Source organism: Chiloscyllium plagiosum, chromosome 17 (genome assembly GCF_004010195.1).
Source record: "Chiloscyllium plagiosum isolate BGI_BamShark_2017 chromosome 17, ASM401019v2, whole genome shotgun sequence".
NCBI lineage: Eukaryota > Metazoa > Chordata > Chondrichthyes > Orectolobiformes > Hemiscylliidae > Chiloscyllium > Chiloscyllium plagiosum.
Genome location: NC_057726.1, coordinates 16,583,214 through 16,645,079, shown reverse-complemented (window position 1 = coordinate 16,645,079; position 61,866 = coordinate 16,583,214). Strand labels below are relative to the sequence as shown.

Sequence of the window (61,866 nt, the reverse complement as noted above, 5' to 3'; positions counted from 1 at the left end):
CGGGTCTCTGGCGCTGTGAGGCAGCAGTGCTAACCACTGTGCCACCGTGCCGCCCACTAAATGTCTCCAACAATTTCACACAAATATCTTATCACTTCCTGATTCTAATAGTCTCGCTGTACATTTCCAGCATTTTGCCTGTTCTGTCTCAATTTCTGATTTGTCTTTACACTTGTAAGTAAAAATAAAAGTTTAAAGTGCCGGGGCCTCATTTGTGTGAAGGTAGCAGAGGTCTTAAAGGACAAAGGCTAAGGTATCTGATCGTCTTAATCATTCAGAGTTTCTGTTTATTCAGCAGCATGGCACTTAAGGTGCCTGTAATACAAGTCTAACTTGTTAAACAAAGCTCACCATTTGAATATGACTAATTGAAAGAACATTACATCTGATCGGAACAACATAAAGGAGGTTATTAAATGAAAGTCTAGGGCTACGAGCTCCCCCCGCTTTACTTGTACTTCATTTCAACTTACCTTCAGCAGAAACTCTATTTACAGAGCAAAGCTGGATGGAATTCCACTCCCATCCATGTTTAATCCATGAAACATCAACATCCTTTTATATTGAATGTGTTTTATGCCCTCTGTTATAGGGATGACAAGAAGGAACAGCATATTTGTGGGTTTTGGGCCTACACCCAGCACACACAGAAATGGCAGGAGATCAACAATCGCTTGGGTGTCATAGAGTCATACAGCATGGAAACTTTGGTCCAACCAGTCCAAGTCGACCATAATCCCAAACTAATCTAGTCCCACCTTCCTGTGCTCCAAACATTTCTTGTTCATGCACTTACCTAAATGTCTTTTACATATTAAACAAGGAGAGAAGAGTAACTCCTTTCACAATAGCCCTAATGGCTTTGAATGCATTCAACTCAAACTGTAGCATTGGCTTCCAATTGTTTAGCAGCCAGTGCAGAGGGGTGGAGAGGGAGAACGACCAGCTAGTTGACTGAAACATTCTTTCTTTGGTATTTCATGTCCATTCAAGCCGGCAAAGTCTGCTCATGCATTTCTATCAAATAAACAGCAGAGCTCCCTTTCTTCCTCCCATAATCATCACAATTCAGTCCTAGAGTCATTGAATCATAGAGTCATAAAGGGATGACCTTATAGAGGTTTATAAAATCATGAGGGGCATGGATAGAATAAATAGACTAGATCATTTCCTGGGTGGGGCAGTCCAAAACTAGAGGGCATAGATTTAGGGTGAGAGGGGAATGATTTAAAAGGGACCTAAGGGGCAACTTTTTCACACACAGGGCAGTGCGTGTATGGAATGAAATGAGCTGCCAGAAGAAGTGGTGGAGGCTGGTACAATTACAACATTTAAAAGGCATCTGGATAGGTACATGAATAGAAAGGGTTATGGACCAAGTGTTGGCAGATGGGACTAGACTTATTTAGAAAATCTGGTCGGCATGGACGAGTTGGACTGAAGATTCTGTTTCCGTGCTGAACATCTCTGCGCATAAAATAATTCAAAACGTTTTAGAGAGAAATAAAACTACGCTGATGAACAGGTTTAATCCACCAAAAGTGCTCTCTTATTTTCTCTCTCTGTCTCTTCACACCCTCTTCATTCACCCCCCTCTCGAATATTTTCCATCTCCCTATCTGCTTGTGTGTGCAATGAAAGCACTGTCCTGCTTTAACAATGAAAAACATGTTAAGCAGGAACTAATATTTGTTTTAAAAGGAAAAGTGTTGGAAGTACTCAGTGAGTCTCACACCATCTGAAAAGAGAGGGAAATAGATGGCTGGACTTGGACAATAGAGCGGGGGTCCTGACCCCAGAGTCAATATACGAGTTGCACAGCTGCATCAGGGGTGGTGGGACCTCCTCAGCAAATCATTTTATAAATTTCCAATCAATATCCAGCAAGCCAGCAATAACAAGCGGCAGGCAGAAAGAAGTCCTGGAAACTCAAATGCGGGGGCCATTTTTTAAAGGCCTATTCAATCCTCATTTACGGCAAAGTATATCTGCTCATTCTCTAAAGTGGGCAGCAGGATCCAGGAGGAAAGGAATAAGATACGTCAAAAACTTCAACATCGGCCCTTTAGAAACATTGAATGGTGATACGGGTAGAGAAATACAGTTGGAGGCACAATAGGAAAGAAGAGATTTAAGCAGCTGTTGTCCGTGACTTATAGCAGATGAAGACCAACTTCTCCCTGGATTTGTCACTCACTTAAAGGTTCAACTCTTCAAAATGAAACAACAAGCTACAATTGATGTGTGAAACAGAAATCCAAATTCATTAACAAGGTAACTGATGTTATGTAGGTCAAACTGACATGGGGACAAAATCAAATAAAACAAGATCTTCGTCATCTTTCCTAACCATGACGCAAGTGTATATGCTAATCAGGGTAACAGCATATTTACATGATAACATTTCAGAGTCATCATCTGCTAATGTTTTATGTGTTCACCCAAGACAAAAGCGATATGAGCATGCTATAGAGAGGTTGCTGTGGGTAAATGCAGGTGTGTTCAATCTGCCAGCAACACAATCTGAATCTAATGTCAACCACCAAACTTTGCTATTTTGTCTGTCAATTAACCTTTTATACTTTCATCATTTTTTAGAAGTTTTCCTGAGAATTTTCAAGTTCTCCTCAAGGACCTTGCTTGAATGCAATACCACCAACTTTACTGCCTTTCAAATTAATCTTTTTTTAAAGAAAGGGTACACCAACGCATGCAATCTGCTTTTGTTTTTTTCAATAAAAAAGACTGTCGGTTTCACATAGGCATTAACAAAAGGAAAAATCGAACACTGCAAATGCATTTTCTGTCAGCAAGCTTGTCTTCATTACTCAGACATTTGAGTATAGGAGTTGGGATATCATGTTGAGGACATTGGTGAGGCCTCTTCTGAAGTATTATATCCAGTTCTGGTTGCCCTGTTATAGGAAAAAGTTAAAATCACACAACACCAGGTTATAGTCCAACAGGTTTATTTGGAAGTATAGCTTTTGGAGTGCTGCTCCTTCGTCAGGTAGCTGCGGAACAGGATCATAAGACACAGAATTTATAGCAAATGGTCACAGTGTCATGCAATTGAAATGATATATTGAATGAACCTAGATTGCTGTTAAGGCTTTCATCTTTTAGAATGGGTTGCAGGTTTTGGTTCATTAAAAAGGTGCTTGGTTGATTGTGTGTTGATATTGGTGAGACCAAGCAGACACTATGACAATGGATGAATGCACACTGCGCAACAATCGTCATTTAGGGGTGTTCCTTCCCAGTCAGGAAACACATCAGCAGTCAGGGACATTCAACCTCAGATTTTCGGGTGACCATCCTCCAAGGTGGACTTCGGGATCCACAACAATGCAGAGTGACCGAGCAGAGGCTGACAGCCAAGTTCAGTACCCATGGGGATGACCTCAACCGGGACTTTGGGTCCATGTCACACTACAGATGGCCCCATTGCACTATACACTTTCACACACAAGCACACACACTCTTACATACTCATCATGCAGACCCTCTCTCGTACACACGCTCTGTCTCAGACACACCCACATACACACCCTCTCACAGGCTTTTACTACATCACACTCATGCACACACTCTAACAAGCATGCACACATGCAAACACACACTCTCACATGCACACACTCACATGCACACAAACACTCTCTCACACACACACACTCTCCTCTCTCTCTCTCCCTCATATGCACACACACACACAAGTCTACGGGGTGAATTTACTTTTACAGAATTGTAATTGGAGATACATTCTATTTTGTTCAAAAAGCATACAATCTGCAGGCAGTCAATCCATGTAACATATTATAAATTCCTACTTTGGAAATAGGCCTGTCTAACTCAATATTGGGATACAGACAGACTCTAACCTCACACTGTCCTTGCTGAGATGTCACCCTTTCTTAATAAAACCTGAAGTTATTTCGAGAATGTGGCTTGAAAGAAGTTCTGGAATTTACATACTAATGAACTGAGATCTGCAACCCATTCTAAAAGATGAAAGACTTAACAATAAACTAGTCTTGTTCACTATATCATATCAGTTGGATGACACTGTAATCTTTTGCTTTAAATTCTTTGTCTAATGATCCTGCTCCACAGCTACAAAGGAGCAAGGCTCCGAAAGCAAGTGCTTCCAATTAAACCTGTTGGACTATAACCTGGTGATGTGTGATTTTTAACTTTGTCCACCCCAGTCCAACACTAGCACCTCCACATCACATTATAGGAAAGATATTGTTAAGCTGGAGAGGGTTCAGAAAAGATTTACCAGGATGTCGCCGGGAATGGTGGGTTTAATTATAAGAAGAGGCTGGAACTTTTTCCACTGGAGTGTTGGAAGTTGAGAGGTGACCTTATAGACGTTGAGGTGTATAGATAAGGTATCCTTTCTCTTGGGTGGGGGATTTCAAGGTAAGGGACATATTTTTAAAGTGAGAGGAGAAAGATTTAAAACAGACATGAGGGGAAACTTGTTACACATAGAGTGGTTCATGTGTGGAATGAACGTCCAGAGAAAGTGGTGGATGCAGGTACAGGTACAACGTTTAAAATACATTTGGTTAAGCACATGAATAAGAAATGTTTGGAGGGATGTGGGCCAAGTGCAGGCAGATTGGATTAGTTTAGTTTGGGATTATGGGCAAAGTGGACTGATTAGACCAAAGGGTTTGTTTCCGTGCTGTCTGACTCTATGACTGTATGACTCTGACTCTATATTTTACATGATTCTAGCTAACCGCTAGCGGAAATAATCCACTCAAATCTACCGCATCATCTGCATCAAGGTATGTATGGATGATGGAGCTAATCCAGTTATTACATTAAAAGTGTCCATAAAAGCTCAAAAGAAGATACCCTATGAATGGTAATTGTCTGGAATTGTCAATGAGAAAGATATGATTGTAATAATTCAGAGGAGACATCATTTTGGCAGTAAATAATATTAACAATTAGCAGTCGCAGGGAGTAACTAAATATATGGAATATAGTCATCAATAAGAAGAAAGAGTGAAGTGAGGAAAAACATTTTCACACAAGTAGTTAAAATGTGGAACGCACCACCTGGCCGTGTGATGGAGGCAAGTTCAATTGAGGCTTTTGAGAGGGCATTGGATGGTTATTTAGATACAAATAATGTGCAAGGGTCTGGAGAGAAAGGAGATTGGCACCAGGTAATGAGGCTCATTTGATGAGCCAGTGTAGGCATGACAGGTCAAATAGCCTCCTTCTGTGCTGTAAAACTTCTGCAGTAAATGTATTCAACCATCATGTGCATTGAGATTTTGGCAGATGATGTTTGAAATACACGTTGAGTACTATTGCTGTGGTTCTGTTCGCCGAGCTGGAAGTTTTTGTTGCAAATGTTTCGTCCCCTGTCCAGGTGACATCCTCAGTGCTTGGGAGCCTCCTGTGAAGCGCTTCTGTGGTGTTTCCTCCGGCATTTATAGTGGCCTGTCCCTGCTGCTTCCGGTTGTCAGTTTCAGCTATCCGCTGTAGTGGCCGGTATATTGGGTCCAGGTCGATGTGTTTGTTGATGGAGTTTGTGGATGAGTGCCATGCTTCTAGGAATTCCCTGGCTGTTCTTTGTTTCGCTTGCCCTATAATGGTAGTGTTGTCCCAGTCAAATTCATGTTGTTTGTCGAGCACCCGAGCTACAAATCTTCTCACAAACTTTGAGTACTATTTCTTATGTCTTCACTAATCTCTTTGCTAACATATGTACATGATTAAAATAACACACTCAAAGAATACAATAATCAAATGATAATTATATTTCAATACAACTAGGTGTACCTAGTTTTGCTTATTTAAGCAGTGAATTATAGATAGCATTCTCATTCCATGTAAAAGAACTCACAGAATGAAGAAATATTTTGCAAAGGATCACCTTTATTTATAGCATTATATTTACAGAAAAATCTTTGTTATTCTTCTTAGAAAGTACTAATATACAAAGTAGTAACTATTTCCTTATCTCATTTAGCATAGGGAAACAAAACCTATCCAATATCAATTGTCTGAGGGGCAATGAGGTATTTGACTCACAAATGTTTAAAACAAGTAAGCTCTGCAGTCAATGAAATGCAATCTTACTGAAGTTGGAAAGTTACCAGGACAAAATTCTATTCTTCACTATCCCACACTCATCTCAATCTAATTTATATTTGTTCAAAGTAACCCCAGACCAAGGTTGCACAGTTAATAGATTTGACTCTGCAAACCTGGATAAAGGGTGGCAAGGCATTTCAGTGATTAGCACTGTTGCCTCACAGCGCCAGATACCTGAGTTCGTTTCCATCCTCATGCGACTGTCTGTGTTTAAATTTGCACATTCTCCCTGTGCCTGCATGGGTTTCCTCCAGGTTCTACAGTTTCCTCTAACAGATGAAAGACGTGCAGCTTAGGTGGATTGGCCTTGCTAGCTTGCCTGCAGTGCACAGGCTAGGTGGATTAGACATGGGAAATGCAGAGTTACAGGGACATGGTGGGAGGGTGCATCTGGGTGGAATGGGTCGGTGTTGACTCAATGGCCGAATGGCCTGCTTCCACAGTGTAGGGATTCACATATATATATAGATCATTTCAAACTATTGGTTTTTACGTTTTTATTTCACTGCAACAATTTAATGAGGCAGTCATAAAGCATAGAACCAGTTCCCATAATAGTCCTACTAAACAGACTCTAATAATGTAAAACACATAAAATTCCGAACAAAGGTATGTTTGCATAAAGTTCAGTTTCAAACATATATATGGACCAAACTCTACCCCATATAGCAAGGGTCAAAGAAAAAAAAGAATTTTTGATAGTCAGAGGAACTTGCACATTATGCCAAGGTAGTTGAGGTTTCCTCCGTTCTACTCTACTAAATGTTTTACACACGCTTTTGGTGGAGATGAACAAACAGCACAATTGGCACATAAATCGCACATAAAATTGCACTTTGTAAAGAACAGGATCATGCTACTATTTCCGAAAAGAATCAGACCCTAGTTACAATAAAAAGTTACTTTGTGCATGTTATAAAACAAAATCATTAACTAGGAGGAGATAAAAGGTCACATCTAACTCTTGCTTAGAATGTTATCTCTGAAGCTGAATGTCGATTGCTTGGTACAAACACACTCAGGGTTAAAGGGTGTTTTGCTACTGTTTTTTCTGTTTCTACATTCTCAAAAACTTTATCCAACACACTTCTGGTTTTTCTTGTTGGTTCCTGAAAAAACTTTGTTTTCACAGGCACATTGTATCTTGCAAAAGTTCAAGCTTGAATCTTATTCAAATTATACATGGTCGCTATTTAATTTGAGAGAGCATGACAGCCAAGCTCAATCTCTTCTACAAGTAGAGAAGTCACTGAACAATGATCAGGAACATGGAATCTGGCTAATTTCCACCAAAATCAAGACAAGGTTTAGTACCACTATTGCAATCAAGACCAATGAACTCAGCCCAGATTGTGGATCAAGCCTGACGTCCCCTGAATGGCTCTGACCCATTGAAGCAAAGTTTCTTCTTACATACCACCAGTCCAGTTCAGAGGTTACCTTTTCTTCCTTTAAAACTGGAAATGCTTAAAGATGGAGAAAGAAAAAGGAACACCGAAAGAATTGAGTAAAAAATACAAAGGAGGAAATAAGGGCTGAAAGATTTTAGCTGGATTTGGCTTTTAAGAAAGAGGAGCAGAATAATATTGTCATCATGTCAAAATACCAGTCATTCTTAAATGATGAATGGTGATGAAGTCTAGGTACTTTTTTAGGAGAGAAAGACAGGTAAAGGACATCTGTCATTATGAATAAGCATTGTTGAATTCTAGGTACTTTCTGAGAGGCAACCCTGTGTTATCACCACAATAAAGACACTGGTCCAAAGCCATGTTCAGCTCAACAGCAAAACTACAACTTAACACAGGTAAATTTAAAACAGTTGGAGCTTATAATTGGAGAGCACATTGGGTGATTAAAATCATAACACAAATGTTTTAATACTGCAGTATCATTAGTGCAGTTGTCCCTCTTGTAAACAGACTGTGCTGTAGGTTTTCACTATTCAATGCTATGGCTGGTTATGACAGTTCATCCAGCATACACCAGCAAAGGACGTAATGTCATGACAACAGCATTGTGCACGTGTTGCCATCAGGGTATTTGCCCTTGGCTGATCAAAATATTCAGTATCAGTAGGTCTTCAAAGCTATTTGTCTGAGAATCAGCTATTAAACATCAGCTCTGCAAGGACCATGCACTGGGAGCCTGACATAAGTGTAACATAAAAGTCTTTTCTCCCTCTCACATACATGCACAGCAAAATCTAACCTCTTTGTGCTGTATACTGGACTCATTAATTGTAATTAATGTTATAAGTAACAATTCCTGAAGTATATATCCTATATATCAGCATTATAGAGCCAACTATCAAATGCTTAGATACAGAAACTTAGTTATAATCGATATTAGTGTGAAATATTTAAAATAGTATTTGGTTTGCCAAATTTGGTTGCTTACTAAACCACAAATAACTTTAACTTTAATAACAAACCACTTTAACTTTTTTAAATTCTTTTGCACCAGATATCAATAGGGTTTTACCTTTGATTTGAAGCAAATTAACTTAACCAATTCACTGAACTGGTTATTTTGATGTTTTCATCTGAGGATTTAAGGGTTAAGGTTCAAGGTTAACTCAGTAATACTGATGTAGAGTTTAAGGGCTATTAATATAAATTGCCAAAACCATCAGAGAGTAGCCTTCAAACTTAATTTATTTTGCTAACTGAAAGAGGGAAGTAAAATTTTTAAAAAATGGAAACTGTTAAAATTGAGGATCAAATAATTCCTTCATTGTTTTCAGTTCAAACAGTAACTTGAGAATCAGCACATCTAGTTCTGCGCTGGAACTATGTTAGCTAAATCTGATAAGGAATTCAGGAGAAACTGCTTTACTCAGGAAATGAAAAACTTACTACCATGTGGAGTCATTGAGGCAAATAGCACAGATACATTAAAGGAATAGCTAGGTAAGTACATAAGGGAGAAAGGAATAGATACGTAGACAAAATAAGGTGGGAAGTAGCTCATGTAAACCCTAACCGTAAGTATAGATTTTCTGTGTTGTAAAATCTAAGTACTAATTATGTGTAAATGTGTTCATACTAAATGCTGGAGTCTGATTTTCACTTCTTCAAAAGCATTAGCATGCATGCTAAATACATGAACTAAGGAATACAGTTTTCAAATCAGCCAAGTGCCAAGTCGGTGTTTGTATCACACCAACACTGGTCAAAAAAGACAAACTATTATTTTAAGGTGTCTTCAATTTAATTCTTTGAAACTATGAAATGAATGCGTAAGTTTAAGAATACAGTCTACTTAGGATTAAGATGATGGGAAATTTCTTCGTCCAGAGAGTGATGGATTCACTTCCACAGAAAAAAGTTGAGGCCACAACATTAAATATTTTCAATAAGGCGTTGGATATAATTCTTAGCAGCAAAGGGATCAAGATGTAAGCAGAAAAAAAGGGTACTGAGTTTGATGATGTTGAAGGGTAGAGCACACTTGAAGGGCCAAATGGCCTACTCCTGCTCTTATTTCTATGTTTAAAATTAATGCTTATAATATCAACAAATTATGGAATGGATATTCAATTAATATCAATATTTTAATAATATTTCAGTTTCAGAGTAGCTAATATCAGCCAACTTACAAAACTGAAATGGCACATTCACCGTGAGATGATATAAAATGGGGTCAAGTAACAGCGCAGGAATTGGAAGAAAAGGATGAAGAAAAGATTCCAGTGCAGAACTAGATGTGCTGCTTCTCAATTTACTGTCTGAACTGAAAACAATGAAGAGATTACTTGATCCTCAATTTCAAAAGTTTCCATGTTATTTAATTTTATGTCCCCCTTTCAGTTAGCAAAATAAATTAAGTTTGAAGGCTACCTCTGACAGTTTTAGCACATAAAGATGAAGTGGTTATGTTTGTTATCAAATAGGATACGCTAACTGGATAATTAAATAAACCAGCCAATACTCAGGAAGTTTTGAGTTTTGATACCTGCAGCAACTGTTTAGCTCACAGTCATGGCTTAAATGATAATTATCATGACTCTTCTGCTGAAATTTAAGGTACCAGCCCCATTCCAGTGATGTGGGTGCACAAACTTAGGCTGATAGCTCAGTAAAATAAGAATGTGATCTGTATTTAATATCAGAGGTGCCATTAAACTAAGGTCCTAACTGTACTCTCTGGTGAATATAAAAAGTCCTGTTGGAAAGAATTCTCCCTGGTTTCGAAAATATTGTTTATCCTTAAATCAATAAGATGTCTGGTTATTATCACATTCCTGTTTACTGTGCACATGTTTGCTGCTGTGTTTCCTACAACAGTTCCAAGAGATAAAAGCAATTCACTGGCTTTAAAGCACTTTGGAATACCTGAGCTCATGAAAGTGCTGATATAAATGCCAGATTACTTTTGAAGTCGATTGCCTCTACAGAAATTGCCTGTGTTCAACTCAAACTGCATTTCTATAATTACAACCGTCAGTACCTGTACTGGATATTACAAAGTAACTGCAAATTACTGCACAGCACAGCAATACATGCAAGGTTGCAATCTATACAAATGAACGGCCCATTTTCTTTAAAAGCCAAACTGATAACAAAATTGTAAGGCAACACATTCCCAGGCACAATTTCAAAACTAGAAATTTTTGTAACCCATTATAATAAATCAATGCAAGTCCCTCTTAGACAACCATTATTCTGTAGGTAATAAATATTTCTTACATAGTAAGTGTCATGACAGTAATGAACAGTATTACAGGTAGATTCCTGTTCAGTGCCTTCTGTTATAAACTTCTATGGATAATAAATTGGTCTTCACAGTGAAAAATAAACCTTTATAAAATATATGATTATTTTACAAAATGCAATATTGTTACAAAAATATTAATTGCAGTGCAAAGCTGCATTCAGCCAAAAAGGATAATTAGAAATTCGGAGTCCTTTAGCAAAATTACTGACATCCAGCAAAGAGCATTTTTCTTAATGCTACCAACTTACACAAAAGTCCTTAGATCACTGAAACAGAGATTTGTTTTTATTTTCAGCTTATTTGTTGGTTTTCACTGTAGGCGGGTCTTGGGTAGCCATAACTATTCACACAAAGTTCATGAAGAATCCCAGACAATTTGTCTTCTGCTGTTTCATTGGAAATTTGAAGATGGATGTTGTTATCATAATTCCGTGACTGAAGTACCGCTTGCAAAATATGCTTTGCTTTCATTTGTTCAATCTACAAAGTAGGTAGAAAAATGTTCCATTTTATTTTGTTAAAACTAAGTAATTTTACATTGTTAAAACAGTATTAAGATGAGTTTTGGATCAGGAATCGCAAATGCCCTTTTATGGAATGTGGGTATCGCTAGATGGGCCCGCGTTTATTACCCATCCCAAACTGCCCAGAGGGAACAGTCAGCTGCATTGCTGTGACTCTGGTCTTGCATGTCGGCCAGACCAGGTAAAGATGGCAGAATTCCTTCCATAAAAGGACATTAACGAATCAGTTAAATGTTTATAACAATCCATATATACACAACAGAGCTCTGATCACCATCACACTGACTTTTTATTCCAGACTTGTATTAAATTCAAATTTCACCATTTTCCACAGTGGAATATTAACCTGGGACTCTGATTACTAGTTCACTACATCACCGCCACCCCACTCCAATGTAATAAATTCCTTTACCTCCACTATAATTAATTTTTTGTTGATGGGTTTCATGTCAGGAAACTCCTCTCCAAAACATATAATCACTTTGTTATCTGGAAGGACACACTGGGGGTTCTCTGTGTAAAGCTGCAAAGCTGGAAGAGAAGTACAATATTTTAAGACCACAAACCATCATCACCATTACATTGCAAGTTTAAGTCTAACTGTTACTTAACTCTTGTGTTAGATTAACATAAATTTGCATCCAAAAAGATTTTCTATCATTTATAAATGCATGCCAATAGCTGTATATAATGTATATATAAGCTTCTGTTACAAATACATTGTCTAACTGCCCATACTGATGTGGGTGACTTCAATAATTATATATATTAGATACCCAAAACTATTGTTTTCAACTAATGCACAAGCACTTTTTGAATTAACAACTTAGAAGATTAATTTGCAAATGTCTTTCCTCTCTGATACACCAATGTTTATTAATAGTTCTACAGGTAAGGTTTGATACGCAGGAGAATCTGCACATAAAGTTTACAAGACATAAACAACTTACATGTACAGTGTTCTATAATGACCAAAACATTATAAGAAGTGCAGAGGCATAACAGCATTAGGCTTATCAATCCTTCTTTGCCATTCATTAAGATCAAGTGTTATGCGATTGTGACCTTAACTCCAATTCCCTACCTGTCCTCAATAGTCCTTGACTCCCTTATTGACAAATGTCGCACTCAGCCTTGAATACGTTCAATGAGTCAGTCTCCACTGCTCTGTGGCAGAGAATTCCAAAAACTTATGTGAGAAGAAACTTGATCTTCAATGGGACACATTTGCCTTCCTTCCTATTTACTTGATGTGCCTACATGCTAACATCTTGTGATTTGTAATTCATGTACATGGGCCTTCAGTTCCCTCTAAACTGCAGTATGCTGCATTATTTCTATTTTTTCATAATAATCTGATTTTCTATTCTTTCTTTCAAGAGGACTGCCTCACATTTTCCCACATGAGACACCATCTGCCTCTTTTTGCATACTCAACTAAGCTCTCTCCCTTTTCCAAACTCCTCAATAGAACAGATTTTTGCATTTTCTAACATGACAGATAATAGATGAACCTATAATTTCCTAATTTGTATTCTGCATTCTCCACCATTTTTTTGAATGGTGATGTTATACTTGTTGTTCTCTTCTCTGCAACCACTTCCTCCAAGACCTTAAGATGCAAACTATCAGGTGCAAGAGACTTGTCAGCTTCGATTCCTGTTCATTTCCATGTAACTTACTGCCAAGCAATACTGATTTTTTAAATTCCTTCCCTGCCTTTTCTTCTGTTTCTTTTAGTATTCTTAGGATGCTTAAGGATTAAGGTCAGTGCTGCTCAAGGAAATGCAAGTACATCAAAAGATGACGAGTGCCTTTAAATGCATCCCTCAATCCAAATCTGCACATTTTGCGGAGGGCAGCTGCCTATTTTCCCTTTCCATAAATGGCAAAAGAAGTATCAGAATCAGTCAACTGAGCAGTCTGTACACAAAAAAGGTGCAATTATTAATTTGTAACATGGTGAAGTAGAGAAATATAAGCTATTGTTGGACATGAACAATCAAGTTACAGGTTTAAATGACTGAAATCAAGTTTGCAGTTCCTGTCACAGAATAGGGCAGAAACTTCTTGTACGCACCCTTCACTTACTGTGCCATTTTCAACATTTTTCAACAGAAATGTTTTTGTGTGTAACTTTCCCTCAAGCCAGAAATTGCATATTAGAATATTATACAAATCCAGGGAGTCTACCATAAAACATATTCCTCCAATATTTGCATCTTAGCAACATCGAGCAGAAAGAGCTGGCTGCTTCCTTCTGTCATCTAACACTCCTGTAACTAACACAGACGAGTATCATCTAAATTTTAGCTGAGACAAATACCTAGGTGACCAGGATTTATCACATATTAAATACAACTGGAGTCTTATGGGTTCTTAAGATGGGCCACAGGACCCAAAACGTTAACTGATTTCCTCCACAGATGCTGCCAGACCTGTGAGCTTTTCCAGCAATTTCCGTTTTTGTCTCGAGAATCTTATGGCGCTTTTCCAAAACAAAAAAAGAGACAAAGAATTTGGCCTTTGTACCCAGCCGCAGGTAGCAGGAACCCAAGGCTTGTCACAGTCATTCCCAGGTAAACTCCCAAAAGAGAGGACAGACAATCATCCAAAATAATCCAAATTACTCTGACTCCAGAAATTCAATTTGGACAATACTTCCCCATGGTGCCAGAACTCCTGGCCTAGCATAACTGCCAAGCAGTAAACGCTGGCTTTTTATTTACAATGCTATGACCCAAATCCCAGATCATTTGGTTTCATTATGAAATAGTTTTGATACCCTATGCTAGTACACCAACCCCTAACCAATTACAGCTCCAATCAGCTAAAGATCTCTTATTGATGTTAATTTTAAGAGTACATGTTAATATTTTGCTAATTATATTGTTAAGATATATTAGAGAAGGGTATTAAACACCTAGAGCACACACAAAGAAAGATTTTGGGACACTGGGTTGGTTCATAGGAAACAAACCAAATACTGTGCTGCTTTTGGTGATTATTATCAAGAAAAGTACTGTGTCACATTTGATACATTTGGGATCAATATAACCTAACATAACTGGTATAGAGTACAAATGTGGCAAACAATCCATTTCACAATTACCATTATATTGTAATAGCTTCAGTACATCACTCAGACTTATTAAATCACACATATCCACCAGGAATAACAGTTCCCTTATTAACTGAAACCTAGGTGAAATACGGTTGGAGTGAATACACTATATCTGATAACATACCCTTACTTAAATTCCTCTGATATTCTGACATAGATGTTAAACAATTTCTCAGAAGCATTAGTCTTTTGATAGTGCGCCTCCTGTGCAGTTGTATGCCTGGCTCTATCTAAGCACCCTGTGATCTGTATGTGCTTGTATGTTATGATCTGCCTGTAAAGCAAAACAGCATACAATGTGATGTTCAAATTTAGATAATCAAACTTTCTGTCATATCTTGACCATGTCTTGCATTGTGCTGAAGAAAGTTTTGTTATGAATGCTCACTCAGAACATGATCAGGTCCAACTATGATGACATCTACAGTCAAATAGCTTATCAACGCTTTCACTCTAGACAGGTTGATGAAGAATGGCATTTGGTCAAAATACTTATGGTATAATGTTCTAATACCAGTACCCCCAGGTGAAAGGCTAAGATTAAAATAAATTGCAACATTCATACTCAATTTTCTGTGCAAAATGACGATCTAACAGGACGGTATACTGTGAAATATTAATTTCTGTACCAATAACAATGATCAAACCCAATTAAGAACCTCTTTCTCAGTTAACCAGTTCCCAAAGATAAAATCCCATTTATCCATCAGTGCTTCCTGATCTACATTGGCTCCCACTGCCTTGATTATGTAATTTCCATTCTCAAAATGTTTTGATAGTCTCACCTCCCTCAATCTCTTTAATCTCCTCCCTCTCATAACACTGACACTTCTGCACCTGTCCTGTTCCAGCACCTCTTGCACTAAAATCTAATTTTACTTTAGTCTAAGCTCAGGAATGTCCTTCTCAAATACGTTCACTGTTCTAACATCTTAAGGCACCAGTTAAAATCTGGCTCTTTGACCAAGCACATAGTCACCTGTGCTAAACCCCTATGTGGTATGGCATTAATTTATATTTTATAATACTCGTTAAGCACCATTGGATATTCTTCGACATTAGATAAATGCACAATCCAAAGAAAGTTATAATACAAACCATGCAAAAACTGTTTTGTGTCAAAAAGCTTCACTATCGCATCTCTCTCCAGCTTGTTCGGCCGGTCAGCAAAAGGTGCACAAGGGCCACTCCAGAAAACCCTGCCCTGGCACAGCCTTTTGATATAGATGCCCTCGTTGTTGCTAAGCAGCAGCACCCCACGCTCAAGGTGAGTCAAGAGTTTATTTGTGACTTGCTGCTGCCGATGGTTCATGATCTTGTTTGTGGGCGGGAACAGAACCTGCTCCATGCCTTCTGGCCCGAATATGGTCTCATTGCTGGTGGGAGCATGACGGACGGTGATTCGACAGCCATCAGATCGCCGAATGGGAACCCGGGACATTGGAATTCCTCCATAATAAAAGGTGACTATCATCTGGCAAAACCCTGGATAAAACACAATGTTTGAGAGATTCAAAATATCTCGCGTTCAGAGGCCAACAACGCAGAATTGATAGAGCCCCCATTTCATAATTCTAGAGCACGGCAATATTCTGCATGTGTCATTAGCAGTCAAAATGCAGGGTGGCAGGGAGGAGGAGGCTGTCAGTGAGTGCCTCAAATGCATTGAAACGCTTGGGAAAATTCAACCAAAATATAACCAGAGAAAAGTCATCCTTCACTTCCCCCCCCCCTTAACTGAAACTGCCAAAATCTGGGTCCTTCAATGACAGGATGGTTCTCTCTTACATTTGCTACAATCAAGCTTACTATTGGCATGGGTGAAAAGGTGACTGGCAGCATTCAGCAAAGCTGTGAAGGAAATGGAGGTTTCAAGGAACCCAGTTGTGGGGGGGAGTAAGGTGGCCAGAAATCAATCCTGCCATATCACAGGGTAGATGGGGAAAAGCAGTAAGGAAGTCTAGTGAAGTTGGTGTGAGGTTAGGAGTTTTTAAATCATAGCATTCTCTTAATGGTATGCATGTGTGTCGTCACAGACTGTTCAGCTAGGTAACGTTCCTTTCTCAGGCAGTGTCAGTCCTGTGTCCTGTGTTGTTGCTGCAGTACCTGTAGTTGTTGTTTCATTTCTATTGTTAAGGTGCGCTGGATCTCACTCACTGATGGTTAAACTATGGTCTGCACAGATTTTGAGTTTACACTTTCCTGACTGGCTGTTGTCAGATCTGGATCAGCTTCTTGAGTTGTGCCTGCGATTGTAATGGTTTATTTGGCTGTTCATTACCACTGTGTGCGATCTAAGTGATAACTGCTCTATGGAGGTCCCAAACTGTCATGTGAGATGATTCTTGTGGAGTGCTTTGAGGTTTTCAAATCTAGCAATTGTTTTGCAGCCTTTTCAAAGTGAAATTTAACTTGATGCTCTTCTACCTCGATTCCATCACTCATGCCTGTTACTATTTCTGACTTCAGTAGCTTTTTGCTGTTGGAAGATTAAGTTAGGCGTGCTGTCACATTAAGTCTGTACAGGGCTACTGCCTGCCTTCAATAGATATGTTTCTCAACTCAACAATTGCCTCATCTACTTCTGTGCTCAATTTCTTCATGATTCCTTTTGGTAATTTCTACTGCCACCTCCATTTTCCCATTTGACAGAAGATGGCGTAGAGATGCTTGTGGTGTTGAATTTCACAATGCTTTATTAAGCAACTGAATTCTCCACTTGTGATCAGAGAGCCATGGTCAGTCGTTCATCACGATGTTCAGAATGTCATAACGTATGTTTTCAATTTCACCACTAATCGTGAAAGTCAGCTGGTTCACCTCTCAGTGGTCAGTAATAGGCTACAGTGAGATGATAATCAGTTCTTAGGAGAAAAAAAGTCTATTCCCAGCTTCGTCCATGGACAATGAGGGGTGTTGTGTCATCACTAACATTCCAGCTTGTTCAGCTTGGGATTCAAGTATATGTAAATATAATCTTGCATATATAAGAAATGCCTTTGGTTTACTTGTTGGATAGAGTCAAACTCCAATGTTTGTTCCTTCATATGCTAATATACAGAACCAAACTGCTTTAGTGACTGTGTTTTAAAAATTTTTTATGAATAAACTTTATTTTTGAAATTACAAAGAACTGATTACAACCACTGCATTAGCTGATGCAGTCCTTGATTTCATTATTCAGATTAGGCCAGTACAGCATATCTCTTGTCCTTCCGAGAATTAGGATATCTGGTTGGCATCGACGGGTTGGACCGAAGGGTCTGTTTCCATGCTGTACATCTCTATGACTCTATTACTCTATGACTCAATCCCTTGGCGTATGGATGTGCTCTAACATCTCTCCTCTCCACTCTTTAGGTATAAAGACCCGATATTCTCTCTCCAATGTGCCACTTTGGCCTGTCATTTTGCACCTATCTGCCCAATATGCTCATGTCTATAGGAGTGTCCTTGATGCCTTTCAGCCTTCCTTCTATCACCACCTCTTGCAACCCTTGGGGTGTTACAATTTATTTGGTAGTTCACTTGATTTGAACAAGGCTTTTGACTTTTGAGCACAATGTCTCTTCTGGGTTGATGAACTCCAGAGCAGGTAAAGCTGTTGCTTCTCATTGGATCTGGAAGGTTTCACATTCCGTCACAGCATCCTCTATTTCCTTCATGTTCTCAATATCCTGTCAGCGATGTCCATCTGCTTTCCGTGCTTGTGCATCTCACCCAGATGATATCTTTGCAATCCGAAGAACATTCTTTCCAAACTCTTTGGAACAGATAGTGCCAGCCTGAGAAAAATACTTTGAACTGGCGTGTGGTCAGACTCGACTGTCGTTTTTTCTCTTCAAAGAAAGCATCGATGAAAATGTTCACAAACACACAGTGGCCAGGCACTCTTTCTCAATCGGAGCACAACAAAGTTCCATTTGTAGTAATGTGCTGGATGCAAATACAATGGCTGCCCTTGTGGCACGGTGGCTCAGTGGCTAGCACTGCTGCCTCACAGCACCAGGGACCTGGGTTCAATTCCAGCCTTGGGCAACTGTGTGAAGTTTGCACATTCTCCCCATGTCTGCGTGGGTTTCCTCTGGGTGCTCCAGTTTCCTCCCACAATCCAAAGGTGTGCAAGTTAGGTGAGTTGGCCATGGTAAAATTGTCCATAGTGTTCGAGGATGTGCGGGTTAGGTGCATCATTTAGCAGTAAATGTAGAGTGGGTCTGAGTGGGTTACTCTTCAGAGGGTCGGTATGGACTTTTATGGCCAAAGGGCCTGTTTCCACACTGTAGGGAATCTAGGATACATTAGGGTTGCTCCAAGTTTGACCTTGCTGGGGTCACATTATACAAATTTACGTCATAGTATTTCAGTAGTGGCCTTGCCAAACTATTTGCTTGATGTAAATTTGCTTCTTGTTCCACGCCCAGTACCACAGCACATCCTGGAAGCCAGCGGGTGTAATGATTCCCACTCAGATGACAAATGGGGCAAGAACCTTGCTAAATATTTGCCAAATCCAACAAATCATTGCACTGCCTTTACAGTTGTTGATTACCACTTCACTGCTTACAGCTGTCACCATTTCCGGACCTGGGCAAAGACGTTTTGCTGCTGTACATAAGCTCTGCACTTAATTTTAAACATCTTTGATTGCAATTTTTCTTATTCAGCTTCAGGTTCATTGGGAGAGCTCTTTCCAGCAGCCACACAAGATTTTGAACATGGTCACTGATGGCTTCTTTCATTGTGTTTCTGCATCAATAAACTAGCAAGTTATCCACTATAACCTCCACTCCAGTAAGATCATTAACTATCTCATCTTGATAGGAGAAAGTGAGGACTGCAGATGCTGGAGATCAAAGTCAAAAAGTGTGGTGCTTGGAGCTATGGAAACGCCAAATGGCTTATGCAACCATTTGTATCTCTTGAATGACATCCAGAATATTGTTAGAGAGTTACTGCTTTCATCCCACTTCATTTGCCAGTTAAGGAAGCAAAGATTTTAGTCTTTGCAGGTTGTGGCATAACTCATTCGATAATTAGCATGGGATAATGCGATCTCTTCAGAGCTTTAACTAAATCCTCAAGGTCAACGAATAGTCAGCCTTGGAGGCTGTCTCACTACCACCATGTTGCTAAGCTATTCTTTAGGAGTTGTTACTTTCTTGATTATTCCCTTCCTTTCCAGGTCTTCTATCTCAACCTTCAGGCTGGCTATAAAAGTAGCTCAGGTTTTCTTCATCTGATACTAATTTGGTCTTGCATTCTCGTCTACTTCGAGGTGATATTCTCCTGCGAGACATCCTAAGCCTATAAACATATTGTTATATCCTCTAGGATCTATTCAACATTCAGTGCTTTAATGTACTCTAAGATGTTATAAATCTCTTTTGGCAGGTTGAGGGTTACTGGCCTAAACTTTAGACTTGCTCTGGATGATCAAAGTGCTTTTTCTTTGCTTTCCTTCTATAATCTGGAATTCCGATTCTCCTTCATGTAGATGCAATGGGCTCAGAGAGTGATCTATCCTCTCAGCATAAGTATGGTGTCATCATATCAGCTCTATCTTATTTTTAAGGGTTTCTCTTTTGGATCTCCACTTTGCACAGGTCTGTGATGCACTGGTATCCACTTGACACTTTGACGTGATGTTCTCCTTCTGCAGTCATCACTCCAAAGGCAGAAACCATGTTAAACCAGACAACCTGACTATATCAGCTTGTTGTATAGTGCAGCATGATTCATCAGCATCTTCAGCTGATAACGCTCCAGTACCCATCTGCATGTGCTCACCGCAATTGCTTCAAGCTTGTTTGTAAATGGATTCAGATTCTTGCAGTTAGAATAATGCTCTCTCCATGCTGGACGTGCTTTCTTTTCCTTTGTCTAATGTTTTCCATTCCATTTACATCCTACACATTATCTGTGACTATTCGTTTTTTCGGCCTGGAAGGTTTAACAGCATAACGCAAGGCCTAGTCTTGTTTACCATCAAAATGGTCTGGTTGCTGATGTATAATCTCATGTTGATCAATTTACAGAGAGCAAGTTCGACATCCTTCAGGCGTGCTCTAACTGCAGGTCATCTAATGTCGAATACAATCCTTTCCTCACTAAGATAGTCTTTTAATTGTACAAATTCTGCAAGCTGTGCTGATCAATGGAAACTTTTTCACCTTGGGCCCTATTATCGAACACTTATTATTCTTCAGTTACGTTCACTCAAGGTTCGAAATGTGCTTTCTCAACTTTCAAAATTTCTACTGTCTTCTTTTTTGTTCATAGCACACTTCCTGGAATCCCCACAATGCGGAAACTGCCCATTTGGCCCAACAAGTCCACACCGACCCTCCAAAGAGTATCCCACCCAGAACCATTCCCCTCCCCTATTACTCTATATTTCCTCTGACTAATGCCCCTAACCTACACATCCATGAACACTATAGGTAATTGAGCATGGCCAATTCACCTGAGGATCACAGATTATGTGAATTAATTGAGGATCAGTGGCTGTCTGGGACACAAGCACATGATGGTTTAGCAGAAATCTCAGCAGTCCATGGAAAGTGTGCTTAAGTGATGCTTTCGGTGTATAAACTTGTCAGGCATACTTTTTTTAAAAATTGGTGCTAACTTATATCTGTTGTCTTGTACCAATTTAAATACAAAGGTGTCTAAGAGATTAATCCTTCCCTTATGCGCTATGGCTTTAAGATTAAATGCAGCAGTGATAGCCATTGAGTATATTAGTGATATTTTTCTAATTCCACGCCTATTTCTACCATATGTCAACATATATACAGGAAGTGTGCATCAGATATGAACTGCAATGAACAATAATGACGAGCAATGATTTTATACCTGAATTGGGTTGCATAGGTCCAAAGTTATTGGCATAATACAGCATTGAAGAATCTGAAACAAAGAAAAGGAAGAGATTGCACCACAAGACCTCTGTTACAATGAGAAATACAACAAAACAAAGCTAAGAAAAACAGAGGTGAGGTGTACTTTGACTTTCTGCAGCCATGCAAAGGTGTTGGAAGGTCATTTTCACTTTTGCTTCACTTCTATTGGAAATGATTATCAGGAGAGATGTAATATGGACTGTTGACTCGCTATCATGATTAGCATGATTTGGAGGACCCGGTATTGGACTGGGGTGGACAAAGTTAAAAATCGCACAGCACCAGGCGATATTCCAATAGGTTTATTTGGAAGCAACAGCTTTCGGAGCACTGCCCCTTCATCAGGCAGCGCTCTGAAAGCTAGTGCTTCCAACTAAACCTGTTGGACTATAACCTGTGATTTTTAGCCATGATTAACATGGTTTACTAAGTCATGATCTATCTCATTGAAATTTAAATGTATCATCGTTACAATTACAAACTTGAAATATTATTGATTGGTTGATTGCTGGGATGTGTTCTTCCTATATGAATTAACAAAATCAACCTGAATAGCTTTCCTCACCCATAAATGGCACACAAATAATTGACACTGCAGTTCCATCCCATTCTTCTTTGTTCCTTACAACCTACAAGCCCTGAAACTACAGTGTGATTTGGTTGTGTAACACTAACATGTCCATCCATTTTCCTTATTCATTCTTGAAATATAAACGTGGTTGGCAAGGATAGCATTTATGCCATCTCAAATTACCCTTGAGTAGGTGGTTGCACACTTACCAGTAGATCTGAAACTCCTCTGCACTGTTTTCATGCAAGTTTTAACTTGTTTAAAACATTTCCTCTTAAACAGCAGGAAAGGAAGCTTAGACAAACATACAAAGTGTTCATGCATAATTTAAGTTGCCAGATTGCTAAAACATAAACTTTACATTTCCTAACCGTTGCTTCCTATGTTCCCCCTGCTCCTAATACTGCCCCTACTCTGACAGCCTCCCTCCTGAATGAAGGGTTCTCAGCTCTCAGTCCCCTGGTTTGTCTAGAATCTTATGGATTGTTTACTCATAAGTAGATGATTGATTGCAAGCTCTTCTCAGGTATTTTTTTTTTAAATTCCATCACATGCTTCACATCATGCAAGGAGGGGAGAGAAAGCTCCATTTGAAATCTTCACAATTTCTACTTCACTGTTTGTAGAGGAGTACTTTCTCTTAATTTTCCTGCCCTCTAATGGCAACTGCTCAAAGTTTACAAATCTTTGTTCTTCTTGCTGACAATATTCCAATGAATGGAAATTCTATTCCACTTTCTGATCTGTCAGAATCCTACTAATGGATCATATCCTGTGATAAACCTTTTTGAAAGGCTAAGCAAACAGAAAAAGTATATAAATCAGATTACAGCTGGTTAGCCCAATTGCAAAAAGGGAAGGGTTGGCTTGTATTACCTTCAATGGTTTGTCGTCCCCACCAATCTTGCTGTGGTTGACTTGTACAATCCTCCTGTGGTGGAGAATGACTTCTCTTTATTATGCCATTGTAATCCACAATAACCTGCAAAATGGATTTCAAAAGACACATAATTATCTTACCAAACTTCTTAATGGGTTACTAGTTTACCATTCTATACAGACACTAGTCTGTTTTATCCTCCAATTATACATCCCATTCACAAACTGATGTCAGCTCCTGTTGCTTAACAATAAATAATGTGAATTCAAATATTACTTAAGGAAAAGTTTGAAACATTATATTTGCACATTTTGTCCACTTATCCCTTTCCCTCAATCCTGATTCCCCTGAATGGAGAGTTGGCTGCTCTGTCAGAATCCAATCAATGCATCATACCCAGTAATGTTAAGCTCCATGTGTCATGCAATGGGAAATTAAGTTGGGAAAAGGAAAAGCAATGACTAACATTTACAAAGTTGTACTTTGCAGAAGCTTGTCTATTAGCAAAGTGATGGAATAAGTCACCACCGTGCAGTCATGTGGCACTTACATAGCTGGCTCAGTACTGATGGACTCTCTTTAAGGTTTATCTGTCCTTTTCCTTTTTTGTAAGTTATTTAAGACGGTTCCTAATTCATGGCAAGAAATTTCTGTATTTTATTGTATACTTACTGCAAGACACGTGACAGTAAAATCATTCATTCATCAGCTCACTTTCTGGACTTGATTACAGCCCGGTCCGAACATAGACAGAAAAAGCTGAATACCGCGGGGCAGGGGAATAAAATAACAACTACTGCTCTTGAAATCAAGGCAGCATTTAACGGAGTTTGGCATCTAGAAGCTGGTGCAAAATTGAAGTCAATGGAAGTCAGGAGTAAATTTCTCTATTGGTCGAATGCATACCTAAAACAATGGAAGACTGTTGTCCTTGATGAGGCCAAACATCTCAGTCCCAGTATATCACCGCAGGAGTTCCTCAGGATTGTTCCCTGATCAGCTAGCCCAGCATCTTTTATTATATTCCCTCCACCATAACGCCCTGAATTGTGGATGTTCAGTGATGACTGCACAGAATTGAGTAATATTCGGCACGGTGGCTCAGTGGTTAGCACTGCTGTCTCATCGTGCCAGGGAGCCAGGTTCAATTCCAACCTCTAGTGACTGTGTGGATTTTTCACATTCTCCCCATGTCTGCGTAGGTTTCCTCCAGGTGCTCCGCTTTCCTCCCACAGTCCAAAGATGTGCAGGTTAGTTGAATTAGCCATGCTAAATTGCTCATAATGTTCAGGTATGTGTAGGTTAGATGCATTAGTCAGGCGACAATGGGTCTGGGTGAGTTGCTCTTTGAAGGGTCGGTGTGGACTTGTTGGGCTGAACGGCCTGTTTCCACACTGTAGGGATTTTATGATTCCTCAAATACTAAAGAAGCCATGTCCACATACACAAGACATGGACTTTTAGTCTCAGAATGATAAGTAGCTGGTGACATTCACACCACACAAGCACCAAGTAATGACCATCAAAAAGAAAGAATCTACTTCCTGGACATTCAATGGCATTGTCATCTCTGCTTCCCCAGTGCAGACAATCAACATTGTACGTTTGCCTCTGACTGAAAGCTGAAACTGGACTAGTCATGTAAATTTTATGGCTACACAGGGGGATCAGAGGTGAGCAATTCACGTCCTAACTTACCAAAGCCTGTGCACCATCAACAAGTCAGAAATGTGATGGCAAACTCTCCCCTTGTCTTAAAGAAGGTGGTTCCCATAATACAACAAAAGCTCAACAACATCCAGGACAAAGCAACCCATTCATTCAGCTTCCACAACCTAAACAAACATCCATTCTCTTCACCACTGTACAGCGGCAGTAGTGGGTACTGTACACAAGATGTACCACAGCAACTCTCCAAGGTTCCTTCCACAGTCCCTTTGAAACAAGTGATCAATACCACTTAGAGAGACGAGAACAGTGGATGCATGGAACCACCACCATTTGCAAGATCCCTTCCAAGCATCACACCATCCTGCATTTTGAGTCTACTGTTGTTTCTTCACCCTCATTCGTTGAAAATCCTGGAAGTCTTTTCCTAACAGCACTCTAAATGGCCGTATATAAAATGGACTACAGCAGTGCCTCATCAACAGAGTCTAAAGGACAATTAGGGATCAGCAACAAGTGCTGGCCATTGCAGAGACACCTATAGCCAATGAATGAATGAAAATGTGTGATAAATATCGAATGAACTACTTTAAGGGCAACTAAACAATTATGTAGCACAAACTTTGATGAGTAAGGGGATGAATAAACAATCCGGTAATCCACATTTTTGGTAGAATTAGTTGAGAGAATAATGTTGGCAAGGACAGTTTTTCTCTTTATTCTTTGAAGGTTCTTCCTAAATTATCACCAGAAATCTTTACTGTCCACCTCAACAGGTGGACAAACGTCGTTTTAACATCATATTCAATCGGCAACAATTCCAACAATGGTGTACTCTCTCAGTGACTTATACATTCCTAGCCTAGACATGGGTTGGGATATTTGGTCAGCATGGACAAGTTGGACCACTGGGTCTGTTTTCATGCTGTACATCTCTGTGACTCGATGACTCTATGACATGGCCAGCAATCTTTATAATGCATGACTAGCTACAGCATGCATTTTAATAACCAGCACCTATGGGACCAAGAGTGATCAAATATTCAGATAATCAAGAGGTACACATAACGACAGAAAACCCTGTTCAAGAAAGCTTCGAACTATCGACATAGAGTCATAGTCTTAGAGATATGCAGCATGGAAACAGACCCTTTGGTCCAACTTGTCTATGCTGACCCAGATATCCTAAATTAATCTAGCCCCATTTGCCAGCATTTGGCCCATATCCCTCTAAATCCTTCCTATTCATATACCCATAATGTTGTATTTGTACCAGCTTCCACCATTTCCTCTGGGAGCTTATTCCACACATGCACCACCCTCTGTGTGAACAAGTTGACCCTTAGGTCCCTTTTAAATCTCTCCTCCACTCTCATCTTGAACTAATGTCTTCTCCCATCCCAGGGAAAATACCTTGTCTATTTACCCTGTTCATGCCTCTCATGATTTTATAAATCTCTATAAAGTCACCCCTCAGCTTCTGATGCTCCACGAAAAATAGCCCCAGCCTATTCAGCCTCTCCATTTAGCTCATATCCTCTAACCCTGGCAACATACTTGTGAATCTTTTCTGCACCCTTTCAAGTTCCACAACATCCTTCCTGTAGCAGGGAGACCAGAATTGCATTCGGTATTCCAACAGTGGCCTAACCAATGTCTTTGACATGACCTCCCAACTCATATTCTCAATGCACTAACCAATAAAGACAAGCATACCAAATGCCTTCTTCACTATCCTATCGACCGGTTACTCCACTTTCCAATGAACCTGCACTCCAAGGTCTCTTTGTTCAGCAACACTCTGCAGAACCTAACTGTTAAATTTCCAAGTCCTGCTCTGATTTGCCTTTCCAAAATGCAGCACCTCACAATTATCTAAATTCAACTCCATCTGTCTGCGTCAGTCCATTGGCCCATGTGATCAAGATCCCATTGTACTCAGAGACAGCCTCCTTCACTGTCCACTCCACCATCAATTCTGGTGTCACCTGCAAACTTACTAATCATACCTCCTATGTTCACATCCAAATCATTTATATAAATGACGAAAAATAGTGGACCTAGCACTGATCCCTGTGGCACTCCACTGGTCATAGGCCTCCAGTCTGAAAAGCAACCCTCCACCACCACCTTCTGTCTTCTACCTTCGAGCCAGTTCTGTATCGAAATAACTAGTTCTTCATGTATTCCACATGGTCTAACCTCACTAACCAATTTACAATGAGGAATCTTGTCGAACGCTTTACTAAGACCATATAGCTCACTTCCATTGCTCTGCCTCATCAATCCACTTTGTGACTTCTTCAAAAAACTCAATCAAGTTCATGAGACACAATTTCTCATGTACAAAAACATGCTAATTATCTCTAACCAGTCCTTGCCTTTCTAGAGACCTGCATCAACAAAAAATAAATTGTAGAAACTCAACAGCTCCTCAAATCAATGTAAAAAGACACAATAAGTAATAGAAACATAATGCAGGGAGTATGCACATCACTGTTATACTTTATGTACAGCATAAATACTTGAACATCGTGGTAGATTGAGGAAAATAAACTATATAATTTTTGTTGGTAATCAGGAGTGCCAGTTGATAACGTGCTGGTAAAAACAAAGTTTACTGTACCCCAGTCAAAACCAAACTGATACACATTCAGGCTTCTAATTTAACACTCCCTGCAAAACTGCTTCCATAATATTGTATTTTAGATCATGAATTTTTCCATTTTAATCAGTATAAAATTGACAATGAACAAGTCTAATTTTAAAACACTGGATTTGCACTGCTCACAAATAATCTGAGCTTGATATCACATCCATTTTCAATATTGTATGCACGGCGAGCAATAATTATTGAAATGCTTGCAACTTAAGAGTTCTAAAATTGAAATTCCACACCCAGCGTACAATCCTGCTCAAATGAGCATGACTATCAGAAACTGGAAGTATAAGCAAAAAAACCAGAGAAGTCAAGTTAACCACAACTCAAGGACACTAACCCCGCCATTAGCTGAGGTTGAAAACTTTTCAGTGCTCAGTGATAGTGGCAAAACTCTCCTGCTGTTAGGAAATTCACTCTTTTATATCTGAATGCCATAGCACCAACAAGGAAATGTGCACACTGTTTTCATAAAAATAATTGGCCATCCTGTCATCACCTTACCCATTCACTTCTGTTCTCGCTGCCAGTAATCTGCCTTCAATCCCACCTGCACATTAGTCTATTTAGGGGCATGAGCAAAAGGAAGATTAGAAGAACTGAAGTTCATACGATAGAATCCCTACAGGGTGGAAGGAGGCCCATTGAGTCTACATTGACCCTCCGAACAGTATCCTACTCAGACACACCTCCCTACCCTATCCCAGTAATCCCACAATTTTCTAAGGCTAATCCACCGAGACTGCACATCCCTGGACACTATGGGCAATTTACTGTAGCCAATCCACCTAACCTGCACATCTTTGGATTGTGGAAGTAAACCAGAGCACCTGGAGGAAAGCCGCACAGACAAGGGGAGAATATGCAAACTCCACACGGACAATCACCCGAGGCTGGAATTGAACCAAGGTTCCTGGCCCGGTACAGCAGCTGTGCTAACCACTGAATTGTCATGCCGCTCCCCCTGGTATATAATTGCTGGTGCAAGAAGAGAGTTTTCTTTGTTACTTAACTGAAACATATCAAAAATGGACACTAATTAAAAAAAATTAAAATTGTTTAATCCTTTCCAGGATTAGATTGGGACAGAAACAGGACATGGCGGTGGTGGTGGCATTTATTTTAGAGGGGAGAGGTTCATGTTCATAAAAATAGTTCTGGCAAACCTTTCTCTCGAGTCATTCCTTAATATCATCAGGCTATTGCCCCTCTACATGCAAGTCTCCACAAGCTTTTTCACAGACATAGTGCCATTTGAATGAGCTGCTACAATGAATGTTCAAGCAGTCCAGGTGAAACAAGAGGCACTGCGAGAAGTGCTCTGTGAACAATCTATACGGTTATATCAGTCCCAAGCCAAGTGGTGACAAATGAAATTAAATGCTAACATTTTCGCTGAAAATAGGTCACGGCTTTGCATGTATTTGCTTCCTAGCTACGAACCCAGTGTCCCAACAGTCATTTTTTAATAGTATTTTGGCGAGACAAATGAAATAAAGTGAAATTAAAGAAACAGTTGACAGCCCTTTTACAAGGGACAATAAAATGAAAGAAAAGCCAAAATGAAATTGACAAACTTTAAACTGAAATACGATCATGAGAATTGATTACGTATTTCAGCTCCTGTGGTGTCCACTGGTCACAGAAGATCTCAAGTATTTCAGTGGACACCATATGCTCCCTCTCCAAGGTCACCAAGATAGTCCCTCTCGGTAGTTAATTAAACAATGCCCTTTATCTGTACAATGTAATTTGTATACCATTAACATGTATTCGCTCTGAGTCTCTATTTGTCAAATGCTGACCGTTCCTGACGCAAACTTGCACTGATCTGCATAATGATGCAGAACAAACATAATTTCATTTGTAGCTGGTTTTATTGTTTATATAAAGTCATAGCAGAAGTTTCCTCATTAATTCATGGCTTTTTGTTTCATTAGAGCAAAGCCACAAAAACAATAATGGACTAAACAGGATTCTAAATCTATATCACATTGGCTGTTCTGGGCTCTCAGTCAGATTGCCACAATTGGAAAAGGAAGAGAAAATATAAACTGGAATTGCTCATTCTGTGACTTTTAATGGAATGTCATCAGAATACGAACTGATCAGCCTGCGCTATGATGCTATACCATAATCATTAAACTGACTTGCACATGAAAATGAACACTTGGATTACAAATTAGTTCAGGGCAATCATACCTTAGCAAGAGTTAATGCCTTCAAAGAATGAGAGTAGAAAATTGAAATAAAGTCTGTGTACATAAAACTACAAAGTTTTAACTAAGAGAGACCATTGTTGCCTTTCACTTTGAACATTTACTTTGTGCTGGACAATACATCAATACTTCTGTAGATTTGAGAACCATGCCGGCCTTCAGCCACAATGTTCAATCATCAAATCATCAGGTAAGCACCTTCCAAGAACAATAAGGTCTCCCAAGTGTTACTAACATGCTTTCACAGTTAATACTAATATGAAATGGACTAAGCAATCATATATTTCGTCAGCTACTTGTGTGACCTGATCATATTCAAATTGATTGTTAAATCTTTCCACACAGTAAATGTGACTGTCGTTTGAAATGTCTTTCATTGGAGAGTGAAGACTTAGAATATCAGAGACATATAAGGCCATACACAAATCTATTCCTTCTTTATACACAGAATGATCAAACAAAAGAAGGTACTGAACTCTTCATTTTACATCCATGTTTGCATTGCAACTTATTTAGACCTACAGGTACGGAAGCAACTAACTTTAACCATTTTATCACATGCTTAAACCATAACAAAGGGGTAAAAGGAACACAGTCACTTACATCCTTCATAAGCTCATCGGATCCAGGGGGGCTGCAATCCATATCAGTGACATCACCTTGTTCATTGGAGTTACTGCCAAATTTACCTGTTTTAGAAAGTTTAAAATCCATTCAGTCAGTACAATGAACAGGACACAACATTCAGTCACTATTCTGGGATATGTTAATTCGATGCAAGTAATTTGTCGAAGTGATCGTATCCGTACTAGTACCAGAAAGGACTTGTTTATAGAAATGTGTCTATATTTACTGTCCAGGGCAGGTTTACCCGGCACATTTAATGAGAAAATAGTCTCTTTCTTGCACATCTGCCTTTTTTCTGTAAAAAGGTTGTTATTTATGCTAAAGATGGAATAGTTGAATGAATGAAAGGTGGAGATGATGCCTAGAGAAATAAAAACAGTTGGGCAAACAAAGGAGGGGGTAAAGGTCAGCCTGAGAAAATGAGTAGATGCTGATGGGGGCTATTAGTGGCTGACAATGAGCTGTTTGTGGTAGCAGTCCATTGATAACAAGGCCCGGTGTGTGGGGTTGAGGTAAGGACATGGAAGAAGGTGCTCAGGCCCTAAAATTGTGAACACGCTATTGAGTCTAGAAGGTTTCAGGGTCCCCAAGTGGGAAATGAGGTGCTGTTTTTCCAGCTTGTGCTGAACTTCACTGGAACACTGCAGCAAGCCCGAGACAGTGATGCTGGCCAGGGAACATGGTGGTGTGTTGAAGTAGCAGGCAACCAGAAACTCAGGGGCATTTCAGTGGACAGTATGTCTAGTCTGCACTTTGTCTCCCCTTTGTAGAGACAACAACTATACCCTTGGGTACCCTGTAGCCTTCCGGACTCAATATCAACTTCAACAAGTTTAAGGCTTGAGCATCTTCTCCAATGTCCCTACCTCAAACCCATCACACTACTGCCAGAAATAACTCATTGTCAGTCACTAATTGTCCCCATGAGCAGCTATTCATTTGCCCAAGATGACCTTTATCCATTTCTTTGTCTGCTCACTGTTTTTCTCTTTCCTTGGGCTCCATTTCTACTTATCATTTACTCCTATTGCGTCCCCCCAACCCCACCTTGAGCATAAAGTCAGAAGTCACACAACACCAGGTTACAGTCCAACAGATTTATTTGAAATTTGGAATGCTGCTCCTTCATCAGATGAAGGCACTTGTGATTTCAAATAAACCTGTTGGACTATAACTTGATGTCATGTGACTTCTGACTTTGTCCACCCCAGTCCAATACTGGCAACTCCACATCAACTTTAGCATATGTACCAGACTTTTACAATCAGTTCTGGAGAAGGGTCAGTGGACCCAAAACGTTAACTCTGCTTTCTCTCTACAGATGCTGCCAGACCTGCTGAGTTTCCCCAGCAAATTCTGTTTTCATTTGTGATTTCCACTTTCTGCAGTTCTTTGTTTTTTTTCTCGTCATTATCTGGCTGCCCAATCAAAAACCATGCCCTGGAATACTAAAGATTGCAATTCAGGAAATTGTCTCAGCTATCTGCGGGGGCTCATTAAGCTCCTCAAACAGGTCAAATTATTCCCCACCTTCCTCTTAGATCAAACAAATGCCACACAAAATTTATAAGCCGATCTTATTTTGATTCAGTCTTCTGAAGATATTTTAATTGCGTATATTGCTGTCCAAGCATGATTAATCTACCGCTTTATTTCAAAAGAGCAGAGCTGTATTAACCAAAAGTTATTTGATTCCTTTGCGTCAGCAGAATGCCAAAGCTGATTGCGTTCTGCTTCATTTTGTCAGCTTGACATTGCATCAAAGTTAAACAAGGAGGTTGGATAACCTAATACTCTCCTCCTGCCTGAAGTCATGACTATAATTTCCTAAAAAGCTGCACAATTTCAACAAGCAATGTCTTGATATATGATATATATCATATGTTGCGTAATACATTCATACCAAAATTCTCTCTCTGCTGCTATGATTCCCAACAAAATAAATTTGACGTGTTACTAATATTCATATAATGAACATATTGAAAGTACAATAGACCTAAATGAAACCAAAGCAACTTATTTTCAAGTCATCCCCAAACTTTGACAGAAGAGTTAAAAACATTTATTCAAAGAAGTAATCAATCTAATTCCACCTGACGAAATCTGGTAATCATAGAATTCCTACAGCTTGGAAACAGGCCATTTGGCACATCAAGTATACACCAATCCTCCAAAGAGCATCCTACCCAGACACACCCCACTACTCTAACCCTGTAACCCCACAGTTCCCATGGCTAATCCACCTAGTCTGCACATCCCTGGGCACTATGGGCAATTTAACATGGTCAATCTGCCTAACCCTGCACATATTTGTGACTGTGGGAGGAAACCCATGGCTGTGTGGAGTTTGCAGAATCACTGGAGGCTGGAATCAAACCTAGGTCCCTGGTGCTATAACGCAGCAGTGCTCGCCACTGAGTCACCGTGCTACGCTAATGTTTCTATTTCTCCCAAACCCCACATAATATTGAAAAGAACGATTTCTCAACAACCTTTTATATCCCAAGCATCCAACCAATGTCTTATGAATCAAATCTTTAAGAAAAAGTAAAAGAAAACAGAAAAACAGAAAATATCAGAAATGCATGGCGGCTAATAGGTCAGCCAAGAAAACAAGGAAAACTCAAGACTTTGAGATGGAGCAACTCATCAAAATGTATCTTGCGCTTTCAGACAGTAAAAGAACAAACATGGCTGAAACCACTGAATCTAAATTTACAAAAGTACATGGGTGAATTGATGGCGGAACACAGGGTACATAATCTGCCAAAGCTGCTGAATAACTTATGCTCACATTTTTGCTGTCCTTCAGGAACAATTCGATAAACCTTATATGGTTCGGAGATGTCAAGCTGTGAACGGTCAGTTACTTCTTCAAAGTCTGGACTTTTGTTGAGCGCACAACGAAGTCTCGTTTTCCATGTGGCAGGCTCTGCTTTCTCACCTTCTTTATATTTTCCTTTGAAAATAGCCCAAGCCTATAAGTGCCATGTAACATAAAAGCATAAGTTAGTAGCAAGTCTCAACAAACTCTTTGGTGCATTATGAATTATTCTTGTACTGGAAGCCATTAAAGTGGTGACCTCTCACATCTCTGATTTCTGCTAACAGTTAATCTCCAGTCAATAGAACTGCAACTTCCTTTTCCACCTCCAGTTAAAGAACAGGCTTGGTTTTGGCTGTTTTAATCCAAATGTTAAAAAGCAGGTGATAAAATAATAAGATGCCTTCCCACTTACACCTGTATTTGTGAGATATTTTATAACAATCAGCTATGTCCTTGCTTTTATTGTTCTCTCAAAACAAAACAATTCTGTCCAAGTCTTCTTAAGTTTCACAATAGTCCAAGTGACAAGGCAGACAAAGGCAAGGGGAAATTTGCATCTTGGATGTTAGGTAGATATTCCAATTACTTCTTTTCCAATAGAAATACATTCACCTTCTAAATATATATATTTTACAACTTTAAATGTTCCACTTGACAGTTGCACCAAATCAAATGGTTTTTAAAATAAAATTCAACAGAAGCAAAACAAAATCTAGACATTAAGAAACTTTGTGCTTAAAGAGTTACAGTGCCCTTAATCTAAACATACTGCCTCAATGGATGTTGATACACAACTGAACTTCAGATTAAACCTTTGTTCAGCTGCCAAAACTTTGCCCTAACTGCCACTTAATAATGTGTTATATTCAACTGGAAATGTTCAGTTCTCTGCTCTTGTCACTCAGCGAAATTTCCAAATACTTCCACAGTCCGATTTCCAGACGCAAACAAAGAGATCTATAGCTAAGGTTTTCAGTTCAGAAAAAGATTTACAAGACTCAAAGCCTTATTTCTGCCTTCTCATCACAGATGCTGCCAGACTTGCTGAAGTTTTTTTTTTAGATTACTTACAGATTAGATTAGATTAGATTACTTACAGTGTGGAAACAGGCCCTTCAGCCCAACAAGTCCACACCGACCCACCGAAGCGCAACCCACCCATACCCCTACATTTACCCCTTACCTAACACTACGGACAATTTAGCATGGCCAATTCACCTGACCTGCACATCTTTGGACTGTGGGAGGAAACCGGAGCACCCGGAGGAAACCCACGCAGACACGGGGAGAACGTGCATACTCCACACAGTCAGTCGCCTGAGGCGGGAATTGAACCCGGGTCTCTGGCGCTGTGAGGCAGCAGCGCTAACCACTGTGCCACCGTGCCGCCCTAGCGGTTCTCCAGCAATTTGTTTTTGTTTCATGTTCCTGCATCTGCAATTCTTTGTGTTTTGGATCTGTAGCTGGTTCTGTCCCTTGGACTTGATAATATTGTCATTAAAAGCATGCTCAACTTGGGTAAATAATCCCTCCCAATAAACTAAATAAATAGTTTTTAAAATACTTTCACCTTCAGTCTTAAATACATCTTACATCCAGCTTCTTGCTCTATACATTTTTTTCGTAAAATGATTTTGTTTTCATTGCAACAGCTAAATCCCTAAACTTACTGCAATTGCAGAATCTAACCTTACTGCAACTGGAGAGGCTACTGCAAGATAATGAGCAAGAAAATATTGGTCATGGTAGTGAATGAAGCAAAAATTGCCACTATTTTCTACACAACTGAGAAGTTGGCTTTCATTATTAATTGAGACACCCCTTCACTAAAGTAATATCTGTAAAAAGGTTAGCTTTCTCAACTCCTCGGAAAAATACCGTATAATTTACATTTTTCGAATTCAAATTATGCCCCGACAGTTTTGTCTTTCAGCGAATCTCATTCCTCGAAAAACATCTGACAACATCTAAACTGAGCTCAGGTCCCTTGATACAGACCGGCCTCAAAGTCAATGAAGCAAATTGGTGTGCATAAAGATGTCTATATCCGCCTACAGCTTGGTAACTGGACTAACTTGCTACAAACCTCCAGAGTGTCCCCAAACCTAATCTGTATGCTTTACCATTGGCTACATTGTAGCTAAGTATTGCGATTGTGTATTGTCAAGTAGAACTGCTACATGAAAATTAATAAATGCAGCATCATAAACTGTGCCAGAATCGTCGTACTTTGAAGATCGAAGCGTCCACCTCCTGGTTGTAGTCCTGTTTCCCGGCGTGTTTCCAGGGAATCCGAAAAGTCACTTTCTGCTCATCATCCCACACCAAGCCTGGATACTGATCGCTATCAATCTGGTCAATGAGCCACTGTTTGAGACGGCGCATACCGGTGCTGTTTTTATCGACCATGCCAATCCTGCAATAGCAACATTTTAACCCATCAGGGAATAATTACCTGGTAACTAACGAATTGAATTCGTCCTAAATCATGAGACAAGTTACTCAGAAACAAAATATTATTTTTAAAACTATTGTGAAAAAGTTTGTAATGCAGCATTGAAAGTGCACCCTCACCCTTGCATCATCCCACAGCAGCTCTGCGCCAGGTATAATTAACAGAGGTCTATTACCAAACTCCAGTGCTCGCGTTTCCTCTCCTGGTTTCGTATCTCCTGTCCTTTAATTGTCTGACAATCAATGCCGTCCTATCTCGGTTTGAGCTGAACTGTGCGTTTATGAACTCGTAAGAAGGTGGGGCTTATGTTTGACAACTGTCAGCTCATTGACACGGCGGACTGCCAAACATTTTAGCAAAGTTCAGGCGGCGGGGCCAATCAGATGGGAAGGCAGGAGGGATTTCCTCCCAGTCTAAACCGTTTACAAGAAATCAGATGGGTTGGAAGTCGGTGCAGTGGCGCATCTGATGGCCGTGTGTGTGTTAACTGAATATCCCTCTCTCTTTCTGGGAGGTCTGAGGACCGCCGATCACAGTTTCCAGCAGCACATTTCGCGAAAGACGCTTTTTATTGTTTCTTGATATTCAGTCCATTGTATTTTCCAGTCGTATGGTTGTATCCACGTAGGGGGAGAGGGGGATTTACTGAGTGGCATGTACTGCTATTTAATTGGGGGAATTTCCCAGGTCCTGTACGCCTCCTCCTGTCCCAGGGTGGTAATAGTATCGGGGAATGAGAACCCTGTCGCAATTCTCTTAAGGCATTTTTTTTATGAATTCCCAATGAAACAACCCCTCCGCACCCCCTCATTTGTACAGACTTTATTTTCATTGGACAACACCCACAGACGGGTGTTGTACGTTTAACTGACTTGTCCAGCAGTGGTCAGTGCACCAAGTTGACACTTCCGTGATGAAAAAAGAGACCATCAGAATATCCTTTCTCTGAATCAACTTTACCTCCATTGTATCCAATTTACTTTGTTCCCTCTACCATTAGACTTGAGAGCTGGATATACATCGGAAAGTGATGGATTTACACGGCTACAGAGATAGAGAGGGAACTGAGTTGAGATCGCTTTTTCAGAAGCCCACAGGGTACATCGGGTCGAATGGCCTCCTCATGCACTGCAAAATTCTGATTCCTATTCCCAATTGCCCAGTTTCTCTGTCATATGTAGTAACCTTCAATACCAGCACTTCCAATCTGACTTTTTTTTTAATCCAACCCTGGATTCATCACCTACCATTCCCCTTCTAGAAGGAGATAGTGAGGATTGCAGGTGCAGGAGAGTCAGAGTCGATCGGTAAAGTCTGACGCTGGAAAAAGCACAGCAGGTTAAGCAGCATCCGAGCAGCAGGAGAGTCGACATATCGGGGGCATAAGCTCTTCATCAGTCCTGCCTGAAACGTCGATTCCTGCTCCTCGGATACTGCCTGACGTGCTGTGCTATTTCCAGCGCCACATTATATCAGTACCCTAATAAGTACAGCTCTCCACCGTGTCCAATCTATCTCACACATTTCTGCTCGCTCCACTTCCCCTCCCTCAAAGAATAATGATGGGATTTCTCTTGTCCTAACTTGTTGTCCAACAGCCTGTTTTCAACATACCATCCCATTCGATTTATTACCATGTCCAGTGATAGCACTACCAAATGCATCTTCCCAAGCACTCCGCTTTCAGGATTCTGTAAAGATAGCTCCCTCCATGACATATTAGCCCTCTCCTTGGTCATCTGCAAGTTATCCCTTTTCCTACTGCACCTTTCCATGCAAGTGCATGAGATGTAACATCTACACTTCCACTTCTCTCTCCTCATTATCCATGGGCACAAACACTCCTACTCTGTGAGATTCATTTGTATTCTTGCAGTTTCGAATAAAGTATTTGCAGCTCATAATTCAATCTCCTCTACACCAGGGCACTGCTTTGTGGAACACCTTGATTCAATCCTTGAGGACAACTCGAGGCATCATGTTATTTGTCATTTCAATTCTCCACCTTGTTCCCATCCAGACCTGTCTGTCCTCAGCCTGTTGCAGTGTTTCAGTGAAACTGCAGCTCCTCTTTCAAATTTGCACTTAAAGTCTTCTGGATTCACCTCTGAGTTCAATTCTTTTCAATATAACCTCACCTCCATTTTAGTAATATTTTTGCAAGTTGTGTTTTTCTCTCTTTGTTTATTTAATTCAATTTCTTTCAGGCAGCAACCTTCCAGCCATTTTCACCTCTTATAGATAAATCTTTTGTTCTTTTACTATATCTATTAACACTCTCCTTGACCTTTGCACCATAAAACCTTTCGTCATTCAATCTCTCCTGCCTTCCACCCTATCATGGACCTCCCATCCATCCCACAACACACAACCCCACCTTCACTTCATACAGTCATAGAGACATACAGCTTGGAAACAGACCCTTTGGTTCAACACATCCATGCCACCAGAAATCCTCAATAAATCTAGTCCCATTTGGCACATATCCCTCCAAACCTTCCTATTCATATACCCATACAGATGCTTTTTAAATGTTGTAATTGTACCAGCCTCCAATACCTCCTCTGGCAGCTCATTCCAAACACACGCCATCCTCTGCATGAAAAGGTTGTCCCTTAGGTCCGTTTTGTACCTTTCCCCACTCACCTTAAACCTCTGCCCTCTAGTCTTGGATTACCATGTTACAACACGGTGTAAACCGCTCTGCTATTTTAAACGCGACATGCAGAGAAGCTCACCTCGTGCCGTAAATCTGTTAAATTTCGAGAGGCAAAGAACTATCACAAATATCACTATTTGAAGAAACATTATTCTTTAAGTCCAACCGAGAAAATTAAAACAACATCTATTTACAACTCTTTCTCTTAAACCTATTTTTTACCTCCCAGTCTACAATACTGGTCCGATAAAAAAATACCCCGATATGCGATTTACAAAAAAAATTTCCACCTCAAAACCAGTCAGCTTTATCGATTCTCCTTTGTAGATTTTTCTAGATTGGCTTTGGTCTCCTGCTGCACAAATGTCTTATGGACAGATACCTTTCAGAGAGCTCTTTGGCTAGCAGTCTATAGTGGTTGGTGTTCTTGGCAGCTCTCCCCCTAACTGTTCAAAATGTCCGGTTTTATATCCCAAAACATAGGATCATTTCATTGGTTTGATGTCATCCCAAACAGTAAAATTCAAATTGGATTGGATTTTGGTATCTGGGGTATAATTTAAACTGATTGGCCGAATGTGAATTTGTTTTTGTTCCATGGCAATGCAACTCCGGTTATTTGTTTCAACCAAATGTTGCAATTTCAAACTGTTCAGCACACTCTGTGCTTTCAGTCAGTCCTTGCCAGCTTCCTCTCTCTCTTAAAGGTACGATACACGGCCACACCTTCATAACACCTCCCCCTTTAAGAAAAAAATGAACTATTATAATGAAAAGATGGCATTTTTTTCTATTCCTTAATCACATTACCATGGCATACACTTGACTTTAATCTAAGTTCATATTAATTTCTTCCCACATATATAAAATCTTGAATAGATACCAATCTCGTCTAAACTTTATCAATTAAATCCACAATAAGCATCGGCTGTTACATTCTTAGGGCCAGCAACAGATATAATTTGTAAATTAAAAGTCTGTAACATAAGACTCCAATGAAATCGTCTCATATTCTTGTCTTTAAAGCATTTCAAGAATGTAAGAGGATTGTGATCCATGTGCACAATCATTTCTGACATATTGTTCGTGACATACACATTAAAATGTTGTAAGGCCAGTACCAAACTCAACAGTTCTTTTTCAATCATGGAGTGTTTCCTCCGGTGGATGTGGAGTTTCTTTGAAAAGTAACCAATTGACAGTTCAATCCCATCATCATCTTCCTGTAGCAGTACAGCTCCAACTTCTACATCACTAGTATCGATGGCAACTTTAACGGGTTTCAGAAAGTTTGGTGTAGCTAAAATTGGTGCAGGGGTTAATACTGCTTTCAAGTGGTCGAATGCCTCCTGGCATTGTTCTGTTCACTGAAACTTTGTGCTCTTCTTCAGAACCCTTTCAACTTTCACAACATTCTTCCTATATCAGGAAGGCCAGAATTGAACTCAGTATTCCAGAATTGGCCTAACCAAAGCTGCAACATGACTTTGCAATCCTACACTCAATGTACTGACCAATAAATGCAAGCTTCGCAAATGCCTTCTTCACTAGCCTGTCTACCTTCTATGAACTATGAACCTGCAAACCAAGGTGTCTTTGTTTGGCAACACTCCACAGGACCCTACTATAAAGTGTAAAAGTCCTGCCTTGATTTGTCTTTCCAAAATGCAGCATCTTACGTTTATCTAAATTAAACTTCATCTGCCACTTCTCTGCCTATTGGCCCATCTGATTAAGGCCCTGTTATACTCTAAGATGCCCTTCTTCACTGTTCACTACACCACCACTTGCTCAGAAACTGTTAAATTTCTAACTTCCTCACCTCTGATGAAAAATCACAGACCTAAAACATTAACAGTTCCTCCATTCACAGAGGCTGCCTAACATGCTGAGTTTTTCCACTACTTTGTTTTCGTCTTCTTTTTTAAATAATGCCATTAATTTTTTTTGTATTTGCTGCCTTACTTGATATGATATGGAATTTGTCAATTATGGAGAACAGTAAAGCCATAGGCCACCAGATAACATTTTGGATCTTACATTATTCCATCACAATAGAGAGAGTGGGAATGAAGATGATTTATTGGACCAAGCGACCCTGAATCTTGCTTTACTGTTTGAAGGCAGCACAGATTATAACTGAAGACTTGACAGGATAGATGCAAAAACATTGTTTCCCCCATAGGAGAGTCTAGGGCCAGAGGGCACAATCTCAGAATAAGGGGTTGCACATTGAAGACAGAGATGAGAAGGAGCTTCTTCTCTCAGACAGATCTGATTGTACAGAATTCTTTACCACAGAGGGCTGTTGAGGCTTGGACTTAAATGTGTTCAAGACAGAGCTTTAATCAGTAAGGGAATCAAGAATTATGGAGAAAAGGTAGGAAAGTGGATTTGAAGATTATCAGATCAGCCACGATGTCATTGAATGGCTGTGCAGACTTAATGGACTGAATGGCCTTCTTCAGCCTCCATGTCTTTTAGTCTTATAGCTCTGCTATCTCTTTTGAGGAGAATCTGCATTTTGTTGAAGAAGCTGACAGAGATGAGTTTGCACAGCCGGTCAGGCAGCATCCGAGGAGCAAGAGAATCGACGTTTTGAGCGTAAGGTCTTCATCAGAACAATGAAGAAACGTCGCTTCTCCTTTTCCTCGGATGTTGCCTGGCCTGCTGTGCATTTCCAGCACCACACTCTCGACTCTGATCTCCAGCATCTGCAGTGCTCACTTTCTCCGAAAGAGGTGAATCTGTCTGTTCTCTCCACTGAAAACACTATGTAGCAGCGACATCCACAATCAAAAGAAAAACTCTGATAAAGTGGTGAAATGTCCAAACTAGATGTTCTTCCTAATACCAACAGAGCTCTTGGGGAGAAAATAGTTGATGTCAGTGTTAAGCTTCTGAGTCTTTCAGTAAGTCTGCAAATCATGATACTATGGAGGAACTTCCTATAATTCCTAATCTTGATGTAGGTGTCCAATATTTAGTTTCCTTAAATCATCATGTATATGTTATTAGAGTCATAGAGTCATAGAGATGTACAGCACAGAAACAGACAATTCAGTCCAACTTGTCCATGCCGACCAAAGATCCCAACCCAATCTAGTCCCACCTGCCAGCATCTGGCCCATATCCCTCTAAACCCTTCCTATTCATATACCCATCCAACTGCCTTTTAAATGTTGCAATTGTACCAGCCTCCATCACTTCCTCTGGTAGCTCATTTCCATACATGTACCACCCTCTGCATGAAAAAGCTGCCCTTGAGGTCTCTTTTATATCTTTCCCCTCTCACCATAAACCTATGCCCTCTAGTTCTGGACTCCCCCACCCCAGGGAAAATACTTTGTCTATTTATCCTATCCGTGCCCCTCATAATTTTTTAAACCTCTATAAGGTCATCCTTCAGCCTCCAACACTCCAGGGAAAACAGCCACACCCAATTCAACCTTTCCATATAGCTCAAATTCTCCAACCCTGGCAACATCCTTGTAAATCTTTTCTGAACCCTTTCAAGTTTCACAACATCTTTCCAATAGGAAGGAGACCAGAATTGCATGCAATATTCCAACAGTGGCCTAACCAACGTCCTGTATAGCTGCAACATGACCTTCCAACCCCTGTACTCAATACTCTGACCAATAAAGGAAAGCATACCAAATGCCTTCTTCACTATCCTATCTACCTGTAACTTCACTTTCACGGAGCTATGAACCTGCACGCCAGCCACAATCTGAAGAGAGCATGGAAATGATACCACTGCCTTCAGAAAGGGAAATGTTTGCCCTAACAGTAGGAGAAAAAACAACATTTTTTCACCTTCAAAACTGTTTTCACAATGTTCTTCACTCTTGTTTTTGCCAATCCCCTTCATTCCTGAATGAGGTGTGGAATATTTCTTTTGTCAGTGGCTCCAGCTGTGGATGACACAGCTGTGGAGACCTTCATGGGAGCTGAAAGTATTCCACTTTTGTTCAAAGTTTAACCTTCCCTCGGTGTGCAATGGAGGGGAAGCAAAAGCAGCAAAGGAGAATCTCAGCTGTCTGCCTGTCTATGGGTTTCTGAGGGTTCAGGTCCCAAAGAGTCTTCTCTTGAATAATTTCATTTTTGATCTGTCATCACTACTTTTGCTTTCAAGGTGTCAAGAGTGTCACACTGTGATGTGCTGGCATCTCTGTCTGCCAATGGATTTGTTTTCCAAGGAGGAAATAACAGAACATATACATCCCATTCTTCCTGAAAACGGGCTGAGGCCACTGTTAGAGATTGAGATACTTGGTGAAAATGACTTTGGGGAAGGGATGGAGAAGTATGATTAAAATATAAATTATTTGTTGGGCAAATTTGGAGGCAGAGGCAATATAATGTCTTAATAGCTTACTCTGAATCATCTGCAATGCCAGATGTCAGATCACATGGAACTGAATGAAGAAGACTCTAGTGAAGTCCTGTTGCACCATGCCTCTGTACCCTAGTGTACATAGATAAACATATAGGGAAAGTGATGGCTTTATTGGTTTGTTGGTTGACTGTTAACCCAGAGACCTTGAATTCGAGGAGCAGCAATTACTGTTTTATATGCTGTTGCATTGTTTTGGAACTTTGGAGAAAAAAAAGTCAAAACAACAGCAGATTTAAAAGGGAGAAGAACAGACAAAGGAAGCACATGGTGAGGTTAGTGCAGGAGAGAGAGAGAGAGAAAGAAACTGACACCACAGTGAACCTGCACAGTTACTGCCTTTGCTGTTTGAATTCATATATTGCTGGATATCGGGGTGCGTCTGGGAAAATTAACGAACAGTGAAATTCAAAAGTGATCTCGGATGAACTGTTTGGGCGAAGTTCACAGCTCAGAAATAGATAAGTGAATTGTTTTAAGTGTGGCCGACAGAAAGTCTTCAGTAGTGAGAAGAGTGGGTTCTTCCTTGATTATATGCTTTTAGAAATATGTCTCTTGATTAAACTTAAAATATAAGCCATAACTATTAACTTGACTTGGGGCAGTCTTTTGTAGAGGAATAAGATAGTGTTATTTTCTGGGTCTGTAGATTGTGAAGGAGCAAAAATGGCCTTGAAGAGAGTGATATGTGCTTCTTGTCAGATGTGGCAATTTAAAGAGAGTTTAAGGGTTACTGTGGATTATATCTGCAATAAATGCTGTTGATTGCAAATCCTATCAGATTGAATGGATCGGTTGGAGAGACAGTTAGAGGCAATGAGGAATTTGCAACAACAACAACATGTGATGGATGGCAGTTATAGGAAGGCAGGGGAATACAGTCACATAGATGGGTTAACTCCAGGAAAGGTAAGAGAGGTAGGCACCTAGCGCTGGAGTCTTCTGTGGAAAATGTAGGAGATGATCGATTCACAGGGGAAATTAGCACGAACAGCCAAGTTTCTGGGATTGAGACTGACTGTAATGCAACGAGGGGAACGTCCAGTTCCAAGAGATCAATTGTGTTAGGGGACTCTCTAGACCGAGGTACAGACAGATGTTTCTGTGGCCAGCAGTGAAAAATCAGAATGGTGTGTTGCTTCCCTGGTGCCAGGATCAAAGAAGTCTCAGAGAGGGTGCGGAATGTTCACAAGGGGGAGAGGGGCCAGCAAGAGGTCATTGTCCACATTGGAACAAACAACATATGAAGGGAAAAAGTTGAGATTCTGAAGGGAGATTACAGAGAGTTAGGCAGGAATTTAAAAAGGAGGTCCTAAAGAATAGTAATATCTGGGTTACTTCCGGTGCTACAAACTAGTGAGGGCAGGAATAGGAGAATAGAGCAGATGAATGCATGGCTGAGGAGCTGGTGTTTGGGAGAAGGATTCACATTTTTGGATCATTGGAATCTCTTTTGGGGTAGACGTGACCTGTACAAGAAGGACAGATTACTGGCGGGGAGATTTGCTAGAGCTGGTCGGGGGGATTTAAACTAGTAAGGTGGGGGGAACCCAGGGAGATAGTGAGGAAAGAGATCAATCTGACACTGGTGCAATTGAGAACAGAAGTGAGTCAAACAGTCAGGGCAGGCAGGGACAAGATAGGATTATTTTGCATTTAATTTAATGTAGGTGGCCTAACAGGGAAGGCAAATGAACTCAGGGCATGGTTAGGAACATGGGATTGGGATATCATAGCAATTACAGAAACATGGCTCAGGGATGGGCAGGACTGACAGCTTAATGTTCCAGGATACAAATGCTACAGGAAGGATAGAAAGGGAGACAAAAGAGGAGGGGGAGTGGTGTTTTTGATAAGGGAGGTCATTACAGCTGTACTGAGGGAGGATATTCCCGAAAATACACCCAGGGAGGTTATTTGGGTGGAACTGAGAAATAAGAAAGGGATAATCACCTTATTGGGATTGTATTATAGACCCCCTAATAATCAGAGGGAAAATAAGAAATGAACTTGGAAGGAGATCTCAGCTATCTATAAAAATAAAAGGGCGGGGATGGTAGAGGATGGACAAACATGGACTGGAACTGCCATAGTGTTAAGGGTTTAGATGGAGGGGAATTTGTTAAGTGTGTACAAGACAAGTTTCTGATTCAGTATGTGGATGTACTTACTAGAGAAGGTGCAAAACTTGACCTACGTTTGGGAAATAAGACAGGTCAGGTGACTAAGGTGTCAGTAGGGGAGCACTTTGGGACCAGCAACCATAATTCTATTAGATTTAAAATAGTGATGGAAAAGGATAGACAAGATCTAAAAGTTGAAGTTCTAAATTGGAGAAAGGCCAATTTTGATGGTATTAGACAAGAACTTTCAAAAGCTGATTGTAGGCAGATGTTCACAGGTAAAGGGATGGCTGGAAAATGGGAAGCCTTCAGAAATGAGATAACGAGAATCAAGAGAAAGTATATTCCTGTTAGGGTGAAAGGAAAGGCTGGTAGGTATATGGAATGCAGGATGACTTTAAAAATTGACGGTTTGGTTAAGAAAAAGAAGGAAGCATATGTCAGGTATAGATAGGATAGATCGGGTGAATCCTTAGAAGAGTATAAAGGCAGTAGGAGTATACTTAAGAGGGAAATCAGGAGGGCAAAAAGTGGACATAAGATAGCTTTGGCAAATAGAATTAAGGAGAATCCAAAGGGATACATTGAGGACAGAAGGATAACTAGGGAGAGAATAGGGCCCCTCAAAGATCAGCAAGGCGGTCTTTGTGTGGTGCCGCAGAAAATGGGGGAGATGCTAAATGAGTATTTTGCATCAGTATTTACTATGGAAAAGGTTATGGTAGATATAGAATGTAGAGAAATAGATGGTGACACCTTGAAAAATGTCCATTTAACAGAGTAGGAAGTGCTGGATGTCTTGAAACGCCTAGAGGTGGATAAATCCCCAGGACCTGATCAGGTGTAACCTAGAACGCTGTGGGAAGCTAGAGAAGTGATTGCTGGGCCTCATGCTGAGATATTTGTATCATCGATAGTCACAGGTGAGATGCCGGAAGACTAGAGGTTGGCTAACATGGTGCCACTCTTTAAGGAGGGTGCTAAGGACAAGCCAGGAAACTATAGACCAGTGAGCCTGATGTCGGTGGTGGGCAAGTTGTTGGAGGGAACCCTGAGGGACAAGATGTACATGTAGTTGGAAAGGCAAGGATTAGGGTTAGGCAAAATTGCTTTGTGCATGAGAAATCATGTCTCACAAACTTGATTGAGTTTTTGAAGAAGTAACAAAGAAGATTGATGAGGGCAGAGCGGTAGATGTGATCTATATGGACTTCAGTAAGGTGTTCAACAAGGTTCCCCATGGGAGACTGGTTAGCAAGGTTAGATCTCATGGAATACAGGGAGAACTAGCCATTTGGATACAGAACTAGCTCAAAGGTAGAAGAAAGAGGATGGTGGTGGAGGGTTGTTTTTCAGACTGGAGACCTGTGACTAGTGGAGCGCCATAAGGATCGGTGCTGGGTCCTCTACTTTTTGTCATTTACATAAATGATTTGGATGTGAGCATAAGAGGTACAGTTGGTAAGTTTGCAGATGACACCAAAATTGGAAGTGTAGTGGACAGCGAAGAGGGTTACCTCAGATTACAACAGGATCTGGACCAGATGGGCCAATGGGCTGAGAAGTGGCAGATGGAGTTAAATTCAGATAAATGCGAGATGCTGCATTTTGGGAAAGCAAATCTTAGCTGGACTTATACACTTAATGGTAAGGTCCTAGGGAGTGTTACTGAACAAAGAGACCTTGGAGTGTAGGTTCATAGCTCCTGATATAGATTTTGGTAATAACAATGTGAATGGTAAAGAGGCAGAAGAATTCTTAAAATGTCTCCGAGAATGCAGTGCTGGCATGATAGGTAGTGTTTGGGATGAACCTGTCCATTCCAGGCCACATTCTTTTTCCCTCTCTCCTTTTCATCTTTTTTCTGTTTTTTTCTCTTTTCTTCAACTTCCTGATGTTGTGGGGTGGCCGGAGTGATGTAAGCTCCTGGTGACTCCTAGCTTATAGGCTCAGTGCATGAACTCCTGGAATAGTAGTGGGGAATCTGTTGCAGTGATGGCAGAGTGGGATGGCATCTGCCACTTCTTCATTGAGCAGGTTATTGTTGAGCCGGTGCTGCTTGACAGCACTGCTGATGACACCTTCCACTGACAGGGCTGTTCCTTATATTGTCATTTCTGGCACCTAGTTCAATATGAGTTGGTCCATCTTTGGTTCTTTGATGCAGAGTGAAGCCAACAGAATGGGTTCAGTTCCTGTAACAGCTGTGGTAATTCACTGGGGGCTGTGGCTCCTTACCTTGCCCAGATTTGAAGAGTTCGACTCTCAAGCTATACATGACCACTTGCCTCTCTTCCTCTCTTTCTCTCTCTCTCCCACTCTCACTCTCTCTCTGATGGAGATAGATGGGACTGTGGCTCCTTCCCTTTCTTTTCATTCAAACATCTGTTGCAGAATATCGCTATTAGTTTTACATATGACCTGCAAAAAGTGAAATTCAAGTTTGGATTTTTCCACTATATCCTCTCAGCAATAAAATGTCATCTGGTCATCCAAGGAATAAATGCTGGAGCATCCGGTGATACCCACATCCCACGAGTGAACTAAGAAAATACAATACTTGCTGAGTCCATAAACAATTTAATGATCAAATTCAGTCCAATCAGAAGCTATTGCTGCGGAGATCAGTGGACTGCAATGGATGAGAAATGTCCTTTAACACAGTGCAATATTAGGAGACTGTGGGAAGTCAGTTTACCTATGTGTCCAGGGTTTCCACTAATTTTCCAGCAATGTCAATTGTAAGAACTCAAAAGAATATCACTGGTGTATGTTCCCAAGGAATTGACCCATTTCCAATCTTTGGAGGATAGGTCTTTCTAATAATGAATCATAAATAACTGTAGGCTCTGGCATTCGTGGTTAGTTTAGGAAATTGAGAAGGAATTTCCTTATTCCACAAATTGCAAATGGGATCTATTCCCCGTTTTTTTAAACTTTAGACACTGCTATCAGTTATGGACAATTAGTTATGTTTCTAAATCTGAAGTTTTTTTTAATTCATTCATGGGATATAGGCATCACCGGCTCAGCCAACATTTATTGCCCATACCCAGTTATGTTTGCGAAGGTGGCAGTGAGCTGCCTTCTTGAATTGCTGCAGTTCATATGCTGTAGGTAGACCTAAAATGCAAATATAGATGAACTGATTGACTTTGCTGATTCCTTTTATGGCAGATCAGAAAATATAGAGTGGCACGGTGGCTCAGTGGTTAGCACTGCTGCCTCACAATACTGAGACCTGGGTTCAATTCCAGCCTCACAGTCTGTGTGGAGTTTGCATACTCACCCTGAGCCTGTGTGGGCACCATTCAGGTGGTTTCCTCTCACAGTCCAAAAAGGTGTAGGCTCAGTGGATTAGCCATGGAAAATGCAGGGTGACAGAGATGAGGGAGTGAGTCTGGATGGGATGCTCATTGGAGAGCCAGTGTGGACTTGTTAGGCTGAATAGCCTGTTTCCACACTGTAGGGATTCTATGATTACAGTATATAAAGTAGTAGAAGTAGGCCATTCAGCCCATCAAGTCTGTTCCTCCATTCAATGGGACAATGGCTCATCTGATAATCTTCAACTCAACTTTACTGCCTTCTCCCCATTATCCTTCCCATTGCCTTACTGAGTAAAAAGCTATTTCTCTCAGCCTTGCATATTTAATGACCCGGCCTCAACAACCCTTTGCAGCAAAGAATTCCATAGACATGCTTCTTATTTCGGACTTAAATGTGCAGCACCTTATTCTGTAGTTTTTTTATGTAGCATCACTAACACAGACTTAGGACCAGAGAAAACATTTAAAGGCTAGATTTTAAATAGACATGAATAATTAATGGAGAACAATGCTTGTTATTCCCATCCATAGCTTTACCAAAACCAATAGATGGAGGATCCATGCTATGCTCTTAACTACTAAGTATTGGATTTCCTTGTCTTATCTGACAATTGCCTTTTGTTTTCCGAAAGTATGGTTGCTTACATTTAAATTTTTTGAATGCAAACTGAAAAATTCTGCTCTTTATTTAAAGATCAAAAACTGAAGGTAAAGAACCCTGGTTATGTGTCACTTTGATGTGTGGGTTTATCCAGTCTCTGCCACTGGTATCAGTTAGAGTGTTGATGTGGTTCAGCAACCACATAAGAGCAGCAAGTGTGTACTTCATGAAAATAAAGCAAAATGGAGGGGTTGTGGTTATAATTTGGTGGACGGAAGTACCAGGTTTATGTTGGCATTTACTATCTGAATGAAACAGAATACCTGGACCCATATAGTACCTTACCATACCTGACAACATCGCATTTTTCTTCAATTAGTTATTGCTCATTCATTTATCTCTCATTGTCAGTGGAAGAATTTATTTCCATTGTATTATTTAAGAAAGGTCATGATCTATTGAGCCACACTAGCCCAGATCTTCCACTGTCTGGATTTTCAGATACTATGTGACCCAAGCTAAACTAACATCCATGGGAATTGACCAGGAAGCTTGATGGTAGTTTTCCTTTCTCCCTGGGACCATCTGCAATGGTCTCCAATTCTGATTTCAAGTCATTGTACATAGCTCAACAGTTACCCAGGAAACGTCTGACAGAAATCCTAAGCCACCTCCTACATGATGATACAACTGAAGCCCTCCACCAGTTGCACACACTGACAAATCCAGCTCACCATTGATCAGTCTTGACTAACTCATGAACATGCTAAACACACCTGACTACTCTCCATCATTTGACAAACCTCTCCAATCTGACCTGTGTAGCCCCCAGCATTTACTCATTTCACTTCATTCCTGAAGAAGTGAATTTCACTTCAGTCCTGAAGAAGGGCCTGTGCCCGAAACGTCGAATCTCCTGTTCCCTGGATGCTGCCTGACCTGCTGTGCTGTTCCAGCAATAAAGTTTCAACTCATTTCACTTCACCCACTATTATTTCATCACTTCCCTCACCCAATGTCTCATTCAACCACTCACCTAATCACTCATACACTAACATTCACACTGGACATTTGAACGTACTTTGTGACTGCCAATACAATAATAAAGGAACATTACTTGTCTTTCTGTAAATGTGACAACACTACAGTGGAATTCTTTGATCGATTATGTACTCTGCATTTCTGCAGAAATCAAACTAGGAGGTGCCTGCTTGAAATGTAGAGCTTCTTTAAACTGAACAGAAATACAAAAAGAGTAGCTATCCAATGATGATTTCCAGTCCACAGAAGATCTAGACCAACTTAAGGACGAGGTAGCAATAGCGGTAACATAGTCACTGCTAATTACAGCATCTGTATTTATCTTAGGTAGGTGTCCACATTGTGTAAGTGACATTAGCCATTTTAAATCAGGATAAACACCTCATGGACCTTCTTCAAGACTTCTATTCGTGCCAGTCCGACATAATTTAACAACAAAGTTGGGCAACAAACAATATGATTGAGAATGGAAACCAAACCCATTTTCCCTTTCCTCACTTTCATCACTGCATCACCTCATTCTCCCACTGAAGGTGAACCATTTTGATGAATGTGAATTATGTTTTATATTACTCTCTACCCATGTGGTAAACACACCCTTACAATGTATGTTATATCCTGTCAAGAAATTCATAATATTGATATTTTATTCCAGTCATACCCAGGTGGGGAACTACTGACTGGGAGAAGAATGGAGGGCATATTGTGGCATAGATTTGTACTAGTCTGCAGTTATTCATTCTGGCTCTAAACCTTGCAATAATGAAATATATGGGTATTTAGAACTTGAACCCCTACTTAATGCCTCATTCGTAAAGTATAGTGAAGTATCTAAATTGTTCAACTTTAAAACTGAGTATTTTGCTGCAACCAAGACAACAAGAATGAGCTATCTGACCCCTAATACTGAACCATGGTTGATCAGATCATGCCAGTTCTGAGTATTGCTTCAACTTCACTTCCCTGTCTATCACCTTAACCTTGACACCTTTGAGGATCAGAAATATGTCCAATTCAGCCTTGAGTATAATCAATGACCCAGACTCCACTGCTTTCTGGGAAAGACAATTCCACAGCCTAACAATCCTCTAAGAGGACAAACTTCTTATCTCATTCTGAAATGGAAGACCCACAGACAAGTGGAGAACAGCAACAGTATAATGCTAAAAAAAAGTGACAAAAACCAATGGTATAGAAATGAAAGAGAATTGAAATCCACAATGCAAAAGGAGCTGATGCACATCCTACACATATCTCTCACATACTAGCATTAACATCACTTTTTTTTCCCAGTGATGTAACTAATAATACATGACTTAAATAGAATGAAGAATCCAGGGAACTTATTTTCTGCTATTCAACTAGTTTCTATTCATCCATACTAGCCATATCCATGTTGATGAATAGACTTGCAAAAGTGATGAGGCAAAAGGTTTCTGTTGCTCTGTAATAACTCTGTACTTTTTAATAGAAACACAATCATAGATAGGTCTGGAAGTCAACTGAAAGCAAACCTCTTTCAGGAAAGTAAACACAAATGACAACATGGATGGAATCTTATCAATTTGAGGTTTTTTTAGCAAAACTTTCCTTTCAATAGAAAATGACAACCTTTTCCCTAGAATGAAAATTGGAGTCATTAGTTTCTTCATTTTGTTTAAAAACAAATGCAGTTAACGCAAGAAAGATAGTCTACAGATTTGGATTGTTTAGTCACTGAAAACTGCCTGGGCAACACTGGGTCCTAGATAGGTCTAAAGTTTCAGGGCTTTGCTAACATATGTTATACACTTGAGTGTAACCGAAAAAGCACAGTTCAATGCAATTGCCCAAACTACACGGGAAAGAAAGGAAGGGAATCCATTCTTTACTCCTGTTCTTCCTTCTTGCTACGTGAATCTCTTGATTCCACATCTTCACCACCAACATCTAAATCCCAACAAGTGGAAGTTCTGAGCTGGTGCCAGGGAGAGATGTGTGGAGCAAATCTTGCATCATACTTGCTCTGCAGGCTGCTGAAGGTACAGTTTCTTTTTCTCAAGTAAAGTGTTTGACATCCTTCATTTCAATAAAACTTTAGGTTAGCTAATTGCACTCATTATCTGAAAGACACTGAAAAAAATCATCTTGCAGAGTAAAAAAGTAAAATACAATTGGTAAGAGAAACAGAAGCTTTGAACTTGTGATGTAGGGACAGGATTAAACAGGCAGGCCACCTGTCAGAGATCAGAATTTGGAAAGAACTCAATTCTTCCAGGATTGTTCCCTATTCTGAAAATGGCCTTAAATTTAGCTTAGGATGAAGTAATTGCACTGCACCCAAATGAAAGTAGCATGCCTCAGCGATCCCAGGCTACCCTGTTCATTCCTTATAATGGCACAGAACAATTGCCCGCTGAGCCATTTAGAAAGATCCAAAATGATTCTGAGTCAAATTTAATCAATTTTAGAGAGAACTAAATTGTTATATTTAGAACCCTTAAGTCTCCATAGTATCATAGTTAATTTCAGCAGACAAATGCTTTAGTAGAATATCATTGCAACACTGTAAAGAGATGTCAACTAATTCTGCCAATAGTTTCATGATTTGAGAGTTACTGGTGTTATCAATAAGAACATAGGAATGGAAGGAAGCTATCCAGCTCTTTAAGCACATACATCATTCAACTAGATCACGAATGATCTCCATCTCAGCTACAGTTACCCACCTTTGCTCCAATCTTCCTGACATTTTTGATTTTAAAAAAATCAGTTGTTGAAGATTTCAATTGACCCAGCATTTTAAGGGAGAAAGTTCCACATTTCCGCCACTTCCTGATTTCACTCCTAAATGCTCTAACAATAATTTGAAGCCTTGCAGCACCCAGGTTCAATTCCAACCTCGTGCAACTGCCTATGTGGAGTCGGCACATTCTCCCCGTATCTGTTGGGTTTCCTCCATATGCTCTGATTTCCTCCCACAAACCAAACATGTGCAGCTGAGGTGAACTGACCATTGTGTCCTGGAATGTGCAGTCTGGGTGAAGTAGCCACGGGAAATGTAGAGTTACAGGGATAGGGTGGGATGCTCTTTGGAGAGTCAGTGTGGACTCGATAGGTCGAATGGCCTGTTTCCACACTGTAGCGATTCTATGATTAAGCCCCCTTGTTCTGGATTTCCCCTTCCAGAGAAGGTAGTATCTTTGTACAAACACGACTGAATTATCTTTTTTTAAGGGCCTTAGATTGACCACCCTCTAAACTTTTAAACTGAAATGAGCACACAGAAGGTTTTTTCCAACTCAGCCATTTGGGCCATGTTAACTTGTCTCTACCTCAGAAAGGTTTGGAACATGCACCATGTTTAATGTATAAAGGAGGCATTAGATAACAGACTTGCAAAAGTGATGAGGCTAAAGGTTTCTGTCTGACAGCACTAATCCAGTTTCATGTACTAACTTTGAAGGAACTTCCTCCATTTTTGTTTTGATAAAGCATAAACTTCCTAAATTATTGAAGAATGACATTTTGCATATACAGTGAAACGCTTTTCAAATTTTCATGTAGGGGAGAAGAAGAAAAAGTGGCCTTTGATTTACACACCACTATCTCAGATAATGGAGAAGTAAAGACGATAAGAGTAAGCTTTTTGTCTTTTTGTCTCATCCGGTGGGCAACTCTCTCCCGAGGCATTACATGGAAGTGTGATTTGCATCCAAAGTATTCACATTTGACTGTAGTGGTATGTTATCCTGAAAGTGAATGTAAAGTAATTTAGAATGAGCTACGGTTCAAGCGAAAACATAATTTTTAAAAAAATTGTTTTAGAGTGCCAGGAACTCGGTTTCTGCATTCCTGATTCCTATGGGATTCCACAGGGAGTCCTTCGATATTAAATTGCAGGATGAGGGTGTCACTGGCTAGGTTTATTTACTGCCTTATCCTAATTGCCCAGAGGGCAGTTAAGAGTCAACCATATTACTGTGGGTATGGAGTCACATGTAGGCCAGACCAGGTAAGGATGGCAGTTTCCCTCCTTAAAGGTCATTAGTGACCAGAAGGGTTTTTCCAACAATCAAGAATGGATTCGCAGTCATCATTAGACTCTTCATTCTTTGCCTCTCCACCTCCCTACATAACATGTACGGGCAGCTTTGTGGTCAGACCGTGAAGCACAGTTCCAGGCTATGTAAACTATTCCATGAATTTTTGAGTATTGAGAAAGCCATGCCAGAATTAAGCTGACATGTTCTCAATGCAGGTCCACCCAAACAATTTCAAAATACTTCCCAACAAATGCATTGTTTGCAGTTGTAAAATGGCATGACTTCCTCAGGCCAAAGGAAGGGATTATAGGTGGAATTATGAGAATTGATTCACATTAATTTTTGTTTTCTTTGCCATCTTTGTTTTCCTTTTTGAGCAAAGAATCAAAACACTTCAATGTGAAAATTATTGATTCCCCCATTAGATTGGTACTCCAACACTCAGCCAAAGGATTAGATCTATCCTGTGTCTCTGTTGTGACTCTATCAACCTCAACATTCAACAGATGTAATCCCCACTCACAGTGTCAGCTCCAGTGGCCAAGAGACGTCCGGTAGCTGATCAAGATTTTGAAGATTTCAGACCCAGACAATTTCCCATTGCCCAGTTATTTGACACTGGTTCATCTTGGAAGCAAAAATGCTCTTACAGCAAAAGGAACAACGCTGCCAATAGTAAATTATACGTAATGGACAGTTTATTGCAGCATGGAACTGATACATAAAAGAAGAGAATAAATATATTCAGCGGTTCATCTGTGACAGCATCTCTGGCTCAGGTCCATCCTTTGACATACAAATGAAACTACTTATAGTCAGCTTGGGTTCGTGGTTTATAAGACTGCTCTCTTATCTGAGAAATACTGTGACACTATATAATAGAAGTAATCTCCTGCCATCACATGACAGTAATTACTTCCTACAAGTGATGTTTAGGAGTTTTTCTTCCTGTTCATGGTTTTTACATAAACCTCTTTAATTATTGGTACTGTATTGTTGGGTTCTCCCGGTTGTGTTATTACCACATTGGGAATGAGCTACTGAGAGTTTTCTTACTGAGGCGCTCAAGGGAACAATTAAGTACTATGGTTTTGGGGTCTAAACTGATACAAGAACATGAGGCAAACCATGAATCCATGGCTGGATTCTTGCAAATTTGTGAGTCAAGAGTCTACAGTTTGTCGTGGGGAGGATTCCTAAGAGAGGTAACATTCCAGAATATTAACGCTTATGGGAAGTCTTACTTCAACAGAGCCAATTGCAATTGATGTTTCAACACAATGAGAGTGAAATGAAGTGGAATACATACAGGGAAGGGTGGTTAAAACTGAGAAGAGAAAGAGCTTTATGTGAGCACCAGTCCTTGCAGTTTTGTGAAAATGAAAGTAGATTAAGTCCATTAAAAGTTCAGAAGGAAGGTCATAGAGTCATAGAGATGAGCAGCCCAGAAACAGACCCTTCAGTCCAATCTGTCCATGTCGACCAGATATCCCAACCCAATCTAGTCCCACTTGCCAGCACCCGGCCCATATCCCTCCAAACCCTTCCTATTCATACATCCATCCAAATGCCTTTTAAATGTTACAATTGCACTAGCCTCCACCACTTCCTCTGGCAGCTCATTCCATACACCTATCACTCTCTGCATGAAAAAGTTGCCCCTTAGGTCTCTTTTATATCTTGCCCCTCTCACCCTAAGCCTATGAACTCCAGTTCTGAACTCCCCACCTCAGGGAAAAGACTTGTCTACTTATCCTATCCATGTTCCTCATAATTTTGTAAACCTCTATAAGGTCACCCCTCAGCCTCAGACGCTCCAGGAAAAGCAGCCTCACCCTGTTAAGCTTCTCCCTATAGCTCAAATCCTCCAACCCTGGCATCATCATTGTGAATCTTTTCTGAACCCTTTCAAGTTTCAGAATGATAGGAAGGAGACCAGAATTGCATGCAATATTCTAACAGTGATCTAACCAATGTCCTGTACTGCCGCAACATGACCTCCCAACTCCTGTACTCAATACTCTGACCGATAAAGGAAACCATACAAACGCCTTCTTCACTATCCTAACTACCTGCGACTCCACTTTCAAGGAGCTATGAACCTGCACTCCAAGGTCTCTTTGTTCAGCAACACTCCCTAGGACCTTACCATTAAGTGTATAAGTCCAGCTAAGGTTTACTTTCCCAGAATGCAGAACTTCACATTTATCTGAATTAAACTCCATCTGCCACTTCTCAGTCCATTGGCCCATCTGGTCAAGATCCTGTTGTAATCTGAGGTAACCTTCTTCGCTGTCCACTACACCTCCAATTTTGGTGTCAGCTGCAAACTTACTAAATATACCTCTTATGCTCACATCCAAATCATTTATGTAAATGATGAAAAGTAATGGATCCAGCATCGATCCTTATGACACTCCACTGGTCACAGGCCTCCAGTCTGAAAAACAGCCCATCACCACCACCCTCTGTCTTCTACCTTTGAGCCAGTTCTGTATCCAAATGGCTAGTTCTCCCTGTATTCCATGAGATCTAACCTTACTCACCAGTCTCCTGTCAGTGTCACTGATGATTACACAATGTAGGGACCATTTATGATCTTCTACTACAAATGGCCATTTTCATCTACAGAAAGACCTGAGTGACATCCAGGTTTGGGCTAAGTGATAAGTAACATTTGTGCAATACATGTGTAAGACAAGCACCATTTCTTACCAGAGGGAATCCAATCCAATTCAAATCATAAATGGTCCATACATTGTGTAATCATCAGTGAACACCATACTTCTGAACTTAAGATGGACATAACCTACTTTCATTTTCACAAAACTGCAATGACTGGTGCTCACATAAAGCTTGACAATCAATATCATTACCATTGCTGAATCCCCCACTACCAACTTTTTCTGAGTTAACATTGATCAAAAACTGAACTAGACTAACATATAAAAGCTATGGCGACAAAAGCAGGTCAGCGGCTAGGTGCTCTTCAAAGCTTGTTTATTATATTCACTGATGGGGCATGGATAGCACTGGCTGGACTAGCACCCAACGCCGATTGCTAGTTGCCCTAGAGAGGGTGAGCTACATTTTTAAACCACTACAGTCCATGTTCTGGAGGGATGCCCACAAAGATATTAGGAAGGAAATTCCAGGACTATGACCCAGCAACACTGAAGGAACAGGGATATATTTCCAGGTCAAAGTAGTGAGTGGCTTGCCCATGAGCTTGCAGGTGGTGGTGTTCCCATTTATCTATTGCCTTTGTTCTTCTACATGGAAGTGCTCATGGTTTGGAAGGTGCTGTTTAAGGATCTTTGGTAAATTTCCACAGTGCCTTTTGTAGATAGTACACACTGTCACTACTGAGCATAAGTATTGGAGTGACTGAATGTGGATGTTTTTGAGTGTTGTTGGAGCTGCACCCATGTAGACAAGTGGGGAGTATTCCATCATACTCCTGATGTGTGCCTTGTAGATGGCAGACAGACTTTGGAGAATCAGGAGTGAGTTACTTGCTGCAGTATTCCTAGTCTCTGACCTGCTTTTGTAGCCATTATATTTATATAGCTAGTCCAGTTCAGTTTCCAGTTAATGATAACCATCAGGTTGTTGATGATGGAGAGTGCTGTGATGATATGCCATTGAATGTCAAAGAACAGTTGTTAGATTGTCTCTTATTGGAGATGGTTATTGCTTACCATTGACTTGAATGTTATTTGCTACTTTTCAGCCAGATATTATCCAGGTCTTGCTGCATTCAAACATGGACTGCTTCAGTATAGAGCAGGTCATGAATGGTGCTGAACATGGCGCAACTATTGTGCAATATACAAAGCAAGAGTCAGGAGTGCTATGTAATACTCTGCACTTGGCTGGATGGGTGCAACTCTAGCAACACCCAAGCAGCTTGATGCCATTCAGGTCAATGCAGCCTGCTTGATTGGTAAAACATGTTGAAGATCTTTAGTTTGTTTTCAGTTCAGGATAATCAAGAATTGATTTTAGTTTAGAAAATCCAGAGATTGAAGCTTTTTAGAGCAATTTGGAACAGACCTAACGAGGGCCAGAAGTAAGTTTATTTTTCTCTCCTTACAGAAGTATAGGACAGTTCAGGGAAAACAAGTCACCTTCCAACAAAGTGTTTCATTTGTGAAACATTTAATCAAAGAGGGTTTGGCTAGAAATCTGCAGGTTAGTAGAAAGAAGATAGGTTTTGGTCCCAAAGCTGTGGAAGAGTTAATTTTCTTGACAGATTGAGAAAAGATTCATCAAATTGTCTCCTCAGTTCATAGGAAAGAAACTAGGGAGAATTAGTTAAGTAGAATTTAATGATTTTATAGAGGGGTAATTTAACTGGACTTTATTTTCTATAAGTGTCAGGAAACAGGCTAACATTCTGTTTTAAGATCTTTCTAACTTTGTTCTATTTTGAGATAGTTTTTCAAAGAGATAATCTTTTGTATGATAAATCTCTGTTCATTTGGTAAGTAAATTATGCAGGCTTTGTGACTATGTTACAGAGACTGACAGCAATCTTGACTACATTGTGTTTTTAAAAATATGATCCATCAAGTAAGATTTCATTCTGGGACCTGAATTGGTGGCAGTAAACCTAAGTTATTGCATTGCTTTAGGTTGGAACGTTAGGGGAGGCAGATGCATCATGGTACCATCACTGGGCTAATAACCCAGAAGCCTTGGGTAAAATTCTGAGGGTTTACATTCAAACCCCACCCATGGCAGATGGTGAAATATAAATTTAGCAAAAATCTGGAAAAGCTATTCTAATGGCAACCATGTAATCACTGTCAATTGCCACAGCATCCTTCAGGGAATGAAGTCTGCCACTCCCAGCACTTCTGGTCTATATGTGACTCCTGACCCACAGCAATGAGGTTGCGTCTGTGGCAATTAGGAAAGGACAATAAATGCTGGCAATGCCCACAGCCTATGAATGAATGATTAAAAAAAGTATCCGTGTCCAATGGGCATACTTCATGTTTTAATGATTTTTCTGAAATAGGTCAGAATCTTCCCTATCTAGAACATCATGGCAAATGGCAAGTCAATTGGCTTATATTATGAGAATGGAGAAATTAGGTTTTTGATTTTGAGAAAAGAAAGCCCAATTTTACAACCAAAGGATTCAATAGTGTGATAGGAATCTCACAAGAGTATGGCACAGGGACCTATTTGCATCCATCTATATTTCATTATATTCACCCCTCATTTAAATACAATTTGGTATTTTCTCAGGTGGTGGAGAGAAACTAGATGGCAATAATTCTCAGCTTGAAAGTCTGAGTGGATACTTAGCTGCACCAGCTCATCGCTGGGCCTCTACCTTAGCCAGTGGTCCCCAAACACCTCAGGCCACAGTGCCTAAAGCAGCAACCATCTGTAAGCCTTATCCATAGAGGCGACACACACCAGTTTCACCACATGGTCATGGCACATCTCTGACTCACTTATAATATGGTTCACCAACTCAATGCTGCACTCAGAATTCACCAGCACCTCCCATTGCAATGCTGCTGCCCCTTCACACACAGAGGCAGGCACCCGTCTCATAGGTTGCATTCTTTTGTTCACTTTACATCTACTTGGAGGCTGACAGCATCTAAGTCTTGTCTTGCTATTTAATGCAGATTGGTAACCAGGTAGCTTGTCATGCTAGCTGCAAAAGACAGTCAAGTTGGAAATATGGTCAGTCAGCGGGTCCAGTCCATCTTCATTCAGGAAAGGTGCTGAGGTGCCCCGAGTGATTGAGTAGGAACCACAGGGGCATGGATTGGAGGTTTGAGGGGACAGGGTGGATGACAACTGTTGAAGGAACCTGCTGCATGTAATGCTGAGATGGTGGGCAATGTGCTGCAGAGAGAGGTGGTTGCAGAATTAGAGTGAGAGTGAAGTAGTAGAGGAAGATGGTGGCACTTGCGCTTGCAGTGAGCAGAAGTAACTTAAACTTCCAGCAGTATTGCTGCACGTTTCTCCAGAGCCTGGATGGATGGCTATTTCAGACCATGCCTGCAGCACTTAGAGTCATAGAGTCATAGTTGACATAGTGCACAGCTGAGGCTTAAACCTGTGGCGCCCACAGGTTGAACATCGAAAGATTGCAACAGTGGTGAGCATTTCACAACTGCTGAACTCAAGGTAGTGCAACAGCAGCACCACGATGCATACTTAATGAGGTGAGCAGCAGAGTGACATGATGTTACATCACCATCTACCCTCAAACAGCCAAGACTCATGATCTATGAGCAAGTCTCACAACACGGCTTTTGAATCATTTAATGAACTCATCTGAAATAAGAACAGCTGACCCCAGGTAGTCCATATCTTTATGCCCTCCAATGTCCCTTTCCTTGGATCTTCAGGCCCAGTTTCTGTCAATATTGGTCACTACCTGAAATTGACCACATAGCTCAGGAATTGAGTGTATCAAGCTGAAAAGAATAATTAAGTAACAATAATTATATTGTTCCTTTCTGTGCTTCTGAACTATACTGCTGAGATTTATATGTAAGATAGCTATATGCTGACCTACAGCGGATAGTTGAAGCACCAAGTTGTTTGAGCTTCAAGTAAGACCAAGAAAACACTATCATCTGTTACAACTAATGATAATGCTATCATACAATAACAGATCACCACACTGGAAAAATCCAATTGAAAATCAGCTGCAGGGCCATGATCCATTGAAAAGAACAGCCGTGAAGATGAGTTGAATACATTAGTTTAGCGTCTGAATGGGCAGAGAGGTGGTGGGTGAAATGGCCTCTTTCTACATAACAATCTCTATGATTCTTTAACACCATTGTTGGATTTTAAATAGTTATTTGAAAAAGTTATAAGATGACAGAAAGATTGAGGAAGGTGGCAAGTGTTAGGGTTCTGGGAAAGAATGAGTTAGAACGGGAGCCAGTGTGGTGAGTCTTTATTTCAACACAGCAAGGATGCATTAAAGAGGAAGAACAGGCTGACTGTATATTTAGTGCTCAGATGGAACGAGACTAGTGGGCAACCATTTTGCTGCGGTTGAAAAAGAGAAAGACAAGATGGATTGCAACACAGGCAGAGTTGCAGGCTGGAAGTGACAAAATGAATATCCAGTGCTAAATTAATCTTTTCCTCTCAAGGAATGTATGAGAAAGCCAGGAAAAGTTTCACCAGATATGGGAGCTGCACGAAAATCTGGCATTGACATGGGCTGTGTAAAGATCCAAGGCTAAGAATGAGAGCCAAAACTATATTTCTTAGAAGCATGTCTGACAAGGATGTTATGTGGGAGTTGCAGTTAGTCAGTCACCCGCTATTTTTCAGAACTTAAAACATCTGCTAGCAATTTATAAGGATAGGAATTGACTGCAACCCTTTCTGGTTACAAAAGCTGCCGGGGAAATGCAATTAGCTGTTGCTTTTATCTGACGATTACTTCTGTTTCATTCACAAAGCTATTACGGTTGTCAAATGTCAAATACACAGAAATACTAGAGAGGATAAAGTAATTTGAGAACTATCTAAATCCAGAGAGCATTTATAATTTACACCCACATCTTGTTTTACTCTCTACTTTGGACTAATGACAAAAAAAATCTTCTTGGTCTATTAAACTTCATCCATCTATGACACAAATTATCCAGGCCTATATTCCTGCTGTTTTTTGAAATATACCTAGCAAAAGTAATTAAAGTAATCGGATGGATCATCATTTTGGTGCCCATAGGTACCTTCCAATGAAAAGTTACTGTACTGTCATACATTCTTGTTCTGTATTCTTGTCATTGCTTCTCATAGAGGATTTACTCAGATTCTATAAGGTTGGTAAAATCAGAATTTTGCTAGTCCGATCCAAATTCTTTATGATTACGATGAAATTCTTTTAGAACAATGGGACAGTGTATTATGACCTGCACTACCAGGACAATAATGAAACAGGTCAAATCATGTATCATTTGTAAAGCCCATCTGATGTCCATCATCAAGTTCAATAGAACAAAACTGCCCACGGAGATGTAAAAGCATTCAAAGGTGATTGCGCATCTTTGGAAAAAAACATCAACAGAAAGCTGTGGGTCCACTGGACATTTCATAATTCTGGTACTGACAGCAATGTGCCGTGCTAAAGCCTGGTAAGAAACGGGTTTGCGGCTAAGTTTCCTCACACGATGAGTTTCTGATCTGTTGTGGTGGGACATAAGCAGGGTGAGCTCTTTCCTCAGACAGAGGAAGTGAAATTGTTGGCTTAGTCACCATGAATTTCTCCCAGGAATCTGCTAACTGCCAGTTAAGCCCATTGTCAGTTGTGGCCTCATCCAAACTTCAAAGAAGCAATGTACATGTACATGAAATCATAAGAACATAAACTTCTGTAGCACAGAACAA

General features: G+C 40.2%; 1 protein-coding gene across 2 annotated transcripts; it reads right to left on the bottom strand.

The window, feature by feature from the left end:
• Positions 1 to 6,946: 6,946 nt before the first annotated feature.
• Positions 6,947 to 35,570, bottom strand: irf8 (interferon regulatory factor 8). 2 transcript variants are annotated; one of them, XM_043706617.1, is made up of 9 exons: positions 35,474 to 35,570; positions 35,073 to 35,259; positions 32,811 to 32,994; positions 29,993 to 30,078; positions 22,840 to 22,945; positions 21,346 to 21,399; positions 15,589 to 15,975; positions 11,779 to 11,897; positions 6,947 to 11,322 (listed from the first exon to the last, which is right to left on the bottom strand). In XM_043706617.1, exons 2-9 carry the CDS (start codon positions 35,250 to 35,252, stop codon positions 11,134 to 11,136), a joined length of 1,305 nt encoding a protein of 434 aa, XP_043562552.1. In that variant the 5' UTR covers positions 35,253 to 35,259; positions 35,474 to 35,570; the 3' UTR covers positions 6,947 to 11,133. The 2 variants fall into 2 exon arrangements, with proteins under 2 accessions (XP_043562552.1, XP_043562551.1); XM_043706616.1 differs by having other exon boundaries at positions 35,418 to 35,566.
• Positions 35,571 to 61,866: the final 26,296 nt, after the last annotated feature.

Excerpts from the sequence above, each read along its gene's own strand:
- irf8 (XM_043706616.1), bottom strand. Across the intron at positions 15,976-21,345 it reads ACCTATGCAACCCAATTCAG|GGTTTTGCCAGATGATAGTC; the intron begins GTATAAAATCAT and ends TGTTTTATCCAG. Across the intron at positions 11,898-15,588 it reads CACAAAACAGTTTTTGCATG|CTTTGCAGCTTTACACAGAG; the intron begins GTTTGTATTATA and ends CTTCTCTTCCAG.